The sequence below is a fragment of the Cibotium barometz genome, chromosome 18 (assembly GCF_041138505.1).
Source record: "Cibotium barometz isolate CiBa-2024 chromosome 18, ASM4113850v1, whole genome shotgun sequence".
Classification (NCBI taxonomy): domain Eukaryota; kingdom Viridiplantae; phylum Streptophyta; class Polypodiopsida; order Cyatheales; family Cibotiaceae; genus Cibotium; species Cibotium barometz.
Genome location: NC_141063.1, coordinates 42005253 through 42077341, shown reverse-complemented (window position 1 = coordinate 42077341; position 72089 = coordinate 42005253). Strand labels below are relative to the sequence as shown.

At 41.6% G+C, this 72089-nt stretch overlaps 1 protein-coding gene, 1 long non-coding RNA gene and 1 pseudogene across 3 annotated transcripts in view; 2 read left to right on the top strand and 1 right to left on the bottom strand.

The window, feature by feature from the left end:
* The first annotated feature begins 30236 nt into the window (after positions 1-30236).
* On the top strand, positions 30237-30385 carry LOC147629363 (U1 spliceosomal RNA; annotated as a pseudogene).
* Positions 30386-35863: 5478 nt separating this feature from the next.
* Positions 35864-38560, top strand: LOC147629362 (uncharacterized). Its single transcript, XR_015268010.1, has 3 exons — positions 35864-36245; positions 36320-37472; positions 37603-38560. It is a non-coding gene; the product is annotated as an uncharacterized LOC147629362 (long non-coding RNA).
* A 31423-nt stretch (positions 38561-69983) lies between these two features.
* The window catches only part of LOC147629361 (proline-rich receptor-like protein kinase PERK13), a 2684-nt gene continuing 578 nt past the window's right edge, over positions 69984-72089 (bottom strand). Inside the window, exons 3-8 of one of the 2 annotated variants that reach the window (XM_086812995.1) lie at positions 71835-72067; positions 71559-71685; positions 71372-71440; positions 71069-71267; positions 70558-70696; positions 69984-70454 (exon numbers count right to left, since the gene is read on the bottom strand). In XM_086812995.1, the coding sequence (XP_086669121.1) occupies positions 70179-70454; positions 70558-70696; positions 71069-71267; positions 71372-71440; positions 71559-71685; positions 71835-72067 (1043 nt within the window). In that variant the 3' untranslated portion in view covers positions 69984-70178. The remainder of the gene's footprint in view (positions 70455-70557; positions 70697-71068; positions 71268-71371; positions 71441-71558; positions 71686-71834; positions 72068-72089) is intronic. The other variant, XM_086812997.1, reaches the window with a different exon arrangement.

Below are 72089 nucleotides of genomic sequence, written 5' to 3'. Positions count from 1 at the left end.
GCCGTGGAAATTGGCAAAGGCAGTATAATGATGCACGTGAATGTTATTATTGTGGTAAGCCTGGACATGTGCAGTCAGAATGTTATAAGAAGCAGGTTGACATGCAAAATGGGAAAGTGCAGCAAAACAACTATGCATCCTCAAGCAGAAATAATGAGGATAATGAAAGGTTGTTTGTTATGTAGCATGTTGTGAATGCCATGTCTGAAAATGTTGATGCAGCACAAAAGGATAATGTATGGTATGTGTATTCAGGCGCTTCGAACCACATGACGAGTCATGGGGAGTGATTCAAGGAGATGAAAAACCTGGAAAGACCAGGTTTTGTGGAAACAGGGGATGACACTGCTCATCCAATTGCCCACATTGGGAGATGTGCCATTGTCTATGCAGGATGGCAAAGTGAAGTACCTTGCAGATGTACTTCATGTACCGAACATAACAAAGAATCTGGTTTCAGTTGGCCAGATGATTGAGCAGGGTTTGCAGGTTCGGTTTGACCCTTATGGGTGTTATGTTGAAGATTTTAAAGACAAGTGCAGGTTGGTTGCAAAAGGCAACAGAGTGGGCAGAATGTTTACATTGAATGTAGACATGCCTGAAATGAGTGCTGCGATGTTTGCAAATGGTTCAAGAGTTGTTGCAGACACAGACATATGGCATAAAAGAATTGGACATGTAAATGTGCAGAGATTGAAGTCTATGCAGACAAAAGGAATTGTGACAGGGCTGCCAAAATTTAAAGTGGAAGGTATGCAGAAAATATATGAAGCATGCCAATTTGGGAAGCAAACAAAGCATGTGTTTCCACGTAACAGATATGTGAGCAGAAATGCACTAGATGTTGTGCATTCAGATGTATGGGGTCCTACGAAGACCGTGTCTATGGGAGGCTGCAGATACTATGTCACTTTCATTGATGACCACACAAGGAAAGTGTGGGTATATTTCATGAAAGAGAAGAGTGAGGTGTTCACTCACTTTCAGAATTTCAGAGTTTTGGTTGAAAAGCAAACAGGGAAATATGTAAAGTGCCTAAGGTCAGATGGAGGGGGAGAGTACTTCTCCAATGAGTTCTCTGAATTTTTGAAGAAGAATGGTATTCGGAGACAGTTTACATGCAGATACACTCCGCAGCAAAATGGAGTTGCTGAGCGGAAAAACAGGCACATTGCTGAGATTGCGCGAGCATTGATGGAAGAGAAGAATATGCCGCATTGCTATTGGGCTGAGGCTGTTTCTACAGCAGTATACATCATGAACAGGACTCCAACTGCTGCAGCCATACATGATGTAACTCCAGAGGAGAGGTTTACTGGCAGAAAACCAGATTTGTCTCATCTGAAAGTCTTTGGATGCATTGCATATGTGCATGTGCCACATGAGCTGAGAACTAAGCTGGATCCGAAAGCTGAAAAATGTGTGTTTATTGGATATTCCCTTGAGCAAAAGGGATACAAGTGTTATAACCCTACTACACGTGAGTTGAGGGTAAGCAGGGATGTTGTCTTTGATGAGATGAGCAGCTGGTATGCTGCTGAAAAAGAAGCTGTTGGGGCTGATGTGAGTGGAAGTGTGGTTGCACAGAATGCAGGTCAGCAATCACAGTCTTTGAGTGGACCAGGAGAGTCCTCATCTAGTGGGTCTGTTGATAGACCATGGAGTGGTAGGCTACGTCATAATACCAATCTTGCAAATGTGATTACTACATCACGTAAAGGAAAAGAGAAAGTGGTTGAGCCCCTTGGTATGCCTGACATTTCTGCAGGGCATTCTCATGTTGATGGAGAGTCTAGTGGCTCAGATATGAGCCTTGATGAGGAGCTTGGGATCCCAGCTATGAGAACACCTGGTGTAAAGAAGGCTATGGAAGCCATGAATGAAAAGCTGCGAAGATCAGGGAGAGTGAAGAACCCTGTGCAGAGATTTACATATGATGGTTATGTGGCACATCACTATGCATATATGGCAAAGGTTGTGCAGGTTGTTGAGCCCACATGCATTGATGAGGCTGTTGGAAATGTGTGTTGGGAGAAAGCTATGGATGAGGAGATGGATGCACTATATGGAAATGAAACTTGGGACTTAGTGCAATTGCCTGATGGCAAGAACTCCATTGGATGCAAGTGGGTGTACAAAGTTAAACATAACAGTGATGGAAGCATAAACAGGTACAAGGCTAGATTGGTAGCTAAAGGGTATGCGCAGACATATGGCATTGATTATGAAGAAACTTTCAGCCCAGTTGCCAAGATGGCAACGGTGAGAGTTGTGATAGCAGTGGCTGCGTCAAAGCAATGGTATTTACATCAGATGGATGTAAAGAATGCATTCTTGCATGGGGATTTGCAAGAAGAGGTGTATATGTTACAGCCACCTGGTTATGAGGATGTGGGTCACCCCGAGCATGTTTGCAGGTTGAAGAAAGCCTTGTATGGCTTAAAGCAAGCACCAAGAGCATGGTCTGACAAGATTTCTGAATATCTTGTCACTATTGGCTATCATGTAGCCAATGCAGATTTCTCATTGTATGTGAGACATGGTGATAGAGGAGTTGTGCTTGTTGTCATCTATGTAGATGACTTGATCATTACGGGGGACCATGATGCAGAGATCTTTGATGTAAAGATCTTGCTTAGACAAAAGTTTGAGATGAAGGATCTGGGGGAGCTCAGATATTTCTTGGGCATTGAGGTGATTAGGTCACCACATGGTATTGGATTACTACAGAGACAGTATGGCTTGGACATGTTGTCCAAGTATGGTATGAGAGGCTGCAAGCCTATTTCTGTGCCATTGGATCAGAATGGCAAGTTGAGTGCAGCTTCAGGAGAGATCTTGGAGGATCCTACTATGTACAGGAGCATAGTAGGAAGTTTGATCTACATGACGATCACCAGACCAGATTTGAGCTATGCTGTTGGGTTGGTGAGTCAGTTTATGCAGGTTCCACGGAAACCGCATTTGGATGCAGTGAGACGCATACTGAGGTATGTGAAGTCTACTTTGCATTGTGGACTATTCTATGAGACTGGGACAGAGATATGTGTACATGGGTACACAGATGCTGATTGGGCTGGTAGTATCTCAGACAGAAGATCTACCAGTGGATTCATGTTTTCTTTGGGGAGTGCTGCTGTTACTTGGAGCAGCAAGAAGCAGCCTACGGTTGCTCTATCCAGTACAGAGGCCGAGTATAGAGGAGCTGCTATGGCAGCATGTGAGGTAGCTTGGTTGAGAAAGCTACTTGCAGATTTGGGTCTATCAGTGGATAGACAAATTGTCATTTTCTGTGACAACATTAGCAGTATACAGTTGAGCAGGAACCCAGTCTTTCATGCTCGTACGAAGCACATAGAGGTCCACTACCACTTCGTCAGAGAGAAGGTCTTGGTAGGAGACCTTGACCTTGTTTATGTCAGCACAGAGGATCAGGTAGCTGACATCTTCACCAAAGCATTGGGTACAGAGAAGCTCCGCAGATTCAGGGCTTCGCTTGGTGTACATGAGATGGAGTTGAGCTCGAGGGGGAGTGTTGAGATATCGAGCTCGTCTATTGAGGCGGTGGCCACTGATGACCCGCCTGGGGGATAGGCCCCACACTTACACCACTGGCATGGTTGGTGAGATCATGGGATATATGCGGCCAGTGGGATGACAGGCTGTGTGACAGCCATTCTAGAGACTGGCATAGTTATAGCGCCAGCTCATTTAGTCGGGTTCACACTATAGAGAACCCGTGTATGTATTGGTTGAGTACCTTTCATATTATGAGTACTCTTATTCTTGTATATGGTGTGTTGAGTGTTGAGTAGAGAAGAAGAAGATTTTCAGCCTCTCACCTTGTGTGTTCTCTATTAGGGTTTTGTGAGTGTGTGTGTGTGCTTGCAAGAGCTCAAGCTCTCTTCCCCCCTGCATCTTTTCAAAATTTAACCTTATATCAAAGCATACACCAATGCTCATGGATGCTTGGACTACCTACATGCCAAATTTGGTTCGAATCGGACATAGGTAGTTCACTGCCTATCTTTAGCCTTCCCTCATAAATTTAACTTTTATTCTCAAAAAAGTGGGACTTAAGGATCCACAGGGAGATTGACATTCTCAACATCCAACTTGTCAAATTTGGTGCATTTCAGCAAGTTACGGGGACCGGCAGTTAGAGGCCTTTTTGGTCTCTTTTGACCTTAAAAGCAAAAAAAAAAAAATTAAGTCTGCAACTCTAAAGCCACTATGAGAATAGCATTCTTGGTTTGGCTAAAACTTACAGACTATTGATTAGAACCAACCAAGGTTTTGCACAGAGGTGGTCCATACCACATAGGACCCTCTCTGTAGACAACCTACATTCTAAATTCGTGTAGCATAGTGCGACTATGGACCAAACTCAGAAACTAGCGAGGTTTCCATGTGTAGCATAGTGTGACAACCTACATTCTGGATTTGTGTAGCATAGTGCGACAACCTACATTCTGGATTTGTGTAGCATAGTGCGACAACCTACATTCTGGATTTGTGTAGCATAGTGCGACTATGGACCAAACTCAAAAACTAGTGAGGTTTCCATGCCTGCTGCCCACTTATAAAGTTTGAGTTAAAAGCCTTTTGCAGCTTCTTTTTGGGGAAAAAGCCAAAAAATTTCTAAGTCTAGAATTGACAAAAAACTTAGAGAATGTTAGAATGTGACATTTGGGATATGAGCATATGGTTCATTAGGTCTATAGCCAACTTGGTGTGAACACTTTAAGTGTGAACTACTTCTTAGTTAGAGTCAAAAGATAGGATTTGGTGCCTATAAAAGGGTATTGTACTTGGTGGTTCATTCATCTCAATCATAATACAATCATCTTGTATTTTCCCAATTTTCACTTCATTTTGTGCTCAAGATTCCTCTTCTCTCTTTTCTTCACACTCCTCAATCATGGAGAGATTTCATCCTCCATAGCTCCATGATTGAATACCTATGATTTGCAAACATGGTATCAGAACCATGATTCTCAATGTTTATGCTTATCATCTACTCTACTCTCCTTCAACTTGATTAGCTTTAGCTTATCATTTAAACTAATCATGATTAGTAGTTAATATTTTTTTTTCCCATTTAGGTGATCTCCACCTCAAACCCATGCTTAATAGAGCTTAGATTTCTCCTCACATAGCCATCCAATGACTGATCTACTAATCTCTTTATTGAACTATTTTTTGAGTTTTTTTCTCTTCCTTACAAAAACGCAGCTCTTCCCACAGTCAGTGGAGCTTTGATTGCTCTTCATAGGAGCAACTAAAGCTCAAGACAAATCTTTAGGGCCTCTTCCGAGCTCCGCATAGACACAACTCCTAGCAGATTCAATTCCACGAATTCATGCCGCACAACATCGCCGACAACAAGCCATTAACAAAAGGTTACTTTTTTTGGGGGGGAAATGCAATAGCGGTTGGATCTATGCATTTTGACTCAATTTGTCCACCTTCACAAGGGTTTTCAATGATGGAAAACATGGCTACAACATTGATTTTTTTTTAAATGCATGTACAAGCTGTTCCAACCTTGTGCACTAAACAAAGATACACTTTGGCATAGAGGTGATTAAGGAGTCATTATTTTGGCTAATCATATGTTTAGTGATTCTAAACTCATGTTAACACAGTGCTCTAGTTGCCTCTTGATGCTTTTTTAAAGAAGATTTGTGAAAGGGATTCAATTTCACACACCAAGTCGACCTCTTCTCTATATTGCAAATAGTTAATTATCTCTACTAATCAATGATTAATCAACATTAATCCTAGTATTTATGGACCATTGAGGGTTCAATCCTACCAGTGGGGACTTAACACAACTTGCCAAAGCTTCATCTTGAATAAGCCCCTTGATTTTCCCCTCCAACGGTGCTCTACAAATCAAGGTGCTCTACCGTTAAGGGTTCAACGCTACCATTGGGCATTTGCTACAGCTTGCCAAAGTTTCATCTTAAAAAAGCCCCTTAATTTTCCCCTCTGACGATGCTTTATAGATCAGGGTATCCTCTGCATAGATATCAAAAGAGATACTTTCACTAATATCTTAATTGGTGCTAATCATTTAAGGTTTTTAGGACCATTAGTGGGTTATATCTCACATTCAAGTGTTGCTAAAAAACCTTTGTAAAGCATCAAATCAGATTTTCCCCTTGATTTGAGTGATCAATTTGTTAATCCAAAATTGGGTATAAATCTCTCTTAGCATTGTTCACTACGACAATGGGATTTTTGAGCTTTAATGCTTCATGTAAGTCATCTAAGATACTTATAAATCAATTATACAAGGGCAAGACACTAGACATTGATAAGGCTAAGATCCACTTAAGCATATTTAATGCATTATCATTTGAAACGGATATGTATCATCATCATGTTAGGCTTCATGAACACATTGATAAAATCATCCATCTTTAATGCTTCATGTAAGTCATCTAAGATACTTATAAATCAATTATACAAGGGCAAGACACTAGACATTGATAAGGCTAAGATCCACTTAAGCATATTTAATGCATTATCATTTGAAACGGATATGTATCATCATCATGTTAGGCTTCATGAACACATTGATAAAATCATCCATCTTTACTTACAAGGATTTCATTACACAATGAAATCAAGGATGAAGAAGACCGAGAGCTATCCAGATTAGGATCTACATTGACATGAAGAAGATCATCCGCATTTTAGTCATCGAGGGGGATTCTCCCTTTATTTCTAATTCAGTTTATATGTTGAGTCAAGGGTTCTCTTTGAGGATTTTAGCTTTAAAGGGTTTTTCTTAATGTTTTTTGGGTTTTTAAACATGACAGGGGTGCTTGAAACACTCCAATGTCATGATTTTTAACATGATAGGGGTGCTTGACACACTCTAATGTCATGATTTTTAACATGATAGGGGTGCTTAGAAAGAGGGAATTTTTGCAAGCTTTTCAACGTTGTCGTGACGTGGGCGGTGTCGCTGGGAAAGCGCGAGGCTTCTGGCTGTGAGAGTAAGTGGTTGAACTTCAAGGGGCATCACCAGCAAGAGCTAGAACCATCATAAATTAAAGACTCAACCATACATGGGTAGTCAAAGCAAACGAAAGCCTCATGATCCAAGCCAAAAACTGGCATTAACATAGCTTGATTCATAAAACTCAACACATCAAACCCCAGAAAAACATCTCATAGGTATATACATCCAAAATTCACGGCCAGCGTTGGCACCATAGTTCATATCAAGACAAGGCTGACATCATCATAACATGTCATAACATAGGACCTCAGCTTTATGAACCATCACATCATATTCACAATACTGAGCCTTCAAGGCTTATGCATTCACTTTGCATTCCTTGGATCATAGACACATCAACAATATTTGCCACATGGAGGACCCGCATCAACCTCACAACTTTGCACCACTGTGGCTTTGACATCTGCATATAAGAACATTCCAATAATTCTAATGTACTCCTTCAAGCTAGGGATAAGGAGGCCTGTACAGTCAAAGGAACAAGGAGAAGAACAACCATTTCAACTCTGCATTCGGGCAGCAACTTCATCACCCTTCTCCCTGTTGTGCAGAATTCCCTTTGCCATCTTCTCATACTTGTGGCTGCCGCTTGAGAAGCTTCCCCTTTTGTATACCTGCTGCTGGTCACTGTTTTTGAGTGTCTGAGAGCACACGCAGCTCCACACGGCCGTCCCTCTTTTTCACACACGAACCCCCTCTGCAGCTTCAGCGATTTTCACGTACCCAGCTTCAGCTCAGCCTTCCCCCACACACAAGGCGGTAGGCCTTTTATTCTTCCACGCCTCCTCTCTGCAAGCCTATCAGAGCCTCCAGCCAATATCTTCCTGCGCACCAGAGCCGCCCCAGTCCCCCTTTTTCTATGGTGCAGCCGCTTCAGTCCACCGGTGGGGAAGAGAGAGAATCCCTTCGCTTCAGTTTATCAGTGAGAAGAGAGATCTTCGCTTCGCTTCAATCCACCAGTCAGAAAGTGATTCGCCTTCGCTTGGTCTGCCGGGAGAGAGAGCCAAAGTCCAATGCTTGGTGCCACTAGAAGAGATTGCCCCCCCCCCCCCCCCCCCCAGTCCGCTTCGCCTGGGTTCCCCGCACACGCTAGCCGCTGCCCACTAGAGCCCTTGTCACCAGTCAGCTGCGCAGCTCTTCTGAGTTGCCACGCCCGTCAGCTGCACTCCAGCGTGACCCTAAACATCACAAGGCCGCCTACTGTCCTGCACATCTTCCCGCTTTATCACCAGCCCCGCCTCCACGCTCACCAGTATCACAAGCAATACCAGGCGGCAATACTTCTTCCTGTCTGTAGGCTGCTCGGGGTATTCACCACCTCGATCCCACCACCTAGGCTTGAAAGCCTTCGTCACCACCGCTCCTCAGTCACCCACAGCGCATGCTCTTCCACGAGGCGGCCCTCATTCTTTTTCCCTGGTCCCCTCACGACCCTCGCCTAGGCGGCGTACACCCCTTTTTCTTCTGCAGGCTGCCCGACTCCTTGCGAGCTCCACGCTTCCTTCACGTGCATCGCCAGCTCTGGCAGCCACTCAACCCTACGTTCACTTTGCCTTTTTGGCCACTTAATATTATATATATATTTTTTATTTTGCCTAAGATGGCCACCTTATTCTCCTTTTCACACCGAAGCAAAGGCAACACCAATATTAATTGCTCCCCACTTTCCACACTTTCCAAATGCAATCTGCAAGTGTCCACTCATTTCTTGGATGTGCACACAATTCAAGGCGACCAAACAGCTAAAACCACCTCCATCCAACCATATTCCGAACAGGCTTGTAACAAGCTCAGCACCAAACCATTTCACCTGTACACCTGGCGATGCCCTCAAAAGCAAAACCCTCCACACGCCATACATCTCGTATGTACACAGACACTTAATCCCATGCATCTGGATTTGCATTTGATGGTCTCACATGCATGGTTTCACACCATAGACGTGCCGTGGCACGACAACGTGAGCTTTTTAGAGCATCTAGAAAGCTTTTGAGGAAGGCCTCATGTTTTTCTTCCAAATATTTTAGTAGGATACATCGATTCAAGAAACATAATTTAACACGATGGCACCTTTAAAGCGAATATATTTTTGCATATTGAAAAAACATGGCAATGGCAATTGGATATCTAGATCTACATAATAAAAAACCTAATAATAAGGCTTATGTTATCCAAAAAATTATTAATACCATGGTACATTTGAAGTAAATATAAGATTTTTGTATTGAAAAAACATGGCAATGGCAAGTGGATAGATCTACATAATCAAAAACATAATAACAAGGCTTATGTTATCCAAAAAAAAATATTCAGCTATAAGTGTCGCAATATCAGCTCTACATTATCCAAAAAAGCTATGTAATCATAAGTGCCAAAAAATTATATAACCAGAAGCGCAAGTGTCATGACTAGATTTTCTCTTTTTCACCAAGCACAAAATCATGGATGGGCCCCTGGACTCGATAGAGTCATGACCCAAGAGCCATATCATGGTGGATATGCCCCTGGATGCAATAGAGTCATGACCCAAGAGCCATATCATGGTGGATATGCCCCTGGATGCAATAGAGTCATGACCCAAGAGCCATATCATGGATAGGTCCATGGATAGGAGAGTGCCTCCCTCACATTATGATTGGGTATCTTTGGTTGGTGTATAAACATGTTTTCAAGCCCCAAAACTCACATAAATATGTATAAATATGTTTGCGTGCCACATAAGACATTTTCCCTTGTACACGTTTTTTAAAAATATGGGCATGTACACTAATGTTCCTATCTAGTCCATTTGCTTCACAAGACTGCATATGTACTTCACAAGACTTCCTATCTAGTCCATTTTCTTCTATCTTAAATATCTCATACTCTGACTTCCTATCTAGTCCATTTTCTTCTATCTTAAATATCTCATACTCATACTAATTAACAACCTTTTTAATTAGTACTACAAGCTCCATTATTAATGTAGAATCTATTCTCTTTTCTACTTTTCTTGCAATGCATGTTTGCCATTTCATGCAAACTCCACATTAACGACATGAGATGGCCTTCTTTTATGATACATAGTTTCCATATCACCTTCTAATACTTGAATATCTTGATACACTGGAGTTCCACGAATTGCTCCTTCCATAAGCCAAGCCACTTCGATTGCACGAGGAATATTCCTATTAGAAATCCTAGCCATCAATGTCTCTAGATTATGTCCAAATCCTACATGCTTTCCCAACATGTATGCATGCTTCTTTGCACTTTGTAATAAAGTGTTGGCCATGTATGATATGCATGCATCATATAATGCTATCTTTTTCTTGTGACCCTCTCCTGCCATCCAACTCCCATCTTTAGACTGCAAGATTTGTCCTTGACGTGTTTGCGAGCTCCTCAGTAGAGAAAACCTAAAGTTTTGACATGTGTAAGTATTAAGATTTACTTGACGTGAAAGACATTATGGTAAATCAATTCCCCCCAATGTACAATCACCCTTCTTCTCTCTCTTTCTTTCTCTCTATCTCTTCCCCCACTTTGCCATTTCTCTTTCTTTCTCTAAACCCTAAACTTTTCCATCGTTTGTTCCTGTAAACCCTAAAGTTACCATCACCTGCCTCTCACTTTAATCTCCATCGCACTCCATTCACTGCGCCACTATCAAACGTCATGCTCCTTATGATAACAAAGAGGTTAGTCATCACACACAAATTTACAAGCTCCACTCTATGAAATGGTGTGGGGCGTAGCAACTCACCATACAAGCTTCTCTTATCTAGTCATCACACACAAAAGATAAACTTGATCTCATCACACAAAAAAGAAAACTTCCTAGCAAGTTTCCATACAACATAAGGCAAAAAAAAAAGGGGCAGACTGTGCTTTGGAAGCTAGCGCATTCACTAGCTTCCGAAGTGTAGTCTACCCTTTTTTTTTGCCTTATGTTGTATGGTGGGTTTTTATTAGAACTAGATGATGGGTCATTTAAAGAAAAATGTTGGGGCTTTTTTTAAGCACTAGATGATGGATAGCGTAAGAGTAAGGTTTGTTGGTTGCTCGTGATCAAGGAAGTTGTGATGAAGAAGCTCCTATTATTATTGAATTTTTTTAGTTATGTAGATGAATCTAACTTGCATGGGCCATAGTTTTATTGTATGATGGTGGTTCCTAATGATTTGCTTGAAGAGGGAGTTTTTCAAGACTTCTTATGTAATGTAAAGATTGATTTGTGATGCATATATTCATTCCATTACAACTTGCCAAAGCTTTATCTTGAAAAAGCCCCTTGATTTGCCCCTCCGACAGTGCTCTACAATCAAGGTGCTCTACCATTAAGGGTTCGAAGATACCATTGGCGATTTGCTACAGCTTGCCAAAGCTTCATCTTGAAAAAGCCAATTGATTTTCCCCTGTGACGATGCTCTATAAATTAGGGTATCCTTTGCATAGTTATCAAAAAATTAATTTCACTAATACCTTGATTAGTGCTAATCATTTGAGGTTTTTAGGGCCATTAATGGGTCATATCTCATATTCAAGTGTTGCTAAACGTCTGTGAATCATCAAATCAGATTTTCCCCTTGATTTGAGTGATCAATTTGTTAATCCAAAACTGGGTATAAATCTCCATTAGCATTGTTCACGATCGACAATGGGATTTCTGAGCTCGAATGCTAGATGTAACTCTTCTAACATACTCATAAATCAATTGTACAAGGGCAAGACACTAGCCATTGATAAGGCTAAATCATCTGAAAGGGATTTGTATCATCATCATGTTAGGCTTCATGAACACATTGATAAAATGATCCATCTTTGCCTACAAGGATTTCATTACATAATGAAATCAAGGATGAGAAATATCGAGAGCTACATCTAGATCAGGATCTACATTGACATCAAGAAGATATTCATTTGCATTTTAGTCATCAAGGGGGATTCTCACTTTATTTCTAATTGAGTTTATATGTTGAGTCAAGGGTTCTCTTTGAAGATTTTAGATTTTTTCAGGGTTTTTCCTAAATGTTTTTCGAGTTTTTAAACATGATAGGGGTGCTTAGCAACACTCCAATGTCATGATTTTTAACATGATAGGGGTGCTTAGAAAAGGAAAATTTTGCAAGCTTTTCAACGCGAGATTTTAGAGCATCTAGCAAGCTTTTGAGGAAGGCCTCATGATTTTCTTCCAAATATTTTAGTAGGATATCGATTCAAGAAACATTATTTAACAACTAGCACCTTTGAAGCGAATATATTTTTGCATATTGAAAAAACATGGCAATGGTAAATGGATATCTAGATCTACATAGTCAAAAACCTAATAACAAGGCTTATGTTATCCAAAAAATTATTAATAGCATGGTACATTTGAAGTAAATATATTATTTTTCTTTGTAATAGCTTAAGCCCTATGGTAGGCAGGGCCCACGTGCATACCCTCTACAAGAAGACTTGGGCTTTCATTGGAATGTTTGCTTTCCAAATAATCTTCCACCTCTTCCTTCAGATACTAGAATTCCATCCTACCTTACAAATTCTATTGCAATACTCTGCATTCACCTGACTCCTTAGTTCCAGATATAAAACCTTAGCTTCCCCTTTGTCCAACTTAACTCCATTTGACCAAACCCAGTCATTTATCTAGCAAGACTCATCAAAGGCTGAAGAAAACCATTGTTTCTGCACTTCTGTCTACTAACTACCTCTCTCTTGGAGGTAGTCTAAACTCTTCTTCCATCTGGTAGCGAGTTCTATCCATCCCACCAGTGACACGAGTCTGCGTCTATCTTAAATATCTCATACTCATACTAATTAACAACCTTTTCAATCAATACTATTTGGTCCATTATTAATGTAGAATCTATTCCCTTTTCTACTTTTATTGTAATGCATGTTCGCCATTTCATGCAAACTCAACTTCTCCCAATTGAGTCCATGCCCATCTTGTTGAATTCACTCATAGGAGTCTTTGATGCAACACTAGCAATACCTTCCCATGTGCCTTCACCTATGATGTTTCCATCCCAGAATGCATAACATTTCACGACCTATGCCATTTGTTGTGGCTAACCTAAATCCATCATGGACCAATGTATTTGCCTCTTCCTGAGTCAATTTTGTTCCCTCCTCAATGGGTCAAATAGAAGGTAAAATTGGTATGGGTGAGATATTGCTATCTGGGTACTACATCATTGGGGCAAAACCACCTGAGTTGTGCCTCTTACCTCCTAGTCCTAGGTGATTTCTCTCTGAAAAAACATGGACATCCACCTAAGGCATTTTACCTTACCAATTAAATGTCCTCCTAATTTCCCTCCACACCTTCCATCCACATCAGAGTTGTGTTGTAGGTGTGTCATGTTGGAGTGTTGTATCTTGCTCTGTGAAATAGATTCTCCTTGGTTGGTCACGTGGTTGTGTATTTTTATTTTCATGATTATACTCGAGATGATGGGAACTATTATCCTCCACATTAACCATATGAGATGGCCTTCTTTTGCAATACATAGTTTCCCTATCACCTTCTAATACTCGATTATCTTGATACATTGGAGTTCCACCAACTCCTCCTTCCACAAGCCAAGCGACTTCGAGTGCACGAGGAATATTCCTATTAGCAATCCTAGCCATCAATGATTATGTCCAAATCCTACATGCTTTCCCAACATGTATGCATGCTCCTTTGCACTTTGCAATAGAGAGTTGGCCATGTCTGATACGCATGCATCATATAATGCTATCTTTCTCTTATGACCCTCTCTTTCCATCTAGCTCCCATCTTTAGAGTCTACAAGATTTGTCCTTGGCGTGTTTGTGAGCTCCTCGGCAAAGACAACCTAAAGTTTTGACATGTGTAAGTATTAAGCTTTACTTGACTTGAAAGACATTATGGTAATTCAATTCCCCCCAATGTACAATCACCCTTCTTCTTCTTCTTCTTCTTCTTCTTCTTCTTCTCTCTCTCTCTCTCTCTCTCTCTCTCTCTCTCTCTCTCTCTTTCTCTTTCTTTCTCTCTATCTCTTCCCCCGCTTTGCCATTTCTCTTTCTTTCTCTAAACCCTAAACTTTACCATTGTTTACCTCTCTAAACCCTAAAGTAACCGTCACCTACCCCTCACTTTGAACTCCATTGAGCTCCGTCGCACTCCATTCACTGTGCCACTATCAAATGGCGTGCTCCTGGTGATAACAAAGAGGTTAGTCATCACACACAAATGTACAAGCTCAACTCTATGAAATGGTATAATGTGTAGCAACTCACCATACAAGCTTCTCTTATCTAATCATCACACACAAAAGTTAAACTGGTTCACAAAAAAAAAACTTGCTAGCAAGTTTCCATACAACACAAGGAAAAAAGAAGGGGCAGACTGTGCTTTGGAGGTGCAAACTGTGCTTTGGAAGCCAGTGCATGTACTAGCTTCCAAAGAGTAGTCTACCCTTTTTTAACCTTATGTTGTATGGTGCGTTTTAATTAGCACTAGATGATGGGTTTCTCAAGCAAATTTAAAGCAAAATGTTGGGGGTTTTTTCTTAGCACTAGATGATGGATAGCATAAGAGTAAGGTTTGTTTTGGTTGCTTATGATCAAGGAAGTTGTGATGAAGAAGATGCTATTATTATTGAATTTTTTAGTTATGTAGATGAATCTAACTTGCATGATGGTGGTTCCTAATGATTTGCTTAAAGAGGGAGTTTTTCAAGACTTCTTATGTAATGTAAAGATTGATTTGTAATGCATAGATTCATTCCATCTTTGATGCAATGGCCATGAGCTAGGTGTTAAAATAAAAATAATGGCTATGTATGATGCACATGGACTTGAATGTGAGATGGGTTTATATGTGGAAATACACTTTCGTGGCCTTGTAGAAGCTCATGTGGATTCACCATGGATAATATAGGATGACATTATTTGGCATAAGTCAAAGATTCCACCCTATGCTTTGAGATGGTTAGATAATGAAGTGAACCTTTTGTAGGGATCATGCTGATGTTAAGCATGGGAAGCTTTTATGTATGTTTATTTATAATTTTAATTGGATAGTGTGGGGTGTAGCAAGTTTCCATACAACACAAGGCTATCAGAGCGTAGTTTGCCCCCTTTTTTGCCTTATCTTGTATGGGCAACAGGCAAATGGATGGCTTTGATAGTAGGCATCATGGGGTTTCAAAGTCTTGTGTTTCAAAGTATTTAAAGGGTGTAGAAAAAATTGCCTTTGAGGGTCACATTGGAGGATGTTTTCAAAAAATTCATCGTAAGGAAGCAATATGAAACATTCCGTGGTTGACGAATCAGCAATAGTCCCCATCCGTAACACTTCACAAGTGGAATTAGCAATAGTCCCTACTACTTCTCAAGTGCAAGAAGATGTGGTGGATCTAAGTGATGCACTAGAATTAACACAGAATGCTACTAAGTGATGCACTAGAGTTAACACAGAATGCTACTAATGTAGCAAAAAACGAAAGAGACAAAGACCAAGAGCAAGCACCTCTCATTCTTCATGGGCTCAAGGCACAAATGTAGCTTGGCCTTCTTCAAGACTCCTTGTCAAAGTTCTATGTTACGATGGAGAGCGATCCACCTCTAATTTCATTGTGTTATTTGTTTGTGAATGAAGCTATTAGGACATCACAAGTGGATGTGACCATTCTTGTGGATAGATTTGATAGAGCAGGCCATATTGAGGCTAATGCACCATTTCTTCTTGGTTTTAAAAGGCTTGGGGAGGGCTTTATTCAAGTGAACGATGATGATATGCAACAATGGGTCCAATGTAGACAAGAATCAACACTGTGTTTGAAGAAGAGCTCCTTGATGAGTGGTCAAATTTGAGAGGAAAAAAGTTTTTAGTATGGGATGGTAATCATCACCTCAAATCTTAGTTGTCTTGTATGAAACGAGGGTAAGTGTTAAGGTCTTCATTCTATGAACTATAGAGTACAATTTCTTAATACTATTTATCCTCAAATTTTTATAACATTAATGGATTGTGTGGAGCTTATGTAAATGAGATATCAAGATACATAGGATTTAGGTGCAAGTTTTTAGATGTGGCCCGTGGTCAAGAGGGAGAGCTGTTACTCGCACTCATGCACCTATGGAATAAGTTGACACCTCATGATGTGAAGAAGGCTATGCTAATGGATCACCAATAGCTTATGGTTAGAGGAGGCATCTGCGTGGCTTCATTGTAAACTTAAAATAAAGAAAGGGTTCATACAACTAAGTTGTTTCTATTAAGGATTTGTGGAAAAGTTCTGTCAAATGCTATTACACTCTCTTTTAGAAACTTACCTACCAAGTTGCTTCTCCTTATTGAAATTTGAGCATTATGATGAGCTATGGTGGATCAAACACTAGAATCAACATCATTAACAAAGTGATTAGCAAATAATTAAGATGCAATTAGTAGGTAATTAACAAATAGATTAATGTAGGCATGGATACTCAAAAACCAGCAAATTCTCATTAGGGCAATGCCTCAATTTATAGAGTTTACATCAAGCATCTAATCCCACTGATTTCTCATGATTCACTCCACCTCTTTTCCCTGATTCTCTCCACCTCTTCACTTTTCCCAGAATATCTCCCAGAATATCTCCACACTTCCCAGAATATCTCCACACTTCCTAAATCTTCTCATGCTACCCTTTATTCTCTCTCAGTAGATTCTTCTCACCTTTTCACAGGTTCTTTCACATTTACATCTTCTCTTTTACAGCCTCTAACCAAGGGCTTGTTCCCACACACACCCTATTCACTTGTATATTTCAACACCTCCCCTCAACAAGTGAATACTCCTAGTACACCTAGACCCTATACCAAGTTTGCCTCCCCTTACTTGATAGTCCGCGACTAGTGCCTACACCTCCCCTCAAGTTATCTTAGCACACTTGGACCCTATATCAAGTTTCTCTCTTACTTGATAGCCTGCGACCAGTGCCTCGAGAGTCCCTAAACTCATAGTCCTTGACACTCTCTCTCTCTCTATGTGTCCAAGGCTTACTATAGTTTCCCGCTACCTTGACTAAAGTGCTCACACATATATCTATCTACCACGTGGCCTACATCATCGGTGGCTCAGAGGTGGTTTTACTTTGTTGGGGTAGGTTTACATTGGGTTGTGGGGTCTCTCTCTCTCTCTCTCTCTTTCTCTCTCAGAGATTTTCACATGGCTCCTCACTCTTTGGAGCCTCACATCTTCTCTTATCTTCAGTCTTCTTGTCGTGGCAGCTTCTCGTCCGTCTCTTCTTTCAGTCTTCTCTCCACGTGTCCGTCTCTTCTTTCAGTCTTCTTGGGGTAGCTTCTCTTCTTATGGCAGCTTCTCTTCTCGTGTCCATGTCTTCCTTTAAATCTTCTTGGTGTGGATCTTCCTCTTGGAAAGAAATATTCTTCTTCTTTCATGGCTGGGGCCATGAGCTTGTTCGTCAGGTCTTTTTGCTCCATGTGAGCAACATGTTTCAATGTTTTGCTGACAGTTCCTTTGGGCTTTTGATGTTCATCTTGTGTCATTATGCAATGCAAACCCAAATTTATGCGGGAGGTCTTACCTCTTGCCTTATTCTGGACAAGGGCAGTGTCTGTTCCCATTTTTACACTGATGTAATGTGCCCAATACATAATGCGTATACCATTCATTCTCATGCACATTCCCAAATGCAACTTTGGCTGTGAATAATCTTGAATTTGAGTGAGATTTACAGGCATTAACCAAGGGTTAAATGCAAAATGATGATTATCATAATTTTATCAGCATAATTTTACCAAAAATTACATTAAATCAAGGGTAACCAATTTGTACGGGATGGTTGGAGTATCAAACCAACTCCGAATTGCAATCTGAAGTTATAGGGATCTGTATCAGATACCTAATGGTTAATTTGAACCCTCAATTGCACCAAAATATAGTGATTAGCATTGATTAATCACTGATTAGCAAATTAATCCACTGTTTTGTGTGCAAAAAACAGAGTATGCGGGGAGTCCAGATCTGGTGCCTTAGACTTCAAATGAGCTCAAATGCTTTCAAAGCCATCAATAGCAATGAGTCTAGTAGAGGATTAAGCTAATAAACACAAGATTTGACCAAATATTGAAAGCTTAATCGCTGTTTTACCAAAGTCACCTTCAGATTTGATGAAGAGCTTGGATCTCACTGTAGACTTGATGAAACTAAATTCTGTCTTCACCAGCTTGTAGAGCATGCTTGAAAACACCTTGGGCTAAGAGGAATTAGAGTGATTCACCCTGAGTGAGTGTAGATCTGAGATCTTCTGTTGAAAAACGTAGCCTGCTAAAACAGCGATTTCTCCTTCATCCGGCGGCGGTTTGCTACGTTGTTTGGATGAGCTTGAAGAGCTATGAGATACCTATCATGTGCTAGAAGGGTTTGGCCTAATTTTATGTGTGCAAGGAGAGTCCTCCACTGACTGGGGGTACAGAGGTGAGTTGAAAAAAGAGGAAAATTTATAATTTTCTACTAATCCTAATTAGCAAAATAATTAGCAAGATAATGGGCTCACAAATTAGCATGGCTCTGATACCATGTTGAAATTTGAGCATTATGATGAGCTATGGTGGATCAAACACTAGAATCAACATCATTAACAAAGTGATTAACAAATAATTAAGATATAATTAGTGGGTAATTAACAAATAGATTAATGTAGGCATGGATACTCAAAAACTAGCAAATTCTCATTAGGGCAATGCCTCAATTTATAGAGTTTACATCAAGCATCTAATCCTACTGATTTCTCCATGATTCACTCCACCTCTTTTCCCTGATTCTCTCCACCTCTTCACTTTTCCCAAAATATCTCCCAGAATATCTCCACACTTCCTAAATCTTCTCATGCTACCCTTTATTCTCTCCCAGTAGATTCTTCTCACCTTTTCACAGGTTCTTTCACATTTACATCTTCTCTTTTACAGCCTCTAACCAAGGGCTTGTTCCCGCACACAGCCTATTCACTTGTATATTTCAACACTCCTAAGTAATATAAGAATGGATTTGGGGATCTATGTGGGTTATAATAGATTCCAAGTAGAATGCTACTTATTATGAGCCACAAAATCAACTAACATGATTGTTAGCTAGCATTTGTGCGGTTATAGGTAAGAATAAACATTAATGAGAGCTTTTCCTAAACTTTTCTTGTTGAACCACTTGTAAAGCTTCGATTAGGCACTCTTGCCAGTGGAGGCTTGTCCCTGCTTACATTGGAGTAGACGGTGGAAACCCAAAGGATTCTATGTCCATTGTCAAAGAATAGGCACATGAGGATGAGCTTCTACTCCTACTTACATAGGAGTTGGAGGTGGAAACCCAAGGGATGTTATGTCCATTGTCAAAGAATAGGCACATGAGGATGAGCTTCTACTCCACTTACATTGGAGTAGAAGGTGGAAACCCAAAGGGTGTGTTCTATCCACCATCGTTAAAGAATAGGTGCAGTAGTACATGAAAATTATTCAAATTCATAAATTTTTGAGGCTTGAACATGTTCGATAAGCTAAGGTGTTTCTACGAGTATCTTATGGATATGGAGGGCTATTTTCATACTCTACTCTATTACACGGTGTAGTCATCTATATTGTTGCCACCTACACCAAGTATCAATAATACTCATACGTTGACTAAAATACACGTATGACTGAGTTTATTACATTAATATTTTTCTGATATATGCATGTTTAGTCTCGTCATTCTAAAAAGAGAGCACATTAATATTTGATTGGACTTTTCTATAGATCTTTAAGAGAAGGAATTTATGCATATTTAATGGTTGTTATAAAAAGAGAGCACAATAGTATTTGACAAAACGTTTCCACAGAGAGAAACTACACACACAAAAAATAGGATCAATGTGAGGAGCACATTGTAGATTGAAGAATAGGATGAGGTTGAACTACTCTTGGTTACTAATGTAGTGACATAGAATGACAAAGCCTTGATTTTAGTGGACAAAGGGTGATAGACTTGGCTTACAGTTCTTAGGTATTCGAAGCCTCATGTGTATGTGAATAACCTCTTATAGCCATTTTATGTGTGAGTATGATAAGTAGTGATGTCATATGTTTAGCCACGTATCATTGTCCCAATGTATGTGATGTGTCAAAGATAAAGCTTTTAAGCCTACAAAAGGCATTGTACTATTTAAAGCTCATACAACATCAATAAATAGAAGATATTATTGAGTTGTGTAATAGTTTTCTCTCTCTTCTCTCTGTGTGTGTGTGTGTGTGTGTGTGTGTGTGTGTGTGTGTCTTTGCACTACCACACAACATGCATATCTTTCATCCTCCATAGCTACTTGCCCCTAAAATCCCCTACATGGTATCAAAGCTAAGCTTTTAAATTATTACCGCGCTAGCTTATTGCTACTGCCCAGAGGTAAAACAAAGAGCCACTAGGAGTTTCCTGTGCCCAGAGCTATCTCGTGGGTTGCCACCAGTTTTGGGCGGTGCTAGTGCAGAGTGCACCACCTCCACTCAGCCCAGTAAGATAGTACCACTCGCCAATTTCATTGCCAAAATTGGGTGATGCAAGCATTGAGAGATTCGCTGCCTCTGCCCAGTTTGCCACCGTGTCATTGCACCATGCTTTCTCACCCTCTTTTCTGCGCCATTGCTTCTTGCCTAGTTTGCTGCTTCTCCACCCTAAGCACAAAGTGTCAACAGAGAGCCCTTTGCATATAACTTTGCCCCATGGTTGGGCCTGTTTTTGGCGATGCTCTTAGCTATGAAGTTGACTTTGAAAGAGGAGGTGAAGGGCTTCGTAGTTCCATGAGGCCATGCATGGCACCGCATGCATGCGTTCTTTGGTGTAAAAGTTTATGGCCACAATGATGAACAATAAAATTTTGATGTCTGCACACGCAAAGTCGTGCACAGGCATCACATGATGAACATGCATTCTTTGGCGTAAGAGTCAATGGCCACAATGATGGATGACTACGAGCAGGTTGTAAGAGTTTATGTCTAGAGAGCCGGTGGGTGATATTGAAGATGAAGATCAAGACTTTGGCCTGCACGGCAGGTTTAGGTCAAAGCTGGGGCTTTGATGTGACAATCTCTATCTTGACACAAGCCTTAAAGCTTTCATCGTAGGGTTTTTTGAAAGTGCAACTAGATCCTTACCTACATCTAGAGCTACTATAGAAGCCAAGCTTGCCAACCATGAGCGAATTCAATAGTAAGAATAGCTTTGAGTCTCAAGACATTCAGTGTGCTATCTACAAGGAGGTTTTCTTGGCCCATTAGCTGTAGCAGTCATTCCTAGTTAACCAAATATGCCACAAACCTATCCACTTGAAAAAAGGGAAGAAAATTGAATGTTTTGGGTTATCCGGCCCATTCAGAATTCTGCCAAAAATCCAGTCTTTAATCTTTACGAGCCTATTTGTCGACAAAATCCTTACGCGAGAAAGGAAACCCAACACCTTGTTTTCCACTAGACATGAAATAAAAAGAAGCCAGCATGTTTCCAAGCATGTAGTACAAAACACACAATTACCAGAAGCAATCCTCCGCTTTCGCAACAATAACTGGTTCTCTAATGGTAGGCCTCCAACTAGCATGTGCTATAGGAACACCTTCCCTTGATATGGAATCTTAGACTACCAGCTCTGTAAGATTACTTCCTTCCACCAGGCCCTACTTTGCCTGATATTCCATACTCGATTAGCCTTCTTAGTGATCCAGCGCTTATCTTCCACCATCATATGGTACACTTGATTTGTTATATGCTGACAATGTCCTGAGGCTTTCTAAATGCCCAATCTAACCAAGGTTATTGATCCTCCAACTAAGGGATATCATCAAATGGTGTAAGGCCTGCCCTCACCTTCTCCCATAATTGTACATATCCACATGGAACCCAAAAATATTGACGAATTTTCTGAAAAGAAAATAAGCGACCTCTATGTGGCGACAAGGTATCCATGATTCTCACTAGTCCCAATCAAGCCATTCTATTGAATTTTGGCCACTCAACAAGTTTGTCAAGCCACTCCAGAAGTCGTGAAGTAGCCAACACCTCACGTACCATAGAATTCAACTGCATCCGCTAATCTGAAGGCTTCCATTTAGTGTGTGTCAACACCTCCTTCCATGAGATCATCAAACAAGAAAGGCGAGGTGAATCCACCACTCAAACCTGTTGGGAACCATCATGTACCATCAATCCTGGTATTACCATGCACAAGTGCGACCTCCTCTAGGAGGGCCTTAGCCATTACCACCCATGGCTCTTGAAATACACACATATCTTGCAGTAAAGGCCATCTCCTAGTGACCATATGTAATCTGACATCTAATAGGGCCGCCCCTCCACTCCTCTTTAGAGTACTAACATGTTCCCAAGAAATCCACATCTGTCCTGGCTTATTTCCTGCTCTTTTCCATAGCATAAATCTAATTGGCTATTATATCTGATGCAAAGCTTTGATCATACATGGTAAGAGAGGCAAGAAAAAAGATATCATGCTAACCATAATGGATTGTGTCGCTTTGAGCCAAACATACATAGGCCAACCCTGAGATTTCCAATTCACAAACTTTTCATTTTTCCTTGCAGAAATCCATGCCAACAAAGCCTCTGAATCAACATTAACTCCAATCGGATAACCCAAGTGCCATGTGATGCATAACCTTTGTATGACCTACCCATTCCATCCAAAACTAAGCAAATTTATCTTGGTAGAGCTTATCAGAGCAGATTTTTACATATTAATGTACCTTGAAGCAAGACCAAAAGTATGATAGAGCTCTACCAAGCAAATTTATCTTGGTAGAGCTTATCAGAGCAGATTTTTACATATTAATGTACCCTGAAGCAAGACCAAAAGTATGATAAACAGCCATAGCCTTCTAAACATTATCTCTTTGAGCCTTAAGAAACATGAAATAATCATCTGCCAATTCCTGGCCGACTATCTGCTCTCTGCTTGTGGAAGAGTAAGCCCTTTAACTTCACAGTCCTCCACTAGCTTATCCAGTCGAGAGACAAGATAAGATATGTAACAATTGCAAACAAGAGAGGGCTAAGTGGGCATCACTGCCTGACCGATCTCGTCAAATGAATGGGATCAATAACTCCACCATTAATCATAAGCCTAGCCACTACATGTTGGCTAATAGTATAAATCAAAGAAGACATGCGAGGTCCAAATCCCATAGCCCGCACAAGTTGTGAAAGAAAAGACCAACTAATATGATCATAAGCCTCTTCAATATCTAGGTGCTAGCTTCACTGCTCTGCAGGGAATTTTTCCACACTCTTTAATCAACGTTTTTCAATTCTCAAAAGTACATAATCACCTTCTTGAAATGAAAAATCTTTACTCTTCCTATTTGCTTGAGATGTAAACTTCTCTTGAGCTCTTGCAATACAATCACGCACTTCAGATAAAATGCGATCAAAGTCTCTAACATATTGGTCGACAGCTTCAATCTTATGAGAAAGTCTAGTAGCCGGAATAGGCAAAGCTCTACCATAGATGATCTCAAATGGTGCTCGACCAGTAGAGCAGTATGAGGAGTATTATTATAAGCAAATTGAAGTAGGTAAATGTACTTATCCCATGCACTAGGTTGCTGGGAAACATAGGCTCTAAGCATATCTAAGATAGTGCTATTTGTGACTTCGGTCATAACCACCTCTTGCCTTGAAGCCCTTGCATAATCAATTCCAATTTGTATATTCAATATATTATGCAAAATGTTTTGACCTTTAATAAATCCATATTCCCTTAGATGAATCAAAGTAGGAAATCGTTTGCAACCTCTTGGCCAAGACCTTTGCAAATATCTTATACATGGCTCCCATCAATGTGATTGGTCTCCATTGATCTAGATTAACTAGGGATGGAACTTTAGGCAATAAACATACAAGCCCAATCTTCCAACTCGCAGGAATGATACCTATATTCCACACCTTCTGAAACATAGAAGTGAGAGGGACCTTCAACTCATCAACATACTTCATGAAAAGCTCATTGGGGAGCCCATCCCATCCTGGACTTTTCCCTTTAGGCAAAATCTTCAACACGTCTTCCACCTCATCCATAGAAATATCTATTTCCAATTCATTTGCAGAAACGTCTAATACCTGGTGACAAACCAAGTGAAACAAAGACTCTCTAGCTCTGCAATGACATCAGGAGATATGACCTCATGCGGACTCAACAAATGGTGATAAAAGTTCATACACACATTTTAGAACACAAGTAGAATCAATAATCATCTTGCATCCTGACAATATTCTCACATGCATGCTTTTGCTGCAAACGAGCAAAGAACGTATGTGACTGACAATTAGAATCCATTCGAGCCATAAGCTTATATCTCACATATTGATTCTCGTGCAATGCTACAACCTGATGGGACAACCAATCAATAGCTATCTCAATGTCATGGCAAGAACCGTCCTCTTGAACCACCTGGTTCAAATCAACCAACAATGATTCTAGGTTCCGTAACATCTCCCTAAAATATGATGCATTATGAATCCCATACTAGCGAGCAAGCTTTTGAATATTGAACATACAACACTCCCAAGCTAACACCCCAATAGAGATCACATGGCCTCTAAAGTTTTGTAACACCTGCCACATAAACTGATGGAAAACAATATGCTCCAAGAAAGTTTGGTTAACCTTAAGAGGAGTCTTTCCCAATAATGGCCTATAAGAATCCACAGAATGGCTATGCATCTCCAATACCAAAGAGAAATGATTTGACAAAACATGATTATATTCCGCCTGCATGGAAAATATCTCTAGCAGAAACAAATCATGCTAGCAAATATACATTCGGTATAAACGAGCTCTTGTACCCACCAACTGTTGAGAGGCATATGTAAATCCTCTCTCATGCGGGTGTAGCCATGACCGCATACCTTGTTTCAAAACTTGATTGGCAAACACATTCCAACTGAGCCTCTCCGGCCCATCCATAATAGAGTGACGTGTAGAAGCATGCTCCAGCAATTCACATACATTAAAATTGCCCAACACAAAGCCACGATTAGCGTTGCACAAACACAATAAATTGCCCAACACAAAGCCACGATTAGCGTTGCACAAACACAATAAATTGTCCCATAACTGATGATGATGTGCAACACCATTAAGCTCATATAGCCCCACAAGCCATAATGTTTCATCTATAAACTCCACTTCCACAACAATGAACTGCCCCCGGACATCCTGCATAACCAATGATGGCTTAAACTGAGATTTCACTGCAATCATGAACCCTGATTGTGTAGTGCGGTGCCCACTATAAAACACACAAAATTCCTTATAATCATACACTTGTCCAACCATGGAATGTTGTTTATGCCCCGTAGCATAAAACATATCCCATTGACCTTGAAACACAGTACGCCACATGCGATATTTCTTGGACGGTGAGCACACACCTTTTACATTCCAAAGAGAAATCTTCATAATCCATAAAATAGAAAGCCAATTAATGAGAGGTACCACCATCGCCCTGGTTCCTTACAATATTACATAGGATCCTCAATGCCTTCTCTCTCTAGCAAAACATCCACCCGTTCTTTCTCACCTAAAGTATGGGTATCATTAATGATGTATCCTGTGTCCACTTGACATCCACATACTTCTTGTCCCAGGTTGAGATCATATACCCTTTTTTATCAAATAGATAAGGAAAATTTACCTGATTTTCTTTCGTAACTCGAGGACTCAGATTATACCGAGAGTGTTTTTACCTACCTTGGTTATCTTTCTCTTGAGTCTATCTTGTGGCACCAGGATGAAATGATGAAGAGGCACCATGACCAACACCCACATTTTGATTACCACCAGAAGTAGCTGTCTCGCGAGCGCCTCTCTTCGCCACAACGGAAGCAAATGGCCTGAAAACGATCCCCACTTTAATTCGACGCAAATTTCATCTCGCCAAACTTGGGTGATGCGATTGTGGAGAGATATGCTGCCTCTGCCGCCCAGCCCCCCACCGTGCCACCATGCCACGCTTCTCCACCCTCCTTGCCGCACCATCGCTTCTTTGCCCAGTTTGCCGCTTCTCCACCCTGTCTATTCTCACTCTGCAAAGATGGGTTTCTTAAGCACAAAGAGTCAACAAGCAGACAACCCTTTGCCCATGTGGCTAGGCGATGGTCTTAGCTTTGGAGCTAGGTCTCTTTCAGGCGATGATCTTAGCTTTGGAGCTAACTTTTAACACAGGAGGCGAATGGCTTTATAACCTTGAGACCATGCACAGACTCCACATGATGATGAGCATGCAGTGCATGTGTATGGACACTGTATGGCACGGGTACATGCACAGGCACCGCATGATGAACATGCCACATGTGTTCTCTGGTGTAAGAGTTTATGGCCACGATGAAGAAAAATTTGTAGATGCGAGGCCATGCGCAGGCATCACATGATGAATATGCGGTATCTGATGTAAGAGTCGATTTGTCATGATGATGAAGAAAAATCTAATGACTACATGTAGGCTACAAGAGTTTCTGTCTAGAGACGGTAGGTGATATTGAAGATGAAGATGTCTAGAGACAATGGGTGATATTGAAGATGAAGATGCCTAGAGACAATGGGTGATATTGAAGATGAAGATGAAGATGCCTAGAGACAATGGGTGATATTGAAGATGAAGATGAAGATGTCTAATGATAGTAGGTGATATTGAAGATGAAGATGAAGATGTCTAATGATAGTAGGTGATATTGAAGATAAAGATGATGACTTTGGCCTGCACTAGAAGCTAGGCTTTTGATGTGAGATATCTCTAACACAGACCTTAAAGCTTTCATCTTAGGGTTTTTAGAAAGTGAAGACAATGTGACTAGATCCTTGCCTGCATCTAGAGATGTTGTAGAAGCCATGCCCACCACGAGCCAACTCAATATGAACAGCTTTGAGTTCGAGGACATCTAGTGTGCTATCTACAAGGAGGTTTTCTTGGCTTGTTAGTTGCAGCAAGCACAAGTCTCCCTCAGTGAGGAAGACTATGGCTGGGCATTCCACTTGTTTTTATGTGTTTGTGTGTCGTGGGTTCTCTACGTGGGGAGTCTCCATGAAATCTGAGTTAAATAATCATGTGTGTGTTTTTCCTTTATATTTTTGTACTGCCTTCACTTATAAAAGGCTCCATGTTATCTTTTATCCCTGTTAGGAGCTTGGGGGGGATGGGTGTGACGAAGAGCTAGACTTGCTGCTTCGGTCAGTTTGTTGATTGGAGGATTGGCATGGCACGGGAGTTGCGAATGGCTACATCACTCCCTTGCAACATGTGATGAAGCTAGAAGGTAGCGACTTCTTTTGCATGTCGGGTCTTACCCCCTTTGCTATGAAGGGGGGTTTGTTGTGGGTATTCGAAGTCTTATGTGTATGTGAAACAGACCTTAGATAACTTAGTGTGTTTATGTGTGTGAATGAGCTCTTATAGCCGTTTTATGATCCGGCACACTTTCACGTGCAGGCATCACCATCAGCTCGTAAAAAAAAAAACCATAAAACCACCTACTCTGTACATTTGCTAGGGCATTCATGGCAAAATTTATTCGTAAACCACGCACACCATATGTACACAGGCACAGGAACTTCTGCTAGCCCTCGGAATGCGTAAAGGCATATACACATCATGTACACTGTGGCACTTAATCCCATGCATCTGGATTTGCATTTAATGGCCTCACATACATGGTTTCACACCATAGACGTGCCATGGCACGACAACGTGAATTTGGAATCTTGATCACTTACTATTCTTCTGGGTAGGCCATGCAATATGAAGATTTCTTTGACGAACACTCTGGCCACATCCACTGCAGTGTAGGTTTCTTTTACTGGAATCAGATGGGCAACTTTGGTTAGTCTATCAACTACCACGAAGATGGAGTTGTAACCTGATTGCACTGAGGGTAATCCAGTAATAGAATCCATACTATTGCATTCCCACTTCATCTGGGGGATGTCTAATGGATGTAACTTCCCATGCATTTTTACTCTCTCGGCCTTGACTTTCTGATAAGTCAGACATTGACGTACATGATTAAGCACATCCTTTTTTAGACCAGGCCAAAAGAAGCTTTTCTTCACAGACGTAGGTTTTGATGAAACCTGGATGTCCTGCAATAAGCAATGATGTCATATGTTTAGCCATGTGTCATTATCACAGTGTATGTGATGTGTCATTGTCCCATTGTATGTGATATGACAGAACATACCCTTTGGGCTTCCAGCTTCTACTTCAATGTAAGTAGGAGTAGAAGCTCGTCCTAATGTGCCTATTCTTTAACAATGGACATAACATGCTTTGGGTTTCCACCTGCTACTCCGATGCAAGTAGAGTAGAAGCTTGTCCTAATGTGCCTATTCTTTAACAATGGACATAACATGCTTTGGGTTTCCACCTGCTACTCCGATGTAAGTAGAAAAGCCTCCACTGGCAAGAGTGCCTAATGGAAGCTTTACAAGTGGTCTAACGAGCAAAGTTTAAGGAAAACCCTCATAAATATTTATTCTTGCTACTATAACCTCACAAATGCTAGCTAACAATCACGTTAGTTGCCTTTGTGGTGGGTGGCTCTCACAATGAGTAGCTTTCTACTTGGAACCTAGGGAGAACTAATTGCAAGACCGTAGACGTGAAGTTAGAATCCCACCAGAAGAAGCTAGACATACAAAAATAGGGTCAATGTGAGGAGCACATCGTAGATTGAAGAATAGGATGAGGTTGAGCTACTCTTGGTAGGCTACTAGTGTAGTGACATATAATAACAAAATCTTGAGTAGTGGTGGATAAAGGATGATTAGTTGCTTGCCCCTAATCTCCTCGGTATCAAAGCTAGGCTTTCAAACTGCTGCCCCGCTAGCTTATTGCTAGTGACCACCAGAGGTTATTGCTAGTGATGACCACCAGAGGTTTTCAAAGCTAGGCTTTCAAACTGCTGCCCCGCTAGCTTATTGCTAGAGTGACCACCAGAGGTTATTGCCCGCCTCGCTGATTCAAAACCGGGAGAGCCACTAGGTGTTGCTTGTCTAGATCCACCATGGGCCGCCACGAATTTTGAGCGGTGCTGCTAGTGCAGAGAGTCCACTCAGCCCAATGACGGTGCCACCCACCAATTTTGCCGCCAAACTTGGGTGGTGCGAGTAAAGGGTTTCTTGCTCGAGTTTGCTGCGCCTGTCTGCCCTTGTCGTGCAAAGAAGGGTTTCTTGAGCAGCACAAAGTTTTAGCAGAGAGCCCTCTGCACACATAACTTTGCCCATGGGTGGTCCTCTTTTTGTGGCGATGGCCTTAGCTTTGGAGAGCTGACTTTGGAAGAGGAGGCGAAGGGCTTCGTAGCTTCCACGAGGCCGTGCGCGCATAGGCACCACATGATGAACATGATGCTACATGCATTCTCTCGTATTATGTAGTAAGGGTTTCTTGCTCGAGTTTGCTGCGCCTGTCTGCCCTCGCCGTGCAAAGAAGGGTTTCTTGAGCAGCACAAAGTTTTAGCAGAGAGCCCTTTGCACACATAACTTTGCCCATGGGTGGTTGGTGCGAGTAAAGGGTTTCTTGCTCGAGTTTGCTGCGCCTGTCTGCCCTCGCCGTGCAAAGAAGGGTTTCTTGAGCAGCACAAAGTTTTAGCAGAGAGCCCTTTGCACACATAACTTTGCCCATGGGTGGTCCTCTTTTTGTGGCGATGGCCTTAGCTTTGGAGAGCTGACTTTGGGAAGAGGAGGCAAAGGGCTTCGTAGCTTCCACGAGGCCGTGCGCGAATAGGCACCACATGATGAACATGATGCTGCATGCATTCTCTCGTATTATGTAGTAAGGGTTGATGGCCGCGATGATGAAGCAAAAATTGATGACTGTGGACGCGAGGGCCGTTTTTATGTGTGAGTGTGATAAGCGGTGATGTGGCCTTGTGTCCCTGCCCCAGGGAGGGTACGTGATGTGTGAAAAAAGATAAACCTATAAAAGGCAGTGTACTCTTTGAGGCTCATATAACAGCAGTACAGGTACACCATGTAGTAGAGTATGGAAGTGTGATGTGTGTCTTTTCCCCCATGCATGTCCACAAGATACTTGTAGTAGAGAGAGCTTAGCTTATTCCAAGCCTCAAGGAAGTCCAGACGCGTGTCGTGGGAAAGGTCCCATAATAGGTTGGCGTGGCTAGTTGAGAGGCGCCTACTAAACAGCGTCCACGCACGGTGTACTTACCTGGGCGGGGTCGATCGGTGAACAGGACGGCCGATGGTTTAGGGTTGGTTACTTCATTGCACTGCGGGACGGGTTAACCCTAGCATCTCCCCAACGGGGAGAGTGCACATCATAATTTGCGGTAGCGGGGGCTCGCCCCCCACCCAAAACCAAACTCCAATGTTAAAGATCATGACATTGGAGCACCCCTATCATGTTAAAAAACCCAAAAAAAACATTAAGAAAAACCTTGAAAAAATCTAAAATCCTCAAAGAGAACCCTTGACTCAATATATAAACTGAATTAGAAATAAACGGAGAATCCCCCTCGATGATGACTAAAATGTGGATGAAGAGCTTCTTGATGTCAATGTAGATCCTGATCTAGATGTAGCTCTTGGTCTTCTTCATCCTTGATTTCATTGTGTAATGAAATCCATGTAGGAAAGACAGACCATTTTATCAATGTGTTCATGAAGCCTAACATGATGATGATGCATATCCCTTTCAGATGATAATGTATTAAATATGCTTAAGGAGTCGTCTTAGCCTTATCAATGGCCAGTGTCTTGCCCTTGTACAATTGATTTATGAGCATGTTAGATGAGTTACATGAAGCATTCAAGCTGAAAAATCCCATTGTTCTGAACAATGCTAATAGAGATTTATACCCAGCATTGGATCAATAAATTGATCACTCAAATCAAGGAAAAATTTTGATTTAATGCTTTACATAGGTTTAGCAACACTTGAATGTGATATATGACCCATTAATGGCCCTACAAACCTCTAATTATTAGTACTAATCAAGGTATTAGTGAAAGCAATCTTTTGATAACTGTGTAGAGGATACCCTGATCTATGAACATTGTCGGAGGGGAAAATGAAGGGGCCTTTTCAAGATGAAGCTTTGGCAAGATGTAGCAAATCCCCAATGGTAGCGTTGAACCCTCAATGGTAGAGCAGCGTTGAAAATCAAGTGACTTTTTCAAGATGAAGCTTTGGCAAGCTGTAGCAAGTTCCCAATGGTAGGGTTGCTCAATGGTCCATAAATACTAGGAGTAATGTTGATTAATCACTAACTAATAGAGGTAATTAACATTTTGCACTATAGAAAACAGGTCGACCTAGTGTGTAAAATTGAAGCCCTTTCACAAATCTTCTTCAAAAAAGCGACAACTAGAGCACTGAGTTAACATGAGTTTAGAATCACTAAACATATGATTAGCCAAAATATGGAGGGTGAAATCTCTCCATGATTAAGGAGTGTGAAGAAAAGACAGAAGAGGAAGCTTCAACACACAATGAAGAAAAAAATTGGGAAAATACAAGATGATTGTATTATGATTGAGATCAATGAACTACCAAGTACAATACCCTTTTATAGGCACCAAACCCTATCTTTTAACTCTAACGAAGAGGTAGTTCACACTTGAAGTGTTCACACCAAGTTGGCTATAAACCTAATGAACCATATGCTCATGTCCCCAATGTCACATGATATTTTGGTGCATTTCTAACATTCTCTAAGGTTTTTCTCAATTCTAGACTAAGAAATTTTTTTCTTCTTTTTTCCAAAAAGAAGCTACAAAAGGCTTTTAACTCAAACTTGATAGGTGGGCTTCTTGGAGTGCCATGCACATTGTAGATGCTTCAACCCAACTTTTTCAGGAATATCTGCTAATTTTAGCAAGAAATGCTATAAGTAATTAGTAACCCAACTATGTTAGATTAGGACCAAATTTGGTGTGTAGGTGCTTTAAGGTGTCGTGAACACATGTGTATGCTTAGAATTTGATATGGGTCCAAGAAGGCAAAAGAATTAGAAGCAGGCATGGAAACCTGGCTAGTTTCTGAATCTAGTCCATAGCCAAACTGTGTTACACTGATCCAAAATGTAAGTTGTCTACAGAGGGTCCTATGTGGTATGGACCACCTCTATGCAAAACCTTGGTTGGTTCTGATCAATAGTCTATGAGTTATAGCCAAACCAAGAATACTCTTCTCCTAATGGCTTCAAAGTTGTAGACTTAGATTTATGTTTGCTTTTAAGGTCAAAAGAGACCAAAAAAGGCCTCTAACCTCCGGTCCACGTAACTTTCCCAAATGCACCAAATTTGACAAGTTGGATGTTGAGAATGTGTTACAGGATCTTTAAATACTTGATGAAGAATAATACAAAACTCAAATAATACAAAGAATATGACCATTCAATTGAACACAAATTGACTAAAGTATGCATGAAATAAATGTGCAACAAGAAATAGAGTAGAAGGTACCACACAAGAGACCAATGCTGGGTGCAAATCCCCCCTCAATCAAGCATGTAGCTCCCACTTCCACAACTTGAGTATTTAGAGAATTCTATTTCATAAAATTAGCCCAAGGAGCTAATAATAGTGGTGCGTACAATTTTGGGCTTGCTTTTCCCATATTTTGAACTTTTCTTTACATTTTAATAACCATATCAAGGTTCCTAAGGTTTATACATATCAAAATCTTTGCCCAAATATAAATACCCATGGGCCTTTACACATGAAATAACCTTGTGCACACTTGCACGACGTAAAATAACCTGGCTACATGAAAAGCTATAGATAATTTATGAAATTCTAATACATGATTTAACAAAATGATCTCCATCTACACGCCACCACTATATCCACCATCCATATGACACCTTAATCGGTACCCTCGTATAGTGTGACACCTCAATCGGTACCTCACACATCGTATGCCATGCGACACCTAAATCGGCACCCTTGCATATCTAAGTACCTATACTCATAGACACAATCCATGTTAGTTAAATAATTAATTGAACACATCAATTAATTGCAACATCATCATGAGATATAAGCAACCATAAAAATCAAATTACGCGTACCAACAGGCATGACACACACGAGCGTCCCCGATATAAAATAAGAAATATAACTCCGAGTAAACAAAATTAATTCTCATATCAAAATGTCAATCTCTATGTGGATCCTTAAGTCCCACTTTTTTGAAGATAAAATAGGCAACCATAAAAAACAAATTACATGTACCAATAGGCACGGCACACACAAGCATCCACGATATAAAATAAGAAATATAATTCCTAATAAACAAGAGTAATTCTCATATCAAAATGTCAATGTCCATGTGGATCCTTAAGTCCCACTTTTTTAAGAATTAAAGCTAAATTTAATAGGGAAGGCTCAAAATAGGCAATGAACAATCTATGTCGGATTGGGACCAAATTTGGCATGTAGGTAGTTCAAACGTCCATGAACACTAGTGTATACTATGATATGAGGCTAAATTTATCAGGGAAGGCTAAAAAAGTAGCCATATATGGTAATAATGTGTGAACACACTAGGACCAATCGGGGTACTTTTTCCCTCTTTATTAGGAGGTTTTTTTCCCCCTGTGCTAGTATACACCCATCTTGGGGTATATTTATCATGTTTGTATAGCACACATTCATTATCAATCTATCATCTTATTGTGTGCTCCCTTGAGCTTCTCCATTATGTGTGTGTGTGCGTGCGCGCACATTCCTACAACCATGTTTCCAACATTTGGTATTAGAGCATATGTTTATCCCCCCCCGTTTGCTGCCAGTATATTGCCTACCCTTTACACCGAATCGCCTGTTTTCTTAAATTGGTTCAAGGAGCCCTTCTGCGAGAAGAAAGAGGACCGTGAAGTGTGAAGTACTTTGTACTGAAGTTTTGTGGTTTGATTTTGATTTCGGGCACATTTTGGGGGCTGTTCATGTGGTTTTCAGTTTCCTGGAGACATCTTTAGGGACTAGATTTGTGAGTGCGCATGTGCGTTGTCGCATGTGCACTGTCGTCTACTGTCGGCCTATGTTCGTTGGCTAGTTTTTCAAGCCGCACTAGTCCGTAGCTTCTATCGGACGATTAACAACTGCATCCTCCAAGCTTGGGTGTTTATAATGTACATCTTCACTAAGGTGTCCCAAGCCTCCTTGGGCATGTATGTATCCTTTATATGCACAATTTTTGAATATGTCATGCTGACAGACAACAACAAGTACAACATATTTCTAGCTCTTTTATGGCATGCTTTATATGCCTACAATTGTTAAGGGGTGTTAAGGGGTGGGATTTTCTTCACCAATCTCTGGCTCCTTAACAAACCACTTGAACCATGAGAGAGAACCTCAAAGGAAGAAAACTCAAAAGCTCAATTATTAATATGAAAAACCAATCAAAGTTCATGGCTTCAAAAAATCAGCTTAGCAACATGAACTTTAAAAGTTTTTTCGATGTGAAAAAGCAGTTAGATATTCATGAAGCATGAATATCTGAAGTTTTTCATGAAGGAGTTAGTGTTCATGAATATCTGAAGTTTTTCATGCCTAAAAAAGCACTTCAATTCCATCAACTAAGGTGATCAGAAGCTTCCATAGAGCTTAAGAAATCCCACATCTAGTCAAAATCATAAATTAACAAGATTGTTTTTGCTACCAGAATATCTCAAGATATTCACAACATGAATATCTCAAGAAATTCACGTCATGAAAAACTAGTTTGGTTTTTCACATCAACAAAAATGTTCAGGATGAATGACACTTTTCACATTGAGCTAAGATTCTTTAACATAAGTGAATAATGTTAGCATATTTGTTCCTTAAGATGGTGACGTTTTTCAGACATGAATATCTTGAAAACAAATTTGATTTTTTCACACTAGAGGGAATCTTTTCAGATAATTCTACATGCCTGTAGATCACTTGAATGCATGTGCACGCACGCGTACGGGCGCGCGCGCGCACACACACACACACACAGGAAAAAGAAAAAAAGAGATTGACTGTTACTAGCCATGCTTCATTCATATCGCCAAGTCATACACCAAAGAGAATCAAGTTACATAGGTGTAATACTTGGATGGAAGATCCAGTATTTCATTAAAATCTAATCACATCAATAATGGGTAGGCGTATTGTCTTACCATTCTTTCTTGAATTGGCTAACTATTTCAGTAGCTCCGTGTGAGTAACCATAAATACTCACCTGGTGGAAAAATACAAGTTTATATGCACCATAGCCTTGTCATTAGGATCCCTCTAGGTACATCTTTATGTGTGAATGAGATCTTATAGCCGTTTTATGAGTGAGTGTGATACACAGTGATGTCATATGTCTAGCCATGTGTCATTATCCCAGTGTATGTGATGTGTCATTATCCCATTGTATGTGATGTGATAGAACATGACCTTTGGGTTTCCAGCTTCCACGTAACTTTGCCCATGGGTGGTCCTCTTTTTGTGGCGATGGCCTTAACTTTGGAGCTGACTTTGGAAGAGGAGGCGAAGGGCTTCGTAGCTTCCACGAGGCCGTGCGCATAGGCACCACATGATGAACATGATGCTGCATGCGTTCTCTCGTGTTGTGGTGTAAGGGTTGATGGCCGCGATGATGAAGAAAAAATTGATGACTGTGGATGCGAGGCCGTTTTTATGTGTGAGTGTGATAAGCGGTGATGTGGCCTTGTGTCACTGCCCCAGGGAGGGTACGTGATGTGTGAAAGAAGATAAGCCTATAAAAGACAGTGTACTCTTTGAGGCTCATATAACAGCAGTAGAGGTGGGAGAGTGCACGTCATAATTTGTGGTAGCGGGGGCTCGCGTTCACGCCGCCCCCACCCAAAACCAAACTCCAATCCATGAAACCACGCAGCAGTGCCGCCGGCCAGCAGGCCATGCGGGGGCGCTACTGGCTGTTTGCATACCCTACGACGGAGAAGGAGACAGACCACCCTTTCCATGCTGCTGCTGTTGTTGAGGCAAAAGGCGACATGAGCCCCAGCAATGTTGGATTACGCATCCGTCATGGGATCTGTCAGCAGGAGGAGCCAGTGTGCACTTGACATGAATGAATAGCCTCTGCCTTTCTAGTCTAGAGTTCTGTGATCTTACACTTCCTACCTGCTGCCAGTTTACGGACAGCCACCTCGGCTAGCAGCACTGGACTGCGTAGGGGACTCCATGGACCTCATCCACATGTTTGTTCTGAACCATTGCTGCTCTTGATTTTGTGTTCTCTCTTCCTGACATTCCTCTCTTGCTCTCCTTACAGGATAAAGGAGGAGGCTTTGGATCTTCGGTTTCCACCACAACCACACATGGCAGATTCATCCCTGGTCCCCCCCAGGTTCTCCTTCTTGCTTAGTTAGTTAGCCCCACACTTCATTGGCTGTGAGATCTCTCCCCTCATTTGAAGCTTCTCAATATCAAGAGGTGGATGGCACACATTGTCATATGGGGGGACGCAACAGCGAAGCAGCAGTCAGAGCAAGGGCCAAGCTTGCAGCAGCTGAAGGCGAAATTGAGCATGGGGCATCTCTCTGTTTGTTGATCATTTTTTTCCCATACACTCGTCGAAATTGTTTGTTGTAAACTTGAGCTTGGCTTGACACCATATTGGAGGAGATACTTGTGTGTGTGTGTGTGTGTGTGTGTGTGTGTGTTTGCGTAAGTCTTCCATTGCCAGTCTCTCTTTGGACTCTGTTGGTCTACAATTGCTTAAACCCTAGCAAGTTCCCGCCATTCCATCTGTGTGTGTTGATTGTTTGGCTAGGGAAGCAGCCCGTAGAGTCAAGAGAGCACATCCGGGTTTGAAGAAAGTTCGATTTTGTGTTAGTTTGTCCCAAGGTTCTTGTGAACGTTTATTTTGCAGCATCCCATGTATGTTGCCTGCATGACTAGGGTGGAACCAAGGGAACATGTAAGGGTTTGGGGAAAGTCTCTTTTACTACTCGGTACCATTTGTTTCTCTTTACAGGTGTGAAGGATCAGATGATGGTTGCCCCTTGACCCGTATGTTGACAGAGTAGATGGCTGTTAAGGCCCGCACGCAAGTCGAGCAGATGTTGGCTTTCCGTCCAGAGGTTGGTGCCTTCCGGGGCGGGAAATTTGGACCCACGGAGCTCGAACTCTGCATCCATTGTTGCCCGCCAATCCAAGCAGGAAGGCCACCACAAGCAAGAGGTGGACCAGCCTAAGCATGGTGAGCAACATTTGGAAGGCTGCTTTTGGTGGTTTTGGAAATGCTCGGGCTGGCATGAGCCCCAACATGGGAGTCGTCATTCGGATGGGTGATTCGGATGTATTCCGTGGACGGTCTTCATCATGGGATCCCTCCTTACCATGTTCCTTCTCTCTTGTTTCATCACTTATATGTCACGGAGGGTGCCGAGCATAGGGTGCTGAGGAGTTACTTGTGGATACAGGTTTGACTCAATAGTACTAAGGAGTGTTGTCTACTTTTATGATTCATTCATCCATATGAGCAGATGCACTAGTGGATGTTTTTTTTTGCAACTTCTGTAAAGGAATTTCTCGGGGTGTTCTCAATGACAGGTTTTAATTGGAGCTTCTAGAGGAGGATTCTCATTAATGGCAGGTGCTTCCTCGGGAGGTGCTTGATTAGGTGTCTTCTGTGGAGATGCATTTACAAGCTTCTGTGCTTACAAGGCGAGGACTTAATGTTAGCTTCAAAGTAGAACACAAAATGGTCTCCCAGTGCTTCGGACTTTTAATTTCTTGGGTGAGACTGGTCTTGTGTGTTGCACCCATGTCTACTTTGTAGTGTCGTTTCAGTCTTAGTGGTGGGTAATCGAATGCACTTACGGATCGGCCGGGCAGCCACCATCAAGGACTGGCTGCCCCAGACAATGGACATGATGGGTGCTAGCAATAGGTTGGGTGCTAGTAGCCTAGTTGGCCAGGGTGGAGAGGACATGCTGGTTGTGCGTGGACTAGTAGGCAGAAGGCTAATCCTTTAATAACTGTGGTCAATCAAGTAGACCCATAAAAGGGACCATAAAAGGCCCTATAAATAGGTGTGGCGTTTTCATCATGAGATATTCAGCCTTACATAGCAATCCAACAGCAAAGCAAGGGCCAACCATGTGGACATCACATTTGTCATCAACTTGGCTGCATTTGTCAGTTTGTTGAGCATTTTGTATATCTGAGGGAGTCGTCGTACATTGTTTTGTTTGTTTATTGAACTTGATTTCTTGGGGATGCACATTTGATTGGAGTAGATACTTATTTGTCTGTTTGTGTTTGGATAAGCATTCCACTGTGATTCTCTATCTGTTAACACTCTCACAACAGTACTGGATCTACAGTTGCTATTAGAGCTTAGGATTAGCTAGAATGTTTTTTTTTCTCAGCATTCTCTCGATGTGGTTCATTACTTGGATAAGGAAGCAGCCTGTGGACTTAACCAAATTTGGGGAAGTTAGATTTGTGTTAGTTTGACCCAACGTTCTTGCAAAATGTTTGTTTCCAGCATTCCATGAGTATTACGTGCCTGATTAGGGAAACCTAGTAAGGTTCTCTTTTGGGTACCTTTTGCTTGTTACCACTTGTTTCATCAAGGCTTCAAAGGCGGCCTTGATCCATATGTTGATGGAATGGATGACAGCCTGTGCTGCACAGGCAGCGTATGTTCATCATCGTGTGGAGCCTATGCATGGTCTCGCGGAAGGTTATGAAGCCATTTGCCTCCTCTGTTAAAAGTTAGCTGCAAACCTAAGATCATCGCCACAAAGAGGCCTAGCTCCAAAGCTAAGACCATTGCCTAGCCATGGGCAAAGTTATGTGCAGAGGGCTCTCTGCTGACTCTTTGTGCTCAAGAAACCCGACTTTGCAGAAGCGAGGGAAGACGGGGTGGAGAAGCCGCAAACTGGGCAAAGAAGCGATGGTGCAGCAAAGAGGGTAGAGAAGTGTGGCATGGTGGCATGGTTGAGAGCTGGGCAAAGGCGGCATTTCTCTCCACAATCGCATCACCCAGGTTTGGCGAGATGAAATTTGTGGGCGCGGCATTGTCGTTGGGCTGAGTAGCGATGGTGCACTTTGCACTAGCATCGCCCAAAATTGGTGGTGGCCCACAGTGGCTCTTGGTAGGCAACTCATAATGGCTCTCGGTTTTGAATCATCAGGCAATAACTTCTGGACAGTAGTGAGATAAGCTAGCGGTAGCAATTTGAAAGCCTAGCTTTGATACCATGTAGGGTAGGTTAAGGGAAAGTTGCTTTGGAGGATGAAAGATATCCATGTTGTGTGATAGTGCAGAGACACACATGGAGAGAGAGAGAGAGAGAGTTATAGCACGACTCAATAATATCTTCTATTGATGATGTTATATGAGCTTCAAAGAGTACAGTGCCTTGTATAGGCTTAAAAGCTTATCTTTGACGCATCACATACATTGGGGCAATCACACATGACTAAGCATATGACATCACTACTTACCACACTCACACATAAAACGACTATGAGAGGTTGTTCACACACAACAACACACTAAGACATCTAAGGGCTATTTCACACACACGAGGCTTTGAATACCTCATCCTAAATCAAGACTTTGTTATTATACGTTACTACATTAGTAGCCAAGAGTAGCTTAAGCTCATCCTATTTTTAAATCTATAATGTGCTCCTCACATTGACTCTATTTTTGTGTGTGTGTGTGTGTGTAGCTTCTTCTGGTGGATTCTAACTTCACGTCTACGGGGTTACAATTTGTTCTCCCTCTTCTTGCTTCCCTATATAAGAATGAATTTGGGGATCTATATGGGATGAAAGATAACATGGGGCCTTTTATAGGTGAAGGTAGTACAAACATATAAAGGAAAAACACAAGAATCAGATTTTGCGGAGACTCCCTGCACAGAGAACTCACAAAACACACACATAAACAACTAGAATGCCTAATCATAGTCTTCCTCAATGAGGGAGACTTGCCATAGCTAATGGGCCAAGAAATCCTCCTTGCAGATAGCACATTGAATATCCTGAGACTCAAAGCTGTTCTCTTTGAATTGGCTCATGGGGCGAGCTTGGCTTCTACAACAGCTCTAGATGTGGGCACAAATCTCATTAGGGAAAAAGGGAGCTCATTTTGGGGCCCTGTAAGAAATTCACTATTTTTCGATTTATTTCTTCCCTAAAAGACCTCAAAAATAATAAAATATGGAAACGTGGCTTCTACAACAGCTCTAGATGTGGGCACAAATCTCATTAGGGAAAAAGGGAGCTCATTTTGGGGCCCTGTAAGAAATTCACTATTTTTTGATTTATTTCTCCTCTAAAAGACCTCAAAAATAATAAAATATGAAAACGTGGCTCAGAACTGTCAGTAAGGACTACCGAACTGTCAGTTCAGAAAGGAATAAGATAATCTTTTGTCTAACTAACACGATTTTGCATTAAGTATCTCCTTAGTTTTTTTTTGTTTCCCAAAGATTTCGCATCTCTTTTGATGACGTGTGCAGGCCTCTCATAAAGAATCCATCACTGAACTTAATGATTGTATGGATACTGCCACACTTCCACGATTCATGTTACAAAAAGACTATGAGATTGACAAGCAAACTTTGCAACCTCAGAAGCACAAAAAATGACCGATACTAGTGAGTCACAATCTCAGAAGAAGCGATTACACCATCTTCACATCGACTTAGAAGAACAATATGCTCCAACACAAAAAAGACGAAAGGATACGGTGCTAAATGCTCAACAACGGGAAAATATGAGAAGAGAAGGGCTCCAACATATTGACTTATGGTGCGATGGAAGCATATATCCAAAATGTCTAGTAAAAAACTCTACACCTCCATTTGTCAATCCAACCACACTATTGAGGTTTGCGGGCGATGGACAAAATGGACTTCTTGGTTATATTTCAGCACAGTCTGCATTTGCAGAAACATATAAAACGATGTACCTACAAGAAAAGGGGGCCAGGATTCAAGAGATAGCCATTCGTGCAAAATTGGAGCAGCAGTTGCAGAATGAAATTGAGGAGCATTCAAAGAGTAAAAAAGAGTTGACAAGAGCAAGAAGGAAGAGAACCGTGCTTGGAGACAGACAACGAAGCAGGAAGATTAAAAACATTGCAAATTTGAAGGCTGGGACTGGTGGATGCAAGCGAAGAATTCAGGAAGCAAGGCTAGTTTGTATTTTTTCATTTTTTATACTCAAAAATGCTCTCAAATGACTATATCTATTTTGTCCATTAACGCAAAACAAGATTGGAAGCGTTGAATAATATAGGCATATTGTGTTGTTACTATAGGAAACTATTGGAGCGTGCAAAAGAAAATATGGATCCCAATCTTCTTCCAGTTAAACAAATGAAAGGATTGCTTTCTTGTAGTGTAGCAAAAGGTTTGATTGAAGAAAAAAAATACAAAACAACCAAACGCAATGTTGTAGAGGACTTTATATCCAATAATCAAGTTGATGGTACTACAATCCAAGAGGCTCTTGATGTTAGTGGAGTTAGCAGGAAGGGATATAGTTCGATTTTCTATGCGATATCCTCAACTTTGAGAGATCAAAGGATTAAACAAGTTTTACTGTCAAATCCAGCAACCGTGTGGAGGATAAGAGGTCATTTGAATGAAAGTATAGATGAGTTTATTGGACAATATATCCATATTGAAGAAATATTTCATGGTGGTAAAGGAACCACTGTGTATGACCCTTGGAACAATATATTTGTAGATCTACAACAACTTTAAAGAAGAATGGTCGAGTTTTATGGAATAACATTTGAAGAGTGCAAAGACATTTTGAAATTTGTTATCAAACTGGATGATTGTGAGGTTGTAAAGGAAAAGAAAATGGAAAGGATTACTATTACATTGATGAATGGAGTACTTGATACATCATTGATTCGAAGTATTTTAGTGTGCAGTCGGAGAAACACATATGGTGGTTAGGCTCGTTTCAGGTATGATCATTTTTTGTTTCGTACTTGATTTTAGTCAATGTTTTCAAATCTTTTATAGTAAGACTTTTGTTTTCTATAATCACAAGTGAAGACAGAAGACCATGAAACACTAGATTGGGTGTTTCACCACACGAAAATACCAAGAATAATTAAAAGACAAGTGCAAGGAGAGAATCTCCATGTTGCAGGAAAAGGTGATTTTCAAGTAGAGTGGCACATGGCGGGGGATCTTAAAACACTTAAGTGCATGTATAACGTTAGTAAAGGAGGTAACTCAAAGTCTCCTTGTCTTTACTGCAAAGAATCAGCTCAAGTAATGGATTCCAAATGGTGGAAGAGAGCACCTAATAGAGATAAAGTTGACCCTGACTCCAAGGCCATTCTTGACATTCCACTATGTAATGTTCACATATGCACATTGCATGCTCTATGTCGAATTATTGAGAAATTGGTATTTTTATATATTGGATTTGCTTGGAAACTCCGTCCCGAAAGAAATAGAAAGGATGCTCTTCATGCATTGAAAAAAGTGTTATCCGATATAGGTCTGCATGGAGGTGATGTTCATATCACAAAGGATTTTAAAAAGTCTACCAATGGCAAGGAGGTACCAATCAAGCTCTCTATTGGTGGTGTTAAGGCAAGAAGATTCTTGTCTCGACCCAAACACAGTAGTAAGCAAGTAAGGCAAGGTAGAACAGTTTCAAGGATTAATTATGGATTGTGGAAGCAAGTCCATAATGCCGTGAAAGATCATGAGGCAGATGGGGAAGCACGAAATGTGAAGGCAGAGGTGTGGAGGTCTCTTGATCAACTCTTCATGTTCTGTGACAATGTAACATGGACAAAGAGTGATTACAAGAACTTTGAAGAGGTAATTAAACATTTTGGAAAGTCAATGAAAGACGCGTGGGCAGCCTGCAATATAACTCACTACATGGTAAAGTGATGTCTTCTTCTTTTACTTAAGTGTGATCCTCTTTTTTTTTATAACTTACTATGCATTCTTATGTCTCTATGAAAACAGCATATCATCTACAATCACCTTCCTTATTTTGTCAAAAAGTATGGATGCTCAGCAATTTGGTCTACCCAAGGCATGGAGAAGTCTCACTACATGGCACGTAATACATTTTTCAGACACACACAACACTATGGAGGGAGTCAAAAGGCAAATAGTCTGAAGGAAGTCTTCCAATGGTTTTACTGAGGCATTCTACAGAGGCTGCATGCTAAAAGAAAAGTTGCTAGTTCCAAAGTCAAGCTTGCTTTTATTCTAGCCCAAAAGCAAAGACGAAGACAAACTAAAAGAAAAGTTGCTAGTTCCAAAGTCAAGCTTGCTTTTCCCAAATGCAAAGACGAAGACAAACTTTGGACAATTCAATGGCAGCAGAGAGACATAGACAATGGAGGGATTCGAAGATATTTAGAAACCATAAATGGATAAGTAAACATAAATAGCAGTTTGTAACTTATTGGTGTTATGTCCACATGTTTTCAAACTCAATCAATAGATTTTTATTCTGTGGAACAAGTGACTCTTGGTGTTATGCCTATATGTTTTGAGACTCCATCAAAAGTATTTCTTTTATGAAACATGTGATCTATATTAACAAGCATCAATACATCCATGAGCTACACACAAAAAATTCAATCAATACTACTTAATTATGCTAGACAGACTATTGATCCTTACCAATAAGGTACTGAGTGTCAAACGCTTTTAGAAGCTACTAAGTGTGGGAAGAGTACTGAAGTGTCGTACGGTGATGAGACAAATGCAAAAGGGTACTGATCGTCCGTACGGACAAGGAACTGATGAGGATCAAAGACTTTGTACAAATCAGTTCAACTTCAACATAATGTTTGTGCTATATTTGATGACTAAATCCTATTACTCCTAGGGCCTGCCAGTCAGAACTCTCTTTTTGAACTTGATTGGACTCTTTTTCTTCCTTGTTGGCTTGATGTCGACTGTCTGTTTATCAATGCTTGCCTCTGTTGCTTGTCTGGGAGGGGTATCCTTGTCTTCAGCTATCTCCATGTGTTCTTCTTCTTGGATTGTGTGGCCTGATGCAATCATGGGTGGCTCTCGAAACCTTATGAGCTTGTGTTTTCCATAGCCCTCCAGACATTTGGGCTCCTTAACACCACATGCTAATGCATAAGAAGTGTAAGACAAAAAGTAAGAGGCCCTAGAGGCCTGCTTATTCACATAATCCCCAAATATATCTATGGCAGACAACCTCTCTATTAAAATGATCTTTTCCTTTTGCCATGGAAGATCATGTCCACCTAAAACCCTAGACAAACATTTAAAGAAGTAAACAATGGCTTCTCCATTGTTGCTGAACTGCCTATGGTAAATCAAGATCTTAGCACTGCCTAGATCATGAATATAATGAGCTAGGCTTGACATTTTGCCAAACCCAGCCGGCCTGCTTCCACTTGTTCTCTGGAGGAATGTGCCATCCTCAATTTGTAGCTGCCACATATCAAAAGATTGGAGTGAGACAATAATACACAACTACAAAACATTTAAACACAAGATAAAGTATTTGATTTGAAGTAACAAGATCATACCTTCTCATTTTCATCAGCAACAAGAAGTTCATCTTTCCAAAGATTTATTCCTCTCCCCTCCAGTCCAGCCTCTTCTTTAAGCTTTCCCTTGTGAAGTGCTGAGAGATTCATAGCTTCCTGTGTGAGCTGGAAGGCAGCTTCATCTGGCTCTTGGAAATTTTTAGCCTCTTTGAAACAAATAATAAGGGCCTCTGCAGGATCAAAAGTTGTTTCCAAAGCCAGTAGTGAATGGTCATCCTCTATGCCAACCTCCTTGTCAAGCCTTGAAGCCTGGGCAATAAGGGAAATGGCATAGTCCTCCCTCAAATTGAACATACACTCTATATCATGAAGGAAAACATAATCTTTACCACCAATCAAGACACCTGGAAGCATGGGCACTGCATAGTTGCTGCTCTGAACATCAAAATCTTCAACTGGCTGTGCTGCCCTAAGAGTTTCAGTCCTCAGTTGAACAAGGTCAAGAGCAGCCACTTGCAGCCCCTCATCCTCGAGGTTGATATCTTCTTCCTGCTCTGCCATATCTGTTGCCATAGGAATATCTTCTTTTTCCTCTGCTACTACAGATGTATCTTCTTCTTTAGCCTCCTGCCCTTGCTCTTCTAGAGATTGCTGATGGAAGACAATGTACATAAGGAATGCCATGGTTTCCTCAAGCACTCTACACTTTCTGATGTGCAAGTTACAACTGAATTTATATTCCTCAGGCAGGCTGTCAAATTTTCTATTCACATGGTACCTCAGCCTGTCAATGGAGACAATATGATTTATATGCACAAAAACCTTTTCACCTTCCACAATTCTTCTTGCCTCTGTCAGTTGTTTGAAGGTATCCCAATGGTCTGAAAGAAAATCTCTGTGATGCTCCAGTACAGAGCTCATAGTGAACTCCCTGTTGAAAATACTGTCGTATATGTGGAAGTTCCTCTGAGCCTTGCACTTGTTGTGAAGAAAGGCAAATAGGAGCAAATCTGGAGATTTGTCCTCTTCTGGTTCCCTTTGTTTTGAAAGGGAAGACTCACCTTTCTGCTCCAGTCTCTTGCTTTTGCCTAAACAAAAATTTATATATCATGAATTCTATATGCTGACATATGCAATCAGGGAATGTATAGGATATCACCAAACAACTCTCTTCATGAGCACACATGAATCACCTAGTGATTGCTGTGGTCTAAGTATAGCAACAGAAAAGTCCAGCTTCCTCTTGAAAGGAGGGGCCTGAGAATCAACTGTTCCAAAGCAAAAACTTTTCTCATCATCAAGGAAGAAATCCCCAGGGCCATAGAAAGCAAAACAATGAGGAAGAAGTGAAAATCAAAAGGGACACATGAATTTGCAAGAAAACGCGATGCAGGACCATTTGGAAAATGTAAAGTACTCTCCTCGCTTTTTGTTGCAAATTCTCCATTTCTATTGACATCCATCTCCAATTAAATGCTAGGAACATCTTACAGTGTTCTGGACAGTAAATGATACTAGGAGGAATTCCCCAGGGCCAAAGAGAGCAAAACAAAGAGGAAGAAATGAAAACTAAAACTAATATAAGAATTTGTAGGAAAACGCGATTTAGGCCATTTGGAAAATGTAAAGCACTCTCCTCGCATTTTGTTGCAAACTTCTAGGTCCTATTCATATCCATCTCTAATCAAATCCTAGGGTGATGTACCAGATTCCTGGGCAGTAAGATTCAAGAATTCTATAGATGGAAGAAATATATATCAAAAAACATTGAAAAGAATATAGATCTCTGACCTTTCTTTTCCTCTTCCATACTGTTGGAGTTGCCTTGGTGATTCTCCTGCTCTCTTCCAAACTTGAGCTGCAGCCTAGGTAACCTGGAGATCTGGCAGTGGTAGTAGTCTTCAGGCAGGTTGCAGAGTGGATGGAGTGTGTTGGGTAGGAAGTGATCAGAGAGGGAAGGAAAAGGATGATGGGAGGGTGCTGGCAGGGATGGAAGACGGGGAGGAAAGAGTGTTAATGGATCTGATTATGAAATCATGATTGGCACAATTTCCAAGGCAATGTTAAGATTCTAGAAATGGGATTGGTCATGGTGAAGGACATAGATTAAGCATAAGATTAAGGTGGATTAAACCACACTAAAAACTCCATGACTAGAGAGAGAGAGATTGCACACTCAACACTATTCCCTTCTATTGCATATCACATTGAACCATACAATGATATAGGCTCTCTAGCCTTATCCCTCTTTACACATCATCATCCATGTGGCAACTCCTTTTCCACTCTTTTGGTCAACTCTCACACACCATGCAATATTACATGTGGCATTCCTATCTCACCACAATATCTATATAGGCTCTCTAGCCTTATCCCTCTTTACACATCATCATCCATGTGGCAACTCCTTTTCCACTCTTTTGGTCAACTCTCACACACCATGCAATATTACATGTGGCATTCCTATCTCACCACAATATCTTGCACCTCTAGGGTGCTTTCCCACATACACACATACACACAATATCTTGCACCTCTAGGGTGCTTTCCCTCATACACACAACACCACGATTATATCTCTCAACACCCCCTCTTAATCGAGGTGTTCCACAACTCACCCATCATCCATCACCCATATCAATGTAGCATTGCATAACCGCAATCGCTACCTCTTAACACTCCCCCTCAATGATACATTGGAGTGTTTATCAACCAAACATGTGTGCCCGTGTCTACCATCTTAGACACCTAGTCCATTTTGAGCCGACTCATTGCTCACAGCGGAACCACTGAGTCCGATTTGAACATGGAAGTTCGGGTGGGATCCAACCCATGCGCATGCACCTCACACGTGCATCGCTCTTGCACACATCACAACAACCATTTTGAGCTTCTCGGTGAGCTCGGGCATGGTTACCCTCATACCATGGATGATTACAAAATTTTGTTTTGAGCACGCAGGCTCGTGGACATTTGTCTATCATCATTTTTGGGTGAAAAATAAAATTACAAAGTCTTTTCGCCGAGGTCAAGCAGTGAACCCATGTGTCAACACATACACATGGATATGTTATACAAACAAGGCAGACACATGCTGCATCGTTTATGCATGTGAACAAGGCCCTAAGTGTTTACAAATAACTTGTGTGAATGGGGGCTTAACAAGGAAACTAGGCCTCTGTACACGGAGGCCGAGTACAGAGGAGCTGCTATGGCAGCATGTGAGGTAGCTTGGTTGAGAAAGCTACTTGCAGATTTGGGTCTATCAGTGGATAGACAAGTTGTCATTTTCTGTGACAACATTAGCAGTATACAGTTGGCCAGGAACCCAGTCTTTCATGCTCGTACGAAGCACATAGAGGTCCACTACCACTTCGTCAGAGAGAAGGTCTTGGCAGGAGACCTTGACCTTGTCTATGTCAGCACAGAGGGTCAGGTGGCTGACATCTTCACCAAAGCATTGGGTACAGAGAAGCTCCGCAGATTCAGGGCTTCGCTTGGTGTACATGAGATGGAGTTGAGCTCGAGGGGGAGTGTTGAGATATCGAGCTCTAGTGAGGCGGTGGACACTGATGACCCGCCTGGGGGATAGGCCCCACACTTACACCACTGGCATGGTTGGTGAGATCTTGGGTGATATGCGGCCAGTGGGATGACAGGTTGTGTGACAGCCACTCTAGAGACTGGCATAGTTATAGCGCCAGCTCATTTAGTCGGGTTCACACTATAGAGAACTCGTGTATGTATTTGGTTGAGTACCTTTCATATTGTGTGTACTCTTATTCTTGTATATGGTGTGTTGAGTGTTGAGTAGAGAATAAGAAGATTTTCAGCCTCTCACCTTGTGTGTTCTCTATTAGGGTTTTGTGAGTGTGTGTGTGTGTGCTTGCAAGAGCTCAAGCTCTCCTCCCCCCTGCATCTTAACAGGCAAAAAGTGCCATTCACACGTGTCAAATTTCAAATTCCAAAAGATTTGGGTCCCATCCACACGTGTGAAAAAACGACTACATTCCACACGTGTGGTATTTATTAGCTACTTTATTTGTATTTTGCACTAATCTATTCACTCTTGTTTAATCTCTCCTAACTCAGCTCTCTTGCCTCTCTACCTCCCTACTCTACACCATCAGCATCCTAACCAGCAGCACCGGTTCATCCCCAGCACGGGGTACTCATCACCAGCACAGCACACCTACAGATAGCTTCCAGGTCAGTAAGACACTCTATATCCTTTTCTTCTTGTTTAATAGTATATTAGGATAAGGTACTGAGAGTGATGTGATGTAGCTTAGATATTATGATAAATATTATATGCATTCCTTAGCTTTTTCCACTGCAAAAACAAGCAGGAAGACTTTTGAATTGGGCTTCATGAGTGAGAGCTTGATCACTTCTTGCCTTCTATAGACACAATCTATCTTGCACCAAGTTGGAAACATATTGAAATGACTGAAGGCATGCTCCAGTATGCTGCCTCAAGAATTTGCAGTAAAACGCGAGGAGGAGGCTTTAGGAATCTCAAACAGCCCAAATCGCATTTTGTTGCAAATTTAAAATTGTTGCTTCATCCACCCCTATCATTGTGATTTTGTGTCTTTCTAGGCTATTCAAGGCTGTATACTCCTTGCATAAACTCAATCCATATTGTTTGTAGTTGTAAAGATAGAGAATTCACTGTAGGAATGTAATAGCATGTTGTTTCAAGTATTTAAAGGAAAACGCGAGGGTGAGCTGTTAGAAATTTCAAATTATCATAATCGCATTTTGTTACAAATTTATAAATGTTGCTTTATCCACCTTGTCATTGCCTTCTTGTATCATTCCATGTTCTCCATGGCTGTAATCTTTTTCCATTGCTTTGTATGCAGCTTTTCAGAGTGATGGTGGCAAGAACCAAGTCAACTGCAAGGAGGGCTGGCAAGGGACCAGGGCTTGTAGCAGCAGCAGCTGGGACAGGTATCAAGGAATCTAGTGTGCCTCCAAAGGGAAGAGTTGCACATGGCAGGAAGGGGAAGCCAATGAGCCTGCTCCAGCAAAAGTCCAAGAGATTGAAACACTCTGCAGGTGTGCTAAAGGAGATCAGGAAGCAACAGAAAGCTATAGGCTTTGCAATCCCCAAGGCACCTTTTCAGAGACTAGTGAGAGAAATATGTGATAGTTGGCACCTTGGTTTCAGGTGGAACAGGACTGCCATTCTTTCCTTACAAGAAATGGCAGAGGATTACTTGGAGGAATACTTTGAAGATGCAATGCTGGTAGCAGCCCATGCTCACAGGGTAACTCTGATGGCCAAAGACTTCAACACTTTGTCCAGAGTGAGATGGAGGTATGACAAGCTGGTCCATCCTGTGGAATGGCAGGACATAAAAATGAGAGACATATTATTAATTCCACCTACAAGAAAATTGAAGGTAGATAAGGTGAAGGTTGTTGAAGTAACCCACTCAAAGAGCACCAGAGGGAAAGCTGCTTATGAGGAGTCACTGAAGCAGCAAATAAAAGAATCCAAATCTGCTCTATAGATGTGGAGACTGTACATATGGAGCTGCAGATACAGAGAAGGTTGCAGGAGCTGGGCCCTAACATAGTTGTCCATATTGAAGATGAAACTTCAGAGAATAATTTTGACTTGACAAAACCATGCTTGGCAGCATTGGCTCATAAGAATGAGTATTGCTCAAATACTATCATTCTTACAATGCTCTAGTAAGTGTCTTTTATTTTATATTTGTTTGCAAAACAATCCTTATTGTACCTCCTCCTTTACACCCTACCCTAATTATTGTTTGGTCCAATGTAGCATGATGAGAAGCTGGCTGAACCATGCTGTACAGCATACAGTTCATATTATTGATCCTGCCATTTCCTTCAAGTTAAGAGATCCAAAGGAAACTCCCATGGATATTTCCAATTGGTTTAGATACTGTGATTTTGATGTTGTCGATATTTTGCTACTTCCATACCATAACAAGTATGTGGGTGATTGCTTCTTTTGGGATTTTTCTTCAAGATTGAGAACTCTTGTAGCCTTTGATTTCTTAATGCTTTTTTCCTTATGCAGTGACCACCACTGGAGCTTTGCTTCTATTGACATCCAGCAGAAGCAATGCTTTTTATTGAACTCTCTTAGAAACACACACAGAGAGCTGAAATTGTAAGTGGTTTGTGTGCTATTTTTAACTTTAAACTTCATTATTTTGATTTAATGCACACTAACTGAATTATATGTATTGCAGTTGTATTAGAAGACTTCTAGATGCATTGGATCACTGTCCTCCTAATGTCAATCTTTTGGATTCAATAGAGCCAATAGATTTAGAGGTAGAAAGTCGTTCCCTCTACTGATGTCTATTTCATGCTATGCCTTTGAACTTATTGAATAATTTTATTTTGTTCAGATATTAACAGTTTCTAACATATCTTTCCAACTATCCAGACACCACAACAAGATGATTCAAGTAGCTGCGGCGGCGGCTGGAGAGTGCTGATTAGTGCCAAATATATACTTTCAAGCTATTTTGATAGGACAGCCAGAGCTTGTAAGAAAAAATAATTTTCATTTAGCTTCAAAAAATTTGATATTGGTACAAAGTGTGCTAAATCATCATATCTCATTGCAGATGAGAGAAGATAGCTTCATCTCGAACTATGTATATAGTTTTAGAGCTGATACAATTTGAAAATTTTTGAAGTATGCCTCCCCCAAACCTATTGTACCAGCTACTGTCGAGTTGGGTGAGAGCTCTAAAGTCCGAGAAGGTGTCATACACCTTGATGACACAGATGATGCTGATGTGGTGCCACAGGAACAAGGACCTAGTGCTGATGAGGAGAAGCCACAAGAACAAGGACCTGCTGCTGCTGCTGCTGATGTTATTGAGGAGATGATGGAGCAGCAGCAAACAGATGCTCCAGGGGCAGTAGAGGAGACAATGGAGCAGCACCAAGAGACTGCACATGACAGGATGGAGCAGCAGAAAATAGATTCTCCAAATAAAGATGATACAGTGAGCTTGGACCATGTAGAGTAGCCTCTAGATCAGCCTGTAGATAAATAGAAAATTGTTGTCAAGAATATATTCTACATATATAATTACACTTTTGTACAAAATTTTACTTTATTGAATCTAATCCCTTTGTTTATGGAGTCTGTGTTATCTCAATTTTTAAATTTTCAATGTCTTTGCATTTTATTGAACTCTCTCTTCTTTTGAGCACCGGCAAAAAAGCAATATGAAACAATAGGGTAAAGTAAACTAATAACAGTGCTTAATGAGACTAGGATAAGTCAGATGGTATACCTTCTTATTGTAAATAAATAAAAAGTCCTTTGAAATAGAACCTTCTGTCTCAAACAGAATGTCATTGCACAATTGAGCTAGGAAGCAACATTGTCTTAATGAGATATTAACTAGCATATCACCATTCTCAACAACATCAATATCAAGAAGTTTATTTTCTGCACCAAAAGAATCTTCATCTTGATCCATTATTTTCTGCACCAAAAGAATCTTCATCTTGATCCATTGGGACTAGTTTTGTACCTAGCATTCGACTGCGCTTATAATAAAAAAGAAAAAAATAAAATTTTGTGATGCAACCATGTACTTCAGTTGCATAGAAGGTTGGACAACCTCACAAAACACTGAACTACATGTCTTCTTATCCCAACCTTTATCCAAAAATTGTGGCATGCATGCCAGACTTGTTGCTTTAACTGTGAACATTGTTTTTGAAACCTTCACTGGAAAGGTATTAAACAAGTCTACAAAAACTGTGAGAGGCATGCATAAAGAAATTTTTATTATCCTTGTGGCAATATTGGGCCTCAGAGCTTTCTGTACTTCTTTGAAAAGCTTGGCCCTATATGCTTCTGTAGTAACACTAAAATGTGGGAGAGGCCAATCCACTGAATTCCATGCCGGAAGGACTTGTTTTCTTAACACACCATGTGTGTTTGCATTGTCCAGTAACAACTGATAAAAATGATCAGTAAAAAATATATAGGATTGAGCTAGCTCTGTTGCACATCGATCTTGGTATTGTTGTTCTCCTATCGATCCATGCAAAACATCTATAAATCCCAGAATACAATCGATGTTTTGCCATGTCTCATACGATGAAGGGTATAAATCTGAAATAAAATAACACAAGAATGTCAATAAGCAAAGAAAGAAAGCTTTATCTTAAAAATCCATACACCTCATAAAGAACAAAACCACAATAGAAAAATATACCTCATAAAGAACAAAACCATACACCTCATAAAGAACAAAACCACAATAGAAAAATATACAATTAGGCCTGTGTTGCGGAAGATCATTTGGATAGTCTCGCAAGACAAGTTCTTTATGCATGTACACATGCTGAATCAAAACTTCTTTCACCGATATCTTCCCTCTGGTGATTTTAAAATCTCGTACTCTTCCCTTACATGATGCCAAGAAAATGTTTTTTGTCTGGGGTCTCTTTCTTTTGCTAGGTTGCATGAGCACCCATGCTCCTTTTCGAAACACTAAACCTTTCCCAAGTTCCTTCCGTTTTGACTGTACTTGAATTCTCTACCGAACAAATAGAAGAAGCAGGTCAACGGGGTAAGGATGTGTGGTATAATTCTGCCTTCATAGCATTATCATCCACAGAGCATCTTCCACAAGAACGGCCATAGTTTTTATTCACCATGGAGACCTTGTGAATCTGTAACCATAGCAAAGTAATGTAAACAAGATAACAAAGTGAAGTTTCAAGAAAGAGAAAGTGGGCAGACAGACAGTTGACAAGAAACATCTTACTCTAAGCCAAACAGGATCAAGGGAGCAGTTTTGGAAAAGAAGAGGCTGCTGCACAATGAGGCAGTGGTGTAGAATGGTAGACCTTTCGAAGGAAAGGCAACACAACATTTCAAAGTTCAAAGGAAGGTGGAAGTGGGAAGGCCCTTGTCAGAGAAAATGTCAGACTAGATTCTATCTTCATGTCCAAAGATCTTGTGAGAATAAAAAACCAATCTCCACATTAATGTAGCACGCTTGTACCTACATAAAATATTGTTTCTTTTATCTATTTTCTCTTATTTTTGTGAATTTCCAACGTTACGTTGGCCCTCTGTTGATTGGTTGAGAGCTTATTTTTTCAAACCGTAAAAGGCCCCAAAATGAGCTTCCTTTTTCTCTAATGAGTCACACTTTCAAAAAACCCTAAGATGAAACCTTTAAGGGTTGTGTCAAGGTAAAGATTCTCACATCAAAGCCCCAGCTTTCACCTATACCAGTGCATGCCAAAGTCTTCATCTTCATCTTCAATATCACCCATCGGATCTAGACATAAACTCTTTTAGAACTTGTCGCTTTGCTTCCCATGCAACCCTTGGGCAAAGCCTATGTCTACCTCTAATGATGCACCTGAAACATATTTCACAAAGCGTCAACATACATTGTACTTACTCTTTTGTATTTCAGCTTTGTTTAGATCTTGCTGCCTTGCTTTCCATGCAACCCTCAGGGAAAGCCTACTTCCACCTCTCATGGTGCACCTAAAACATAATTGACAATCATTGAAATTCAACAGGATAACACCCCCTCCCCCCTTCCCCACTTGCCGGGGCTTGTGTCTTTGGCCCTGATTCATATTTGCATGCCAACCTGCCAGCTAATAGATCAGTGGTCATGCCAATGGCTTCCAACCAAGTTGCATGCACAAGTTGGGATTGCCATATTACGTCTTCAGAAACCTCATAGGAGTATTGTCTGTCCTTCCACTCACATAGTTGGGATTGCTATTTCACATCATGAGAAACCTCCTAGGAATATTGCCTACCCTTCCGGTCATGTAAGCATGCAAGTTGGTGATTCCAATAACTTCCTGAGAAACTTTGTAGGAATATATCGTTCTAAATTGATGACAATTCTATTGTATATATTGTCTTTTAATTATCATATCATGATTTGTTTTTGAATATACATTGTTGTAAATACATGTAGTGGGATTGTGTAATGATATATATTGTAATGTACTATGAGATGGTTTATAAGAAATCCCTTTTTTTGTTAAGGAATTGATGCTTAAAGTTAAACCTTTCACCTTTTGCATACAATTATACTTGGTTCCAGTAAATGCAGCTTTAACTCTATAATGTGTAGGTGAAGGTTGAATGTTTAAAGCTCTAATTGCCTTTTCAGAAATAAAGTCATGAGTGCTACCATCGTCATGCAAAACAATAACTTCATGCTCATTAATTTTTCCTTTTATTTTGAGTAGCGAATGAGCTTGAGGCTTACCTTCTGCTTCTGAATAGTCGGGGTCAGAATTACCCTCTTGCTTGAGCGATTCATCTTCATTGTCGTCCCCTTCAAGCATATTGACTTGTGCCGCAGGTGTCGGATTCTTTGCATGTTCAGGGCAATTTGGTGCTATATGTCCTTCTTTATGACATCGAAAACATTTGATTGGAGGACCTTTGGACTTGCCACCGTTGACTTTCTTTGAATTTGATTCGCCTTTGACCATCTCCTTGCCTTTGTCAAACCCTGGCTTATGAAAATTTCTTGAAGCATGAAAAGGTTTAGAAAAAGGTTTAGAGTGGTTACTGTCAAATGACTTGGCCTCTCTAAGAAAACTATTTTTGCGTTCGGAATTTGTTGCCAAAGATATAGCTGTAGAAAGTGAATGAGGTCTAAACATATTCACATCGGCCCTAATTGTAGACTTAAGGCCCGAAATGAATTTCCTCTTTTGGTCCTTCTCATTGACTTTCTCCACAACCTGTACCTGTAGTAATGTATTCCAAAACTTCTCCACATACTGAGACATGCTTTCTTTTTCAAGTTGATGCAATGTATCCCATTGATACCTAGCTTTAGATTTAAATTGTGATGAAGGTAAGAAATGCTTTTTCACTAGCCTTTGAAACCTTTTCCATGAATCCAGTTTGTCACGTCCTTGCTTGATGACACTCCACCATAAAGCTGTGCTATCCCCACCATGTGATTAGCCGCACATTTGATCTTGTCCTTTCTCGAAAAATTTCTCCCCGAAAAGTAGTCATCCAATTGACTAAGCCATACCAAAAGGACTCGAGCATCTTTCTTGCCATCATAATTCTGAAATGAAAAAGCTTTACGACTGATTTTAGAATCTTTCTGTGAATTTTGTGCTTGAAGTGTAGCATTGACAGCTCTTTGGATGATGTCGTCTTCGTCATCATAAGATGGCAAAGAGTCACACTTACGCCTTTGACTCGTGAGCTGTCGCTCCAATTCAATTCGCATCTCTCTCTCGTCTACAATTTATTGTTGTAGAGATTGGAGTTGCTCTTGAATTGAAGGTAAAATAGGAAAATTTGCCATAGTGCTCATGCAAACAATGTAAATAAGTAAAATTGAAATATTTGATGTATGTAAATAAAGCAAATGATTGTACTTATCTCAATTCTCTCGCAATTTGATTTGTGTTGAAACTGAACAAAGACTTTGGTTCAATGGTTGGGTCGAATTCCTTTCGTTTCGCACAAGTCCCAAGCAATTCCGAGTGATTTAGGAGACTTGGGCTAGTCGAAATGCTGAAGAAATAATTTTCTGCACCTTGAACATTGCTCAAACAATTTTGAAAACTTGGCCAAACCTCTCTAATAATTTTTGAGAATTTTTAGAATTTTTTAAAAATTATTTTAGAATTTTTTGGCATTTATTTGGCCTTTTTAAGCCTCTTTGAGCCCTGAAAAATCAATTTTCTGCACCCAAAAATCTGAAAATTGCAATTCTTTGGAATTTTCCTTGAAATAGGAAAATAGGTAGCGTGAAAGCTCCAAAAGTTGATGTGACATGCATTGGGCTTGGGAAAAGTAGAATTGGGTTAAGTTGAGGATTTGGCTTAATTGAGATTAAGTAATTAGTAGCTTAATTGATTTTTGTGGTCTTCTTCTCACGTTTTTTCACCCGTGAGGCTGCAAATCGGCGCCTCAAATTTGCTTGGTTTTATTTATTTTTCATAGCTTAAAACTCACACAGCATGTAGTCCGTCCATTATAGGTTGCTTCTACCTTGAACCTTTGCAAAAACTGAGCAAATCACATGAGGTTTTTGGCTATGGGGAATCCATCTATATGGTTGGATTTGAAATTCATGAAGCTTTGAGCAAAACCAGTTTTTGATGAAGAAGAATAGTTTTGGGAAGAGGTAAGTGGGTTTGAGAAGTAGAGCTAGTTTGAGAATTTGAATTTTTGGTTAAAGACCACAAACCCTTCATTTGCCCACCGGTTAAAAGCCTGCAACTTTCTTAAGAGTTGTGTTGATGAAGACCTTTCCCACCTTTCCACAAATCTCCTAGCCCAAGCTCTGATACCACTGAAAACGGAATCGTTCTCTAGGATAGCTTGTGGAACACTTGAGAAATTCAACACATAAATTCAACCATGAAAACACATGCTTTGCAGGTTTCAACAAAATCAAATAAATTGAACAAAAGCATAAATATAATACTTAGCTCCAAGACAAATATGTTGGGTGCAATCTTCCCCTTCTTGTGTATGGCATTCCCCACACAAGAGTATTTTTATTAGCTTTCCACCAAAAATAGGCCATAGCCCCCAAAAATATACAAAGTGTGCTTTTAGAGAGCACGACACTCTTCCACAACAAAAATAGAGTGTCCCAAAAATTGGGGTTAGGGTAAAGCCTTTAGGCTTTAATAAATTCAACATTATAAATGTATTTTTTTCAATGTATCAAAATAGAAAAATCAACTACTAAGGTTACAAGCTACGCTTGTAAAAATAAATATGATGCGCATAAGAAACATTCTCCTCGACATTATTCATCAATCCTCGTAATCTTCATCACCTGAAAATATAAGCCCAAATAATAATTAAATTAATCTCACAAATATTAAACAGGCACAAACCATCACCAACTCATGACTACCAGGCGTAAGTACCCCAGGAATCACCCTGCCATACAAACCTAACTGAAATAATCATAGACGGCCCCAAGCATACGTCATATACCGCATGTATTAATATTTATAGTGGTGTCATCCACGATATTAACCTAGCCGGCATGACGCAAGAGTAACCTAGGCGTCCCCAAATTACTCAAGAGGGAAAAATAATATTCTTAAAGAGGACTTTGTTTCTGTGTGACGGCAGGACTGCAGGTCTTCTTATTCGCTTCTTACTTGCCTCTGTTTGCTTGCCTTTCTCTGATGCTCCATTTCTGGCGTTACACCTTCGTTTGTCCCTCTTTTGCAGCTACAACATACCACCAACTGTTTACGGTCCATAATCCTTTTGCCAATCTAACTCATCACAGCAATTTACCGTGCGTGCAGTCCCCAGCCTGTGTTTTCCACTCGAGCTTTTGTTTGAGTACTATACCAGCTTTTAATGATCACCATCGTTCTATCGACGACTAGTCAGTGTCCAAGTCGGTGACCGACCGCCAAGAGGACGCATTGGGTCAATTGGGTCAATGTCCCTGACCAGGTCTAATCGACCACGTCTTGGTGGCTATATATGAGCGAGCCCGTGAGGTCCATATTCACCATAGCTACAACCACCTTGTTTCTAGAGCATACAACCTCAGCCCTCTACCATTTCTAGCATGCCAAGGGCCATATGTAGGCATCTCTACATGATCACTGACATCATAGATGACCTGAGATCAAATGTCACCGAGCTTCTAGAATAGCTCCCGTTGAATCTAGCACACATCTAGAAGCATCTAGGTGGCATCAACCACCACCTATTAGTGCCTCTAGCACACACACAAGACCACAGGTGTGCCTCAGAGGCTAGCTACAAAGAGTGCGACATTAGGTATGCTGATATCCGCTAAAACATATTAGGTGAAATTTGGACTTAAAAATGGCACTTTGATTAAGGAGGCTAATTTTGATCCTAATACAAAAATTAGAAGTCCACTTGAGAAAACTCTTGTGCAACCAACCTAGCCTTATACTTTTCCAAAGTCTCGTCAACCTTATACTTTACTTTCCACACCCACTTGGTGCCAATAACCTTCCTATGACATGGACAATCTACTATCTCCCAAGTTTCATTCTTCGGAATCCTTCATACTCTTCTTGCATTAGTGTCTTTCCAAGCTAAGGCATAAAACCGGTCTCCGGCCCTTCTCCCCCCACCGGGGGAGCCTCAGGGGGGACCCCTAAAGTAAAGGGGCTCGGGGTTTCCTCTTGAAAGCGCTTGGCGCTTTCTCGAACTCAAAAGAAAGTCGGAGTGGAGTAGAAAGCGCAAAGCTACGCGTCTACCTTCAAACAAACAAAAAGGAGTGTCTGAGAGCTAGACAGTAGGTGGCTTGATGAGGATAACCAAAAGAAAGGAACTGTGAGGGACATCTAAGAGATCTTATGAGTCTCCTGTGCCAAAGAAACAAGTATGACCATCTTCAAAAAACAAAATGGAGAGCTTCAACCTAGCGAGTGCACAAGTGAGAGAGATCTAACCATACATTAAAGCTCAACAGTTCCATGATGAAATGAAGCCACATTGCAGATGAGACAGGCAATGTGGACACAATATAGCCTAAGAACGTATGGTAAGCATTCACAAAACAAAACAAGGCTGAGCTGCTGAAAAGTGGTTTCATGTAGCAGTCTGCTAAAACAGAGAGACACACAGAGCGAGAGAGAGAGAGAGAGAGAGAGAGAGAGAGAGAGAGAGAGAGAGAGAGAGAGAGAGAGAGAGAGAGAGTTTTTTCATGAGCATTATTTCTCATTAAAAGTATTGAGTATGTGCAACACAATGTTTGAGAAAATTCGTTTAGATGCAGAAGAATGTTAGAGGCTACTTAGATCATACCCTTCCATGCACTCCGCAATGACTTGATGTGCCAGAACATTGCAGACTTTCAACGCACCAGCACCGTGCTTACAAAATGAGCTCTTCTTTGAGAGATGATGAGAATGATTGAGTTGTGTAAAATAGGTTAGAATATTCTGCCATTCTCCCAATTCACGACAAGGGAGTCTTTCAAATTTCTCTTTGGTTAAAGTTAGATCAATCATTGGTTCAGGCAAGATCTCAAAAGGGATGAAATCTCAATTTTACAACATGACTTGTCCCCTTAAGCATTTAAATTTGTAGGGCATATCCATGACTTTTTTGTCAAAGAATTGAAGGTAGTCATGAAATGAATTTTCCCCTAAGAACTAATGTGTAAGAATCTGGAACACCTGAGGCTGCTATATTTAAAGATCCACCTGCATCACCATTAACACACAATATTGTAAGAATTCCCTTTTAACCACCAGCTATAATCAGAGCCTCCATTTGAATTTCTTCTTAGTGTGGTCCATCACCTAGACATCATGGTGGGCTAACTATTTGCAAGGATGAAACACACATTCTGATCTTCCAGGCTCAACACAAAAGACTATCTTGACATCAACTCAATCTATATAGTCGGGGCAGGGCGGGGCGATGGTGGCAGGGAGTGGCGGGCGGGGGCCGGCAAAGTGGGGCGGGGGGGGGCAGGGCGGCGGCGGGTGCGGTGACGGGGGGCGGCGGGCGGGGGCGCAGGCGGGGCGTCCGGGGGGACGTGGGCCGACGGGGGGGCTAAGGGGGTCGGGGGCGAGGGGCGGCGACGAGACAGGAGCGGGGCGCGGGCAACGCTAGGAGGGCGGGGGCAAACACGAGGCGGGACGGGGGGCACGGGGCCGGGGCGGGAGGGGGACGGGGGCGGGGCAACTAGGGGGGGACACGAGACGGGGGGGCGATGGGGCCGGGCTGAGAGGGAGATGGGGCCGGGGTGACGGGGGGCCGGCAGGGGGGGCGATGAGCGGGGCGGGGCAGGGGGCGGGATCTAGGGGACGAAGACGAGGCGGGAGGGGGGTGACGGGGCTGGGGCAGTGGGGGGAGATGGGGACCGAGGAGGGGCGACAGGGGGCCGATTGGGGGGCCGACTGGGGCCGGGCGAGGGCGGCGGACAACCCCCTCCCCCTGTGGCGCGGGGCCGGGCGGGCGACGGCGACGCACAGGGCTCGTGGGAGAGGGGGGCAAGGGTGGGGAATAGGAGGGTGCCCTCCTATCCAGCCACCCCCCTGCCCGCCCCAGCCGACCGCCCGGGTGGCGAGGCGCCCCGCCCCCGGGGGGCGGCGGGCACCCCCGTGCGGGGCGACCGCCCTGGCGGGCGGGGGGAGCGACGCGCCCCGTGGTGGCCCACCTCGCCCCGCGGACGGGTGGCGGGGGGCGGGCGACAGCACCCCCCCGCCCCCCCGCCCGCCTGCGGGGCGCGCCGCTAGGCGGGGGGCGGGGTGCGGAGGGGCGGCAGGCAGGGGCCTAGCAGTGCTCCAGAAAGCTAGCTTCCGTTGGATGGAATCTAGAACTAGGAGAAACTGCTTTCCAAGCCCACTTGAAAACCAAGAAGCCACCGGAAGCTGAGAAAGACTCCCCATTGCGCCGAAGTGAGAGAGAAAGATGACGCTTTTGAGAAGAGAAGTCGATCTTGCTCTCCTTTCTTGCATTCGTGAGCATTCGTGAGCATAGCAGGCTGCCTACAAGTATAAAAGCATTCACTTCAAGCTCTATCCAGCCATCCATACGTTGATTCTTACCTCCCCGTCACTACAAGACAATGCTGCCATACACGCGTTTCATACACGCGATAAATTGTGAACGCGTGTATTGTCGCGCTTGTATTTGAATAGAATCGGGCGCGTGTATTTTAGCATTTAAGTTCGCATGTATATTTGCATTTATCAACGCGTGTATAAACGCGTTTATATACACGCAGTAATACACGCATAAATACACAATAATATTCACGGGATAATACTCGCTATTATACACGGATAAATACACGCCACTATTCACGGATTAATACTCGCTATTATACACGGATAAATACACGCTACTATACACGGATTAATACACGCATGGCAGAGAAAAACTGAAGAAAAATTGAATTCCTTTACAAAATTAAAAACTATTTTCCTTAAACCATCTCATAGTACATTACAGTATACATCATTACACAATCCCACTACATGCATTTACAACAATGAAATATATTCAAAAATAAATCATGCATATGAGATGATAGAAATGTCATCAATTTAGAACATACAGTGACGGATTGGTTAGGGTTCGATCTCATCTTCAATAAGATCCATCCGAGGAGGATGGCACAAATGAGGACCCCCCAAACTGTGGACCACCTGCATCACGTGCAATGGGTACTCTACGCATCCATAACGGCCGAGCTAAGGATCATGAGGGCCTATGCATCGAGTTTGTTGCCTATGGCATCAAAACTCTGGCCCCCATCCTGGCAACATTGTTCAATGAAGCTATCTGCCCCACGGGTTCCCCAAGACCTGGACCCTGAACACTATTACACCCATCCACAAAGTAGGAGATCCCATGGACCCAGGAAACTACAGGACCATCATGATTGGACATGTTATGTCCAAGATCTATGCATCAGTGTTAGATGGTAAGGTCAGCACCAGCACAGAGGTACGAGGCCTCAGGGCATCTGGATAGGCCGGTTTCAGGACGGACCACTCAACCTACAACCACATCCTTACACTTCGAGGGATTATTGAGGAGGCTAGGCACAGGAGACAGAGGGTATACTGCTGCTTTGTGGATTTCCGCAAGGCATTCGACACAGTTCCCCGTGCCTACCTCGTCAGACGACTGTAGGAGTTGGGCTACGAATTGGAGGTCATATGGGCAGTAGTAGCTCTCTACGAGAGGGTGATGGACCGGGTCAAGATTGACACCAGCTGGACAATAGAGATCATGAGCATGATAGGAGTTAAACAAGGATGTCCCTTGTAACCGACCCTCGATTGCCATCACATGTTGAACTACATGCATAAAAGCAAAATTGATCAGATTCTCAATTGCCATGTAGACCAACATCCAAATCCATATAGATACTACTGGCGTGACTGTCAAACAGATTCAACTAAGAAAGTGTGCATAAGAAAGTGATTCATTGTCAGGCCCCCAAATCGTAGGCCCTTCGAATAGTTGTCTTTTGCACAGTTTTTTGGCTGGCCATTTTTAGCATTTTCGGAGCCTCTGGGTATCGATTTTGAATGTTTCCAAGGTTGTTTTGGAGGCTTTAGCCAGCCCCAAATGCATTGACAATGTCAGAAATGCCAGGTCTGAATTAAAAATATATAGTTTAAAGAACATATATGCAAATCAATCTTAGTGGAGTATTTTGCACTAGCCAACATATCAATTAAAAAGGCTATTGGATGTAAGTGGGTTTACAAGACAAAGCATAATGCGGATGGGTTTGTAAGCAAGTATAAGGCAAGGTTTGTTGCCAAGGGATATGCGCGGAACTATGGCATTAACTATGAAGAGACTTTCAGCCCAATTGCAAGTTGGCAACCATGAGATTAATGGTTGCAGTAAAAGAGTGAACATTGCACTAAATAGATGTCAAGAATGTGTTCTTGCATGGTGATCGCTCACGCACTACAAGGGATCGGGCTCATACCCGCGCTCTTAGCCGCTAAAAATGACTTGTGAAAAAAAGTAGCGGGCCCGTGTATCAGCGCGTGTATAATCGCGGCCAGAGACATGCGTGTAAAACCGCGTGTACAGTACCTCTCAGACGCGCGTATACACGGGTGTGTAGCCGCGTTTTTTTACACAGACGCTTTAATACACGCCTCTATACACGCTTCTTATTATATTAGACGCGCTTATACACGGGTGTATAGCCGCATCCTGTTCAGTTCCAATGTCCCAGACGCGTTTTTATTTGCGTCTATACACGCGTTTCTTTAATTTAGATGCGCTTATACACGCGTTATTGCCAGTTTATACGCGTTAATACACGCGTAATTTCCAGGGTATCCGCGTAGATACACGCGAGTTTTAGCAGTTTTGACGCGTTTATACACGCGAACAGAGAGCAAAAAAAAAAATCCAGAGAGTGCTATTTGGTGCCTGAATACTGTTCCAGCATTCCAGCACCCAATAGCACTCTCTGGTTTAGGGTTTTTGGTGCATTAGACCATCCCATTAGACCATCCACGAAGAACATATGCACGAGGGAGATTAAGACAAGAACGACATGAATGCATACATTGTCATTACACGATTCAAGACAGACATGAATGTAATACTATCGATCAATCAATTCAATATTACTATCAAAATTTCATACATGTATACAAGGGAGTCCATATCTCGAAGTAGCCCATGGCTTGAGTTTACAAAAAAATATATACAATCACATCCTAAATATGGAATGTGATACTACAAGTCTGAGTACTACTCAGACCCAGATGATGACTCGGTGCTCCCCCCATGCTCAGATGAGCTCGCATCGGTCGGAATGTCCGAGGAGTAGTGCTCACGTCCACCCTCTGCAGCGGCGACCGGTGGATCATCAGCAGCTTGTGCCTGTTCAAGTAATATATAGTATATAAGTATATATATATGCAATTCAATAAACCAAAACCATTCGTTACGAATTTTCAAGTACCTGTCGACCGTATGGTCTCATGGCCAACTCAAACTGCGCGTCCGTAATACGTCCCTCGGCTCTGAAGATGGCCCACGTGTCACGTCTGCTATGCCGGCGAGCATACGCAGTATCGTGGGTTGTGGGCTTCCTCCTCGTAACCCGTCGTTGTATCATAATCAACACAATTTGTAAGATTAAAACAATTCATAGAATCAATGAATTAAGTAAACAATCAAATAAAGTGGCAGGATACTTACGAACTCTGCCTCCCATGACTCGACGCCGCCAGATCCGAAATGCGAAGATCCAACGGTCTCCATCTGGATCCGTCGTGCCTCCACATGCTGCCTGCTCTTCACGCCACCCTCTGCTCGTTTCTTTGCCTCCTTCCACTCGCGTTTGTGCGCAGTGGGGGGTGGCAGGTTTCTCGGCAGGATAGCCACCCGCAGCTACATTTAGCCGATCATCGTACGCGAGTTTTTTAAGGTGAGATCTTTTATTACTTAAGATCTCCCTTATTCGCGTCCTTCCCCATACATCCGAGAATGTAGCATGTGGGGGATTGGGGTACCGACTATGTACAGCCTCTATCACCTCCCCAACTAATCGGCTATTTTGATCTTTAAATTTAATAAAACAATTTCTATATGAGTTTGATACTACCCCACGCATGTACTCCATTACCTCCCTCCCCCTCGCATCCATCACTATCCCGCCCCTATCCGTCACATCATAGCAAACCACTCTCTCCATCTCTCTCATCTCCTCCTCTTCCGAACTGTCTCCTCTAACTCTTCTCCCTCTATCTCCTCTCTCACCGCGTGCCCTACTACCTCCCCCACCTCCCCCACCTCCTCCACCAAAGCACCCGCCGCATCCTCCACTCCCACTCTTCCTACTACTGCGGGTGGAGTCACGACTGGGGGATTGTCTACGTGACGGTGGCTGTGAGCCCTGACGTGACGGTGGCTCTGAGGGAGCACGTGATGGTGGCTGTGAGGGTGTACGTGAGTGTGTCTGGGACGAGGTATGTCTCCTCGGTGGACGTGGAAGAGGAGAAGCTGCATGCCGTCTCGTCGGACTCGGAGGAATAGACGGCACTGGAGTGCCCTGGATACTCGCGGTAGGGGTATAGACACCAGGCAGGGAAGGAGGGGGATGGGCATACATATACTCTGTAAGCTCAACCGGACCAGGTTGGCACCCAAAGTGATTCATCATCTCCATCAACCAATTGCTGTACGCAAATGGATCGGATGAAGAACCTGGAATATCCATAAAGAACCTGCAACAAACATCTTCATGTACATCATGGGCTGTCTCTTGACTCACACAAATATCATCATTCAAGTCAGTTGCCTGCAAATCATGAAATCTGAAACGCCGCAGTTTTCTGTCTGCAGAAACGCGTGTATACACCCGTCAAAAAACGCGTGTATACACCCGTCCAGAAACGCGTGTATACTCGCGTGAAAAAACTCTGCAGACAGGTTACACGCGCTGCTACACGCGTTCGTACACGCGACCTGCGAAAAAAATTTCTCGAAAAGACCGACCCCCCGACAAAGACAGAATGTCCTTATAAAAGGACCAGCCATTGTCGCCCCTGTCAGGATGCAGTAACCCAATCGTGTGCAAAAAGACAAACCCAAAGAGCAAAGAGCAAAGTAAACAAATCTGACAAAAGAGACAAGGCACAGGACAAAGTGACTCACCTCTGAAAAAGTGAGTCCTCTCTGCTCCTTCTCTGCTCCCTCCTTCTCCCGTGTGTGTGCTCCTTTCTCTGCTCCCTCCTTGCTGTTGGAAGAGGCGAAAACAGGCGAAAACGCATGCACTGTTGATTTCTTAGTTCAAAATCTATATTTGGGGAAGGCGGGCTGTTTTTAGTTTAAACATACCGCCGCGTTTATATTCGCGTTTATGAACGCAGGTATATTCGCGTGTATATGATTTTAGCTGCGTTTATACACGCGTTTTGCAAAAATTAGCCGCGTGAATACACGCGATTTTTAGGAAGTAGCCGCGTTAATACACGCAATTTTTAGGAGATAGCCGCGTCAATACACGCGATTTTGTGCTTTCATTAAGAACATATAATGATTTTGTGTTTTCTGATTTGTACACAGGATGTCATCAACCTCTTCAAGCAGTTCTGGGGAAGATGAGACAATGCGTCATCGTAATCGCGATGTGTGGTTGGGACAATGGATCAAATGTATGTGTAATCGATGTCAAGGATGCATTGTACGAGCACGTCGAATTACCTTGAATCACATCTCCATGTATGGAGAATGGAATCAAACAGGTTTAGAGGTGAGTAGATGTAAATTGATGGTATTCAAATGACTCATGGTATCCAAATTAAATTAATAGAGTTGTAACATATAATTTGATAAATTGAAGCAGGATGCAGTACCACACCCTAACATGGTACCCTACGCGCGACGAGAGCACGTAAAGCGTCGACGAGATGATGCTGGAGCTTCGGGATCTATTGTCAGAGATGAGTGGGAAAGGGACGACAATAGCCCTGCACCCCACGAAGTTGTGGAAGAGGAGGTGCTTGATGATATGGTGCGGAATCTTTTTAAGGATGATCCCAAAGGTATGGACGACGATGATATGGAACAAGAGCATCTTTATAAGGCTTCATCGACACCGGTGTTTGAAGGGTGCACATTCTCAGTTTTACGTGCTTCACTTGAACTACTTAATATACAAACAGTTTATGGATGGAGCAATGCAAGTCTTGACGCATTGTTGAAGTAAGCATTCTAACTTACAAATTTGAATTAGTGATTTAAGGTTTAGGATTTAAGACTAATTATAATTGATGATATTGGATGCAGGCTATTATCAAACATGCTTCCAAAGGAAAATAGACTACCCACCTCAAGAGACATAGCGAGGCGCTATGTCACATCTCTTGGAGGACTGGATTATGATAAAATACATGCATGCGTCAATGATTGCATTCTCTTTCGTGGGACGCATAAGGAGGCTCTACATTGTCCCACTTGTGGTGAAGCAAGGTACAGAACAGATATGAAGAGTTTTGATATACCTCGTAAAGTCTTGCGACACTTTCCTATAATTCCTCGCATCAAACACATGTTCAAGTGCAAATCCATAGCAGAGCTCATGTCATGGCATTCCTCACATCGATCGGATGATGGCATGTGGAGAATTCCCGCAGACACTCCTGCTTGGAAGCATATTGAAGATGAGTGGCCCAGCTTTAAAACAGAGCCCAGAAACTTGAGACTTGGCCTGGGTATGGATGGAGTGAATCCATTTGGTTTCAAAAGCACCGCATACAGCGTGTGGCCAGTTGTGTTGTGTCAAAGGTACATAGAACTAATGTTTTGCATTAGTTGTAAGGGATTTGCTTTTAATATTTATTCACATTGCTTACACAAATATTGCTTCTATTTTGGTCCAGTGCACTATGTTCAATGCTATATGGTGTGAAGGCAAGCATTTTCGAACACAAAGAATTGATGAAAAGAGAAATACACAAGATTGCGGTGTCATTAGTAGCTTTGAGGGAGCTAATGAAAAAATGGATGATTATTGTGGCATAATCCAAGACATATTTAGACTTGACTTTCGTCGCTTCTTTGTGTATGTTTTGGATGTCAAATGGCAAATGAACGTGGTAGAAAAAGGGCCTGATGCAACGATAAAACGCCATGCAAGTGGATATGTAACTATTGACTCTACAAAGTTCTGGCAAACAAAGAAAGATAGGCTCGTATTGCCACAACAATGTGAGCAGGTATGCATTTTTTTACTAATGTGTTTCATGTACATATATATCTAAGCTCGCGTACCCCTTGACTTTTGATATGCTAATTAATTACTGTACTGTGTGTATTTGAGTAGGTTATCTATCTACCAATGGTGCATGACATCAAATGGTGGTACGTCATCCCTATTGCACCACGTTCCAAAGTGATGTATAATACATTCACTGATATGGAGCATATGGAGGATGTAACAAGCCGCAATGAAGATGACGTCGAACATGCCATTGAAGATGTTGTGATCGATGATCAAGAAATAAGAGATGATCGTGATAATGAGGATGAGCATGCCATTTCTCATGATCATGAGAATGACCCTACCATTGAGGATGATGGTGATGTTGATGAGGATGATCAGGACATCGATACCATTATCAATGGCATATCTACCCTAGCTTATTGAGCATATTGGTAGACCCACCTACTCATGTTGTCAAACACATCACATTGGCCTTTGCTTCCACATCTAAAATGCACCAGGAAATCTCCTCACTGGATTTGGTTTCTACGAGCCCTATTGGCTCATCGATTTCGCAAACGTGTGCATCGCTTTGCATCTCGTTGGGGCTTACCAGGTTCAAGTAGGAGCTTGAATCCATCATTTTCTAGAATAGACTCTTGTTGCTACCCATTGTTTAACTCTTTCCATAGCATGTGATGTTTCACACACACACACACACACACACACACACACACACATATATGTATATACATATATATACCTAGATGAATTCAGCTGTCCAAAGTGAGAGGGAGAGGGACAACCTGTAGGTGCACCTATTGAGCTCTTCATGTGTAGGATGCTACACTCTTAAGTATATGTTCATGTATCCTATGAGCTCTTTATGTGTAGGATGCTACTGTCTTAAGTATTTGCTCACGTGCACACGCACTGGCACTGGCGCTACCATGCACGGGGGATTCACTAGTAGTAATAAGGAGACGTCAACTGCGTGCAAGAAATAAACACCATATTAGATAATTTGGGAAAAATCTCATTCCCATTTGAAAAATGGGATCATGGTGAACTTATCCAAGATTTTATCAAAACCATCTCATGTGACATATCGTTGGAAAGATCTTTAAGAGTAGAATCTAAATCTGAAATCTCCGACAAATTTGGAGTTAGTATGCTCAAGATATGGCCAAAACTATATTGAGAAGTTGATTCCCAAAGTGAGATAATTCCCAAATTATCTAATATTGACTTAATATATGAAAATACCCCTTATCTACCCCCTATTTACAAGACCTTACCTTATAAAATGTACCTTCCTTCCCTTATATAACCCCCCTCTCTTACACTCACATGGTACCATACGATAAACCCTAGTTGACCCCCAGGCTACCACGGCACCTATCTTACTATTCATAATTTGTAACCTCTGAAATAGTGAGCAACTAGAGCACCACGTGGCATGCAAAAGGAGTCTCCCTTTTTTCTCACGTGGGTGCACTCTTTTTTCTTCTAAACCCCCACTCCCCAAATCTCTCTCTCTCTCTCTCTCTCTTTCGCAGGCGCACGCGCACGCTAGCACTGGCACTACTACGGCACTTATGGTGATGTATATCTTGGGGAGCAAATGCTTTAAGGAGAACAAATATCTCCTTTTTTATTTTCTTACATTAAAAGTACCATATTATTTAATTGTTAATCTTTTTTAAAATTATTATTTATTAAAATAACTTTTTCTTAAATAATATTTTTACCCCATATACATATATATCTCATGTGCACGCACGCTGGCACTGGCACTACCACGGCACCTATGGTAATGTATACCTTGGGGAGCAAATGCTTCAAGGAGAACAAGTATCCATTTTTTATTTTCTTACGTTAAAAGTACCATATTATTTGTTTGTTAAATTTTTTATTAAATATTATTTATTAAAATAACTTTTTATTGAATACTTTTTTTATTTAAAAAATTCATGCATATACACACAAGCAGAGACTTATATTTGTTCAAGTGTTGTGTAGTCACACTTATCATTGCTCATGCGCAAGATACACACCCACACACACACGTGTCACATATGCACATACACAGTCACATACCACACGAGTGTATACATGCATACACACATGCACACAAGAATAGACATGCACATGCACATCCACATGCGTACACAAACACATACATATTCACAAGACCACACACACATCTGCGCATGCACACACACACGTGTACGTCTTGATATGTGTATTTGTATGGTGTGTGAATGTATATATGTGAGACCCGTGTGTGTGTGTGTGTGTCCCTATATCAATGTGTTATAGTATACATGTGTATGCATATATGCGATTAGCATGTGCAAATACAGTTATAATAATGTGGGTGTCTACAATAATGTATTATTTGTGCAATGCTTGCATGTACATATTCACCACCCATGTGTGTGTGTTGAGGAATCAATCTCTATGACAAAATTCCTACAAAGTTGGGTGTCTATCAATGATGTGGCACTCAATTCCATGTGTAGAGCCTCTACCAACTCGTTGGCCACTTGAGTGCTTGTTGGCCTTTTTGCAGATTCGAAATCAGCACTCCTCAAAGCTATACCTGCCATCTTCTTTAAGGCTTCTACATTGTGTATATGGTCTCGAATTGTTCTATCCACAATAAATTCAAGATTACCAGCAAGAATATACGGAGCTGCCTGATAAAATCCACACAACAACAGATCAGCCATACTCTTTGTTTTTTGACTGCTGCTAAAGAAGCCATAAAATGAAGGACTCAAAATATGGTGTGCATATTACCCAATCTTTGATGTTCACTACACCAAGCTCGGGATCGGAAATCTCAATCACAGCTGAACGCCCGGATATCAATTCTAATAGCACTATCCCAAAGCTGTAAACATCGCTTTTGTCTGTAAGCCTTTCCGTCATTGCATACCTGTCGCCCAAAAGAAAAAGGATTAAAAAACGGATTAGCGCAATGCCATTGCTATAAATTTCTGACTCTCGTTCATTGTACATACTATCATTGTATATTTGTTAACAGACTCAGAGAATGTATTAAACTAGCTACTTATCCAGTTGCAGTAATTCATTCCAAAACTGGACAGCGAAATTCTAGATCTTCATCATGACATAATTCTGATTTTTTACAATACTGAGGGATAGTCTAATATCTAGAAAACAAAACGACAATCAATATTTAAAAGACTATTACATTCAGAGTAAATATCACAACTATAGGATGATTTTCAACTATGTATTCCGAAATGTTTATGTGAACTGTGTATACGAAGATGTTCCAACTCACTGTGGATCAAGATAACCAAAAGTGCCCTTCACTTTGGTGCTATTTTTGAAATCGGCCGGCGCCATATTTGTAGACATGAGCTTAGAGAGCCCAAAATCAGCAACTTTCCCATTTAGCTTCTCGTCCAACAGAATGTTGGTGCTTTTTATGTCTCGATGAATAACATTTCGAGTGCAGTCCGTATGCAAATACTTCAACCCTGTTTAACAAAATCATGGATCCACAGTGTAAGCCCACCGTCAACAATTTTTTAAAAGCATAAACCAGCCTAATCTATTCACAAATCTATTTCGAATGCATTACCATTAGCTGCATCAACTGCGATTCTGAGTCTTGCCAGCCAATCCAGAGGCTCGTTTACAGCACCAATACCTGTCTCATGAGTATACCAAATCCAAAATCTCAAACTTAAAGTGCCGTAAATTAGGAAGATAAAGAACAAACTATGATATGTGAGCTGGATTTGGGAGGGCTAGTTTGATAGAAGTACCTTGCAGATGTTCACGAACTGTTCCTTTAGGCATGTATTCATATACAAGAATCCTCTCGCTTGATTGATTACAGTAGCCCAACAATGCAACCAGATTCTTGTGGTTTACTCGAGATAAGATGGCCAACTGAAAATGTGATGCAGTTCAGAATGTTTGTCAATCTCTAATTATAGCCCCCACCACCCCCCCCAAATTCCCATTTGTCAACAAAGAGAGTTTTGCTTGCAAACTAATTCTATCACGTTGGCAAACGTCACAGAAAAATCCTTCCATACCTCGTTCAAAAACTCATTTGCTCCTTGCCTAGAACCCTGCTTTAGTCTCTTGACAGCTACCTGCTGCCCATTTTCGAGTTTTCCGTAGTACACAGGCCCAAAGCCCCCCTCTCCGAGCTTGGTCTTCAAGTTCTCCGTGATCTGTATGATTTCCTCGATTGAGAATTGCGTCAAACCGGCTATGGCCGTTGGGGGCTGATCCGGGGCTATGGCCGGTGGGGGCCGATCCGGACCTAAAAATCGATAGAAGACAAA